Genomic DNA, 72,089 nt, shown 5'->3' with positions numbered 1-72,089 from the left:
TTGGTCATGACTCAAGTGGATAACCACAGTCACCTGTTATGGGGAGGGAAAGACATATGTTGTCATCATGAAAAATAATGACAGACATACTTAGATTACATCCTAGGTACGATCTTCTGCTTATCCAGTAGTAGGCACTCAGCTATTTCACCTTGTGGAATTCAACCCTCAGATCACTTTCCCTCCATATAGGTTCATAGGTTCATAGGTAGGTACTAGGCTATCTGCCCGAGGGCATTTATAAGCCTAGCCAGAGTGTATTGGCTTTTGCCACCCCATTGATTAATTAACTGAGCCTCTGTCAAGCAGAGCCAATGAAGTGATCCCAGGGGTGTATTTTCTGTTACCCATCCACTCGTCAAGGCTTCTCTTGAACAGTGTTAGTGAGGGGCTCTGCCTAATGTAGTTAGGAATTTTGTTCCAAAGCATGGGGAGTCTCTGTGACAGGAATCTATCCCTCCAGCATGTTCTATTTATTGTTGTGGCGAGGTTTAGCTCACTAGAGTGCGTGGCTCGCAGTGACTTGGATTTCTTTAGGTGGCGCATGTCCATCAATTCTGAGTTGAACATGGCTTTGTAAATCAGGCAGAGATCACCTCTGAGTAAGCGACATGCCACTGAGTACAGCTGGAGTTTTTTCAGTCGGGCTGCATAGGACAAATGTTTGAGGCCAGTAATCCTCTTGGTGAGGTGCTTTTGTGGTCTTTCAAGCTGTTGAAAGTGTCTTGTGAGGTACATCCCAAATGGGGCATTGTACTCTATGATGGGTCTGATGAGTGACGAGTAGAGGGGCACTATAACCTCTTTATTTCTAGATGCAAACCCCTTAGTAATTAGATGGGCCACATAGAAGGATTTCCTATCTACTTTGGCAATATGATTGTCAAAGAAAAGATTACTATCTACCTGGGTCCCCAGATCTCTTATTACCTCTTCTGTATTAAGGGGGCTGCCGCCTATGTGGTAATTCGTGGGTGTTTTGTTTTTCCCAAATGGGATGACTATGCATTTTTTTGGCATTTAGCTTGAGGCCATGACTTTGACACCAGGTGTCTGTCTCAGTAAGGCCTTTTTGGAGGATGTCTGTGTCAGCCGGAAAGTCAATTATGGCTCCCAGTTTGCAGTCATCGGTGAACTTGGTTAGCCATAGTCCTCCTGTGTTTGCCTGTAATTCTGAGAAATATATGCTGAATAGTAGGGGTCCCAGAACCGAGCCTTGCAGGACACCACTTGTGACTGGTTTAGAGTCAGACCTGGAGCCCGCTATTCTTACCGTGTGAGTTCTGTCTGCAAGCCATTTGGCAACCCATCTTGTGATGTAGGGGTTTATGTTCAGGCTGGTGAGTTTTTCTATAATACCTGAGTGAGGAATGGTGTTGAATGCCTTGGCGAGATCAAGGTAGGCTGTGTGAACCACCTTTCCCTCGTCTATGGCCCTGGTAACTGTCTTAAAGAAGTCAACCAGGTTTAGCAGGCATGATCTGCCCTTAACAAAGCTGAACTGGGTCGGCTCAAGTGTTTGGAGGTTCCCAATGTTTTTGTTAATGAGTTCCATGATGATGCGCTCCATAGCCTTGCAGACCAGGCTAGTCAGGCTTATGGGGCGATAGTTACCAGGGTCAGTTGTGGCCTCTCCTTTGTGGAGCAGAATAACCATTGCTGTGCACCATTCTATGGGCATGTAGCCTGTGGAGAGACTGAGGTTGAACAGCGTGTTTAGGTGGGGGTTAGTTTGTTCTGTAGTTTGTGCAAGACACAGCCTGGGACACCATTGATGCTGCGTTTTTGGCTTTTGAAAAGGCTGTTTTCGCCTGTGCTTCTGTGAATTCCGGGACACTACATTTTTCCGGTATTGTTGTGGGCCCTTTTGAAGGTGAGAGGGAGGTGAAGTTTGCACTGAATCTATCTGCCAGTATGTTGGCAATATCAATAGGTTCTGTATGCTTTGTGCTATTTTGCACTATCTCAGAACATTTTTGTGATTTGCCACTTAGATTCTTGACATAGCTAAAGAAGGTTTTGTGGTTATCTTTCAAATCCTTGGCTATTTTTCTTTTCAAAGTTAGCCTTAGATGATTTTATGAGGGACCTTAGTTTCTTACTGATGCTGATCAGGGATGTCTTTCCTTCTTGGGATTTGCTTTCTTTCTGAACTAGTTTCCTCCTTTTGTTGTATAACCTGTTTATGGCAGGGGTCCACCAGACTGGTTTCCTTCTCTTAGGGGAGTGAGTCTTGGTTTTGCTAGGGATGGCATGATCCATGCATCCTTGTAGGTGCTCATAGAGTACAATTGTAAAGGATTCTGCATTTTGGGCAGTGTTATCCTTTAGTGTGGGGGCTGTGAAACTTACCACTTTTGCCTTAAGTAAGGTGAAGTTTGCTTTAGAAAAGTTTTTCACTGTGGTTTCCTTGGTTGGGGGTGGTGGTGGGGTGTGGACATCCAGGGTGATTAGTTTATGGTCTGATCTAACCAGTGATGGGTTGACCTCCGGTACGGAGCACCTGTCGCCCATATTGGTGATGACCAGGTCCAATATGTTGTGGCCTCTGGTAGGGGAGTTTACCATCTGATCCAGGGCATTTGAGTTGATAAATTCCAGGAAGCGCTGAGCCTGGGAATTTGTACTCAAGTAGTTTTCCCAGTTAATGGTAGTTTAATTGAAATCTCCCAAGATCAAGGTGTTTGGTAGGACCTTCATGTTTTCCAGTGTCTCCAGAAAGGTGGAGAGGTGGTCCTGGGTCATGGAGGGTGATCTGTAGCAGGCCACAATTTGCATTGCAGATTTGCCTGATGTTAGTTGCACATGGATGATCTCAGAGGTATCATGCTGCGCCACTAACCTGGAGGTGTGGGTATCCTTGATGAATATGGATACACCCCCTCTTTTTGTGTTTCAGTCCGTGTTCTGTGGTCGAAATGTGTGGTATGAGTTGTAGCCCAGTAGTGCTAGAGCCCTCTCTGGAGCCTTGAACCAGGTTTCAGTTACTACACAGATGTCGATGTTCTCCATACTTAGGAGTGCTTCGAGCACATGCATTTTGAGATTTAAACTCCTGGCGTTGAGTAGCATAACCCTCATATTTTTACTTGTGCTGTTTACAGAGGTGGGTTTGAATTTTGAGCCTTGCCTAAAAAAGGCACTATGGGGGCAGCAAGAGCCTTGGCCCGTATTCGAAAGCCAAGGGGTGACAGGTGCAAGCCATCTCTTGCGAAGCAACGTGGCTTGTCAAGCATGTCATCCCAGGCTGACAGACACTGGATCCCCTTTGAATGACACCAAAAGCTTAGCCAATTGTTGAAATTGATCATTTTTTCTTTATACTGAGGTATCATTCTTGGTGAGGGCAGGATGCTACTCAGGGTCAGGGTCATACCTGCCTGGTCTACATGATCAGAGAGCACTTCCATGTCTCTTTTCATGTAGTCCATGGAGGTACGGCTCAGGTCATTCACATGACAGAGTCATATTTGTACTTGTTCTGGAGTGACCTGAGTGCTTGTGTTATGTGGCGAATTCTGGCTCCTGACAGGCAGCTAACAGTAACCTTCTCCTTGTCCAGCCTAGTGAGTGGGGTGTCAGTGTGCCTGACTATTGAGTCACCTATTACTAGTGTGTTAGGTATGTTATTTTGCCTTAAGGGCTGTGATTGTGCGACACATTGATTTTGTGTTTTATGTGTTGTCTGGTTTGTGACGGGAGGTGCAGGTTTTGTGGGTGTCTGCTTTGGAGCTCTCTGATGCTTTTGCATGTTTTTCTTTAGAGCCTCCGAGTATGATTTTGTGTATTTATGTGTATTTTTTGCCAGTGCTGGTTTAGTAGGTCTATGTGAGGCTGGAGGTGTGGTGCAAGTGTTAACCTTCTCCTCATGACTGTCTGTTCCAGTCTTGGTTGGAGATACCTTAGCCTCTAGTTTGGCTGTAAAATTGCATCTCTCACATATGTTAGTGTTTTGTGGTAGGAGGAGAGGGCTGTCTGTGTATATGAGGCAGTTGTAACATTGCCTCAGGATACCCAGATTCACCAGCTGGACTGGAGAGTACACCTGAAGTAGCCCTTTGGTCATGCCTGAATAGTAGGGTGAGCTGCTTAGTCACTTCATTGGTGAGGGCGGATAAAGAGCCTTGCCCTGCTGATCAGTCAAGTGTCGGGGTATATTAGTGCTTGCTATTAGGTCTGAGCAAGTGCTGGACTGTAGGATACTTTTTGAGTGCTTAGGTTGAGAGTTAGTCTAGTTTCAAGTGAAAAACTGAAGAGGAGACTTAGTGGAGCTGGGAATAATTAAACCCTAGCTAACCGGTGCTGCCCGGCGCACAAAACCATGCAACGCATTTTTTAAACTACTAACTTCTGGGCTGGAACCACTCCTGCAGGGACAGATGGCTGCTCAAAGTTCCCCTCTCTCACAGGTGAACAGAGAAACTTTCCTCTATCCAAGTAAGGTATGGGCAACTCAGAAACTTGTAACTCAGCCCTGAATTCAGCACTAGCCTGAACACTGGACTATACTAGCTTAGAAAGGTGGGAAACAAGAAATGTATGTATTTATTTTTTTGAAAAGATAAGGCAAAAACAGTAAAAAGTACACTTAAAACAGCTTTAAATGACTACAAGCGATCAGAAAAGGCTATCTCACTTTAGTGTGTAGCCTACATCAGTTAAACAATTTATTTAAACAAAAATCAACTTTTTAAAAGTGCAGGCAGTCAAAGAAGTACAATATGTGAAAAAACAAGATTTTAAATCACAATAAGTGCTGGAAAATTAGTGTTTAGGTGGAAAACAGTTAAGTACAGCAAGAAAATACAGAAAACTGATACTCAATCACTCCAAAGTCTCTCTTTTAAGCTAGAAGGCTTATATCAGTTTAAGGCTTTCTAGTGCTTTCCAGTAGGTTAGTTACAGGAAAGATGGGAAACAAGTGCAGATGTGGTCTTTTAAACCAGAAAGTTGAAAGAGATGGAAAACTTCCCGAATGGTCAATAAACTACAATTCCTGGGCCAAGAACCTCTCCTCTTGTGGTAGGCAGGCTACCTAGTACTTACCACTCCCACTGATGAGCCTGAAGGCTGCACTCCAACACACATATGGCAGCATCATGGACACTCCTGAAGTGTATTGCCATAATGTTTGTTATATTGCCATCTGCTTTTCACACCACCTGGCCATTCAGGGATGGTCACCCCTTTCTACTGATGTATCTTTCTCCTTCTGGGTGCAGGGGGGTCTCATTAGGGATGGAGGTGCAGACTCTTGCACCAAGAACATGGAAAAAATGTACGATGTTATAGAAATGATGCTCAGTGGGTGTAGATTGAAAGTGTTTGTGTTCCTCTACTATGGTGACATTGTTGCCAGGGATTCTGTGAGGATACAAGTGGCAGCCATCTGTGACAGTCCTACAGTATCTCCCATATGTTGTTGGAATGTCCTGGATGCCAGTACACCTAGGCTCACTCAGACTTTTGTTTTGAGAGGTATGCGGTTGCTTCACAGTGTAAGCACAGACATGTGTGGGATGCACATGTTGCACATAGCCTGCACCAGCTGTCTGTCTAAGTGATACCTGTCAATTATTTCTTGATCTGAGAGTTGGCTTAGTTGTAACCTGGCTGTCTGCCTAGCTGGCTGCCTTCTAGGATGCACAGTCAAATCCTCCTCCATAGCTTGTATTACTGCAGCTTATTGCAATTAATTCACTACAAGTAGCGTTTTTTTTGGTATTGTTATGGATTTCATAGGATTTCTTGGTAATAGATTCCTTTCCTTGCACTGCAGTATGGCATTCATCTAGAATTTTGAAAACAGAGTTGGAATTGCACTTTGTCGCATTTAAGTTTCACTGGGTGCGCACAATGTATTTTGGAATCCAGCAGGCATGTGCAGAATCTGTAATTATCCCTATGCTAAATAAATAAGTACTCTTGACTGCTTGCAGCATGTCTTTTGAAATTGCGCTTGTAGCTGGTGCGCTGAAGTCTTCCTTCGGCATGCTGCATTGTCCATAACTAGCTTTTGGAATCTGGCTCTATGTGTCATATTTAGTCTGTTTATTAGCAACAGTATTTACATGAAAAACAAAACAAAAATGTCCACCCTAACTATTATACACTTAGAGAAAATAAAGCACCATAAATTGCAATCCACATTAAGATGATCTAACAGAGAACCAAGATTACATATAACAAAAATGGAGGCTTAAAGTTATGTATAATGTTGTATATATTTTTCTAAACACTGCATATGTTATCAATCTGAAATCAAGTCCAGACATGAGAAATGTATTCCCTTGTTTGTGAATATCAACTTAGCAAGCCCTAACAAAAACCCAATTAAAAAACAGTTGCAGAAAAATTTGTGTAAATGCGAACAAACAGCTTACATGAATAAAATTACAACAATATATAAATAAAAAAATAAATCTGAACTCTGTAGGAAATCAATCTCAGAAGACAGGAACATGTAAACATTGCGAACATAGCGCTACTACAGTGGAGCTTGTGACATTGTTTTTTTTCAAATCATGTGACTTGCTTGAAGGTGAATTTAAACTTCTGGTTAGTAGTGAATGACTGATTCTGAAGAAGTCATAGTTACAACATGACGAAAGTGCTAAATCTTTTGTTTATGTGAATTTCTGATCTTTGATTTTTATGGTTAGGCTTAGTATTTTAAACTGCAGTATTATTAAGTGAACCTTACAGATATTACAGTTAAGGCAACATTTTATGTGTGTGTGTGTGTGTGTGTGTGTGTGTGTGTGTGTGTGTGTGTGTGTGTGTGTGTGTGTGTGTGTGTATATATATACACACACACACACACACACACATAAAATGTTGTCTTAACTGTAACATCTGCAAGATTCACTTAATAATACTGCAGTTTAAAGCATGGGAATATTCTCAGAGCAATTAGTTGGAGAACAAGGTTTTAATTGACAGTCAGGGTTGTATTTAAAGAGATTGCCTGAAAACAGCAAACCGGACTGTTAGTTCCTCACCTGGAGAATCATTTGTAAGAAGACCTGGGAAATGTGGAGAGGGACAGCTCATTTAGGGCTAACCTGGGAAGTGCACTGCATGCAAATACTTACCTACAGAGCTGGAAATTGGAACTCAGGCTTGCAGCCTTGGACCTAGTATTTTAATGATAGCCTATATCCTAAAGAAGCTGTGTGGAGAGTGTATCTTGGACAAAAACAAGCTAAGATACTGAGCATTTTATTTGGATCTGCAAAGCCAAGTGGCTGTGAATTTGGTTTTCTTTTGACTTCTGAAAATAAACCCGTGTTTTTAATGAAGTCCTGCCTCCAGTGTCTTATTGGACATACTATATATATATATATATATATATATATATATATATATATATATAAGAATATATCTCTTTCTCGCTCTCTTTCTCTCTCTCTCTCTCTCTCTCTATATATATATATATATATATATATATACACATATGCATGTGTGTGGTGGGTGTATGTATGTGTATGTGAGTGACTGTAGGTATATATGTATGATAACATCTATCTGCTGACTCTCATTATAATGGGCACTTTGATTTCTACTTTAAGTACTTGTTTGAGAAATGAAGGATATCACTGACTAGACCAAAGAACCAAAGAACCAAAGAAATGGGAAAGTGTTCATGACTAAAAGATACTAGGATATGTACTTCAGATGATTAGCTCCTAAATGACTTAAGGAAGCTCACTTTCTAAACATTCTTTGATTTGCACTGGAAATTAATGTAATGCCACACAGCTGAGCTTGAGAAATAGGCAATGAACCATTAATGGCAGACACATAAATATGCAAGGGAGAATGCTTACAGTATAAGTGTGAGCATTAAATGCGCTTCAGATCTACTTCTGCTCAGATAGCTTATCTGATTGCAGCTAATAATAGTAGATAAGCATGGTTAAGATTAAAACTTGCCTCAGTTCATATAGTAAGGAACACAGTAAAATAATTTATATAATAAAATTCTTCTAACTGTGGAAATGTTTCCATAAAGATTAACACGCTACAGTGCTATAGCTTCCTTTACAGTTATTAGAAAAAAAAATCAGCAAGACATTTCAATTTGCTTAGTATGGTTTGTCACAACTGCAGCATAAACCACACTGAAAAGGAATCCAGGAAATGTTGTTTTATAAAAGATTTAACATTTTTGTGCTTGAGTACTCTTAATGAGTTGTCTACAGAATAAAATTACTTAAAAACTTATCAGGATTTGTACTGAATCTATGCAGTCATGTGACAGCAATCAGACAACCCAGAAACAATGTCATATTAAAATGGACTCATTAATAAGAAATAAATCAAATTAAAGAAAAGAGATGAAGATTTAAATTACTTCAGCTGCAGGCTTGAAAATACTCTTTATGTTAACTGCATCATTTAAACCAAGAGCTGAAGTAGAATTCCATTTGCTTTACCAATGCATCTCTTTTTGTAGTAAACTCTTCCCTAGTAAGCTTTCTGCATTTCCACTTCACTGACCAAGTCCATATTTTCAATCACAAAAAAGTAGATTTTTTAACTAGAACATTCAGCACAAAGAGTATTTTGAAGCTTAGAAGTGCAGTACATTAATTCTAGTAGTTTGGTGCTTTAAATTATTAATAATGTATCCATGAGCCCATTTTAATATGACATTATGGGCCAGATTCAATAAAGCCTACACTAAATGTATACTACTCTTAGTGAACAGACAACACAGACATAACTCACACCTTCTTCCTCCTAATTTTAGTTTTCCTACTGATATTCCTGCAGCTTTAAATATTGACAGGGATTCATAAAAGTTACCATAAAGTGTAGACTACATGAACACTTAGTGTAATCTTTCTGAGTGACTGGAAAGCACAAAAAATGGTGAGTTATACCAATTCACATCATATACTTAAGGCATTACATCATTTTGTTATGGTTTGTAATTTTTAATGCAAATTCAAGTGACATGGAAAGAGGGAAGTATCATATACTTTTTGCAGAGAAATCTGCTTGAATGTCACTGGGCTACTTGTATATGTCCAAGTGATATCCTTGTTCTGAGATATCCCGCAGAGGTTAGGAGATGTGACGGTCTTCTTGATAACCCAGTTCAAATGAGCCTTTTTAACAGCCTTTGTTAGTTGTGCTTGGATATGCTTGCTTAGTTGGCTATATACTACTCTATGGGAATGAATTTGCTTCTGTTTTTGTTTTGTCTGTTATATGTTATACTTCTTAGAAAGGGATACAGAGGACCTAGTAACATCTGTTTAAACCAGAAGATAATTAGGACTTTGTTAGCTGGATAATTAGTGCTCTCCTATTAAACCATCTGTCTGAGATATTTTATTTTATAATTTCTCTTTGCAAAACTCTGTTTGAATATTTAATTTCTCAGTCTGTATTATTAGTTTTTCTTTTAGTAAAGAATCCTATTTCTATTTATTTAATTTTAAGAAAGCATAGCTGGTTGTAAAACATATTTATTGATGTGGTACAGCACTGTTGACATCTATCAAAGCAAAAAAGAAAGAAAGAAAGCTTAACTAAACTATCATTATTTTTTGTTTCATTTGGCTTATTTCAAAGAGTGGTGCAGTAAATGGTAGCCGTCATGGTCTGACTGGTGACAGTGCAGCCATAAAGAAGGAGAAAGTCTGTTGCACTGCAGGGTTAACAAAATCTCTTGGAAATTACTGTGTGCATGTGTATATGTGTGCATGTTTATGTATATGTGTGTGCACGCATATATGAGCATGTGTGCATGTGTGAAATGTGTATGTGTGTGTGTGTGTGTGTGTGTGTGTGTGTGTGTGTGTGTGTGTGTGTATGCAATAGTGCAGTTAAATTATTGTCAGCTTAAATAACCTGGCATTTTAAAACTGAGTTCAGGGAAAGTTTAGGAGGGGGAAGGTATTGGGAAGACAGACCTATCACTTTGAAAAGGTTTTCAGTTTGGTTCCTATTTGGGGGTGGTTGGGGTGTCCCCATAGCCAAAGACAGCAATGCCCATTTGCTACACAGTCTTAACATCAAACCTCAATTAATTATTTTATACTGTTAACATTCATATTTATGTTTGTTGTGTTTCTTGTTCTTTGAAGTTACAGTGGCAGAGACCAGAGGAAAACTGAAGTGTATATATGTATATACATTTATATATATATATATATATATATATATATATATATATATATATATATATATATATATTGGTCCCATGAACTTTGTTGAATGGTACTTTGGTTGACATCTGTTTGATCAACCCAGTTTGGTCAAATAAACAGATGGTCGACAGGCATATGAGCTCAACAATCCCAAGATAAGGGAATATACCTTTTTCCCCAGGGATTATATGATCTGGGTGTTACAATGAATATATAATTATCAGAGGTATGGGGGTAGGCTGTATATATGCATCCTTGTAAAAAAAATATGCTTTTTTTTTTAGGTTTTGCATGCATGTAGCATGTTAACATGTATAATGTAAATCAATTTCAGTTGACATTATGTATGTTGATAAAAGTAGTATTCGATGGATTTAAATAGATCCATATATATATATATATATATATATATATATATATATATATATATATATATATGTAGAAGCCTCAGGAATAATGGTGAATCTGTATAATCAGAAGTACAAATAGACAGTAAGAAATACATTTTTCTACATGCTTGCATATTTTGTAAAGAACAGTAGCACTTTTTAAAATGGATCAGTATCTAGAATACATTGAAAATAAAATGCATTTTATAATAGTGTTCCAAGAATTTGATATAAGGTGATATTATCTTTTAGCAGGATGAAAAAGGATGGTGTAAAAAAAAAGCAAAGCTTAATGTTGTGTTCATCTAAATTAAACAGTAGTCAGTATGTGCACAGTTTTGACATTTTTACGTCACAATCTGTACAGATGGAAGGGGAGAGCATTATGTACAATTTGCCCAAACAGCCAGTATAGCCTGTCTGTCTTGTAGTATATCCACCTGCCTGTTTAGTTCAGAAAGCAAAAAGATGGATAAGTTACATGTTCTAACTTACCCATGGCCTCTGCATATTAATTTCTGCATTGATATCTGACAGGCATGACAAACTGTCCATCTGCTTCAAATGAGGTTTGGTAACAAACCAGTTTGTCCAGGGACATCTTCAGAAAGGGGTTAGATAAATAAATATATTAGTGGAAGTTAAGAGGGTGGGGGGATGAAAGGGTTAAATGAGAAGGAGGGATGATTGGGAGGAAATGAGGTAAAGGAGGCGGGCTTAAGAGGTTAAGGCAAGTGTAGCTGGGTAAGGGGATCACATTTTGACATAAACTTGCTACCCCCCCTTCTTTTTGTGGATTGGGGGGGATTGTGGTTATTTTATTAGTCTGGGTAGGGTGGAAAAGAGGGACAGGCTTGCCCTCTTTTGTTCCCCCTCTGGTGTTGGATGTTTAAAGGTAAATATAAGAGAGCTGAGGTAAGGATGCTGCTTACTTGGTTGGAGGTGTAATTCAATACATGGTATATGAAGTGAGTTGTTGGATGCTGCCTCACAAGTAAAGTCAATGAGTGGAGGTATGGACGCTGCTTCCTGGGTCAGGATGAGTAAGGTCACACTGTCCTGACTTATTGGTTGGATGTGTAATTCAATAGATGATGTATGAAGTGAGTGGTGGGATGCTGCTTCAGAAGCAAAGTAAGTGAGTAGAGGTATGGACGCTGCTTACTGGGTCAGGATGAGTGAGGTCACGCTGTCCTGATTAACATTACATGGATGTTTATGCTGTGATTAAATCAGCTATACTATGTTCTGTTGTAATTAATAAATATTGGTTATCAAAGCTATGTTATGGAAGTTTAATTAAGGTCATCAAACGTCATTCGGTGTGATGTGCGTTTATTGAAGGGGACCAGGACAAAAGTAATTGACTCATTTTTGCATCTTACACCTAAGAATATGACACCACTACATCACTGATATGAAATTGTTGGGATTCACCATTAAGTGATAGTTCATGCCTTAGATTAACTTGGTAACTAAAGTGAAATTCACAGGGATCAAAATCACTGCTATCTACTATTTAAAGTTGGGTAAATATTTACTAATACAAAAGTGGTAGGAAAAACAGCAAGCTTGACTGGCATCTGTCATAAAAAGAAACAAAACAGAATTTAACTTGAGCATTTTATACACTAGAGTCATACTGTATCTATTACCTATAACTAATCATAGATCAGAATATGTCTGTACATTGCAGATGTAAATAAGTAATCAGTGATTACACAACTAAATGTCTATGATTTATTTGTTGATATTTGATGTCTGCTTTAATCTTGAAATTTGCAGGCGGTCACTACACAAGACTTGCTCTTTTAGCTAATGGCTACTTCCACACCATTGTATTTGCTATTTAATGAGAAAGAGAGCACCTCTTCTTCTTTTTCTGGTAACTATGGCAAGTTAAAGTGCGCTTCATCTTCATATGCAACCATTTTGAATATTTTGACTTAAATTTCATAAATGTCAAGATTTTATAAAGAAATGGCCAGCCCAGATTGTACTCCTCATGCACAGTATGGGTTAACCAAGTGACAGATAGTGTCCTGAAGGAATATGGAAACTGGTAGAAAAACAATGGCTTAAAAGTGGTTTGAAACATGCATCCAGCTGAGCTGAATTGTTTCTATAAGACAAAATGCATATTTCTGATTACTCAAACTGAAAAGAAAAACTTAGTAGCAGATTTTGAAATATGTATTTTATTGTGCTGTACATTAATTTATTATGATATCATAACTATTCTTAGTTGCATTTGACAGTTCAACACAGTTTCAGAATATACTGCTGTACAGCGTTTGCATTCGGTGTCAAATAAAAAAGTACAAATATTCTATATAATACACACAAATTAATTTTTTTACAAATGAGTAGAAAAATAGCCATTGTCAAGGAATCACAAGATGATCTTCTGCTTGGTTTAGTTTTTCTTCTTAAAAATCTGGAGGCAGACTTGATCTCCACATGTGAGCTCCTGCAAAAGTTAAGTCCAAATTATTATCTAAGTAATACTGTCACATACAGCTTAAAAAGTAGAATAAAATCAAAACTGTGCCACTGTGGATACACACACATCCACACATATGTGTCTTGGGTGTGTGTGTGGGTGGGTGTTTGCATGTATAAACATCTATACATTATGGCGCATTAAGGCTGGTAATATGCTGAATGCTTTTATCTATCTATCTATCTCTCCATCTATCTATCTATGTATTTATCTATCTAGCTATCTGTCTATTTAGTGTTATAAGATTCCAGAGAACATACAATAGTAATAATAAAATATGTTTCTGGTATCTTGTGTAGTGCACGTTTCATATTTTACTGCAGTAAATTGAACATGATGAGTGTTTTAGGGTGACAGCTTAATACCCAGCACTTTCTGACATAGGGGTTAGACATATAACTGACGCAGGACACATTATTGAATTAAACTTCAGTCTGCTTCACAGATTAACGCAGTGACTGCTGATTAATACAGTCAACTTATTTACATCTGTTACTACATAATGGGGGTTGTGTCAGGGAAATTGATCCTAAAAATGATTGTTATTGTAGCAGAATATCTTTACTAACAGCACAGATGTAGAAAAGCTTTTTTCTATCATGATACTCCAGGACCCCATCATGTTACAAACTAAAATGCTGAGATGAACAAACTATAAATGCACTTTTAGACCTGTTAGGTCTTGATTGGTTTTGTTTCCAATACACACATACGCCCACCATTGCATGAGTGTGTGTGTGTGTGTGTGTGTGTGTGTGTGTGTGTGTGTGTGTGTGTGTGTGTGTGTGTGTGTGTGTGTGTGTGTGTGTGTGTGTGTGTGTGTGTGTGTGTGTGTGTGTGTGTGTGTGTGCACATATATAGCGAGAGGGAGAGAGGGAGAGAGAAAGAGAATATACTTTGTATATACTTTGTACAAGGAACTAATCACAATTTGTGAAGTGAACAATCATTTTTATGAATGTGATAGTATCAAATAAACAAACAAAATACTGTTAAGACTAAAGAGCAATATAACTACAGACAACTTAGATTTTAGTTTTTAATGCAGATTCTCATGATATGAATCAGGCCTGTTTAATTATAAGTGCATTTGTATTTTTACAAAGTAGTCAAGACACATACATAGCTAACTGTTTTGGGGCAAATAAGTATACACATGGTACATTTAGGAAGCAAAAAGGAACCAGTCAGTATTCTGCAGCTAGTGATAGGTTATCTCAAAGATCATTGTCCATGCTGTCAAATTTCAGAAAACAATAACCACTCAGATTCCAAAATACAAATCATCAAGGGAAATACATGCAGATTCCCATTAAATAGCTTCTGTGTAGCTCCTGTAATCAAAACTATACACCACCACACTGAACCTCATTGCAATTAGTAAAGCTTAACAAAGTAGAAATATTCAAGCATTTCAACTGTTTTGGGGATCATCAGTGTGCTGTTTGTGGGTGCTGACCCAGTAAGGAATAAAGATGCAGAAAGAAAGCCAAAGAAGAACAGGACACACAAAAGATAAAAAGTGTTAGTCCAAACATCATTCATTAAGTGGCTGTATTCAGGAGAACAATATAGGTATCCTTTTCCTATAATTCAGAGCATCATAAGGAACATAACCAGAATAACATAAAATAGTTCAGAAAAAAATGACTAAACATATTTTATTTTTCATGAGAATCTGCACCCACTTTGCATGATCTTTTGTAGCATATGCCTTACAGAGCAATATTGTTACTCATAGTTCTTTTGTTATCACTAATAAACTTTGCTGCTTAGATTCCATAATCAAATTCTTTGACATCATTTGGAGACAACAAAAATATTTACATTCCGGATAATTAAAGAGAATTGGCCTGGGAAGACAGTAATGAATTTTGACTGGCCAGATTTTTACTGACAGTTTCTATGAAGGAAATATAGAAAGAAAAAACAAACGTGCAAATCTATGAATGTATGGTAAAACTTCTAAGACAGTTCACTAAGGCATTCGTATATTTCTCATATTTGTTCAAAATACATGTAAATAAAATACACATCAAGGGACGTTTGAGAATGTAGAGGACTTTATAATGAAAACTTCAGATAAAAGCAATATGATGCAGAAGAGTTTCCACTTTGCCTTTCTTTTTTGGTTTAATTGATACTAAAGTGCAACTTCATCCCACATTTAGATGAAATTTACTTTTGAAAGTTTGTAGATTAACAATAAAGTCTTAGCTATCAGAACTGTCCCAACGTGTTAAACATGAACCCGTTAAATAACAGATATGGCTTTACATTCTAGGATACAGAAATAAAGCTTACACCATTCCATAAAGTTTACAATGTCATTAACATCTAAAAAATAAAAGCATTTGAGGTCATAAGCTCTCACCAAGTATAGCTTATCTCCTTCAATCCAGTGTTTCCAGCCCCTGTTTGGCTTTTCACCTTTCTGGACTGCAATCAATTTATCACCATCCCAGGTTATTAGTGTCTGTATCAATGAAAGAACAACGTATTAATCAAGATATACATTGACTGCTTAATTAATGATTAGCTTATATTTTCCTCTGTTGATGCCAAGATAGCAAAGAAGAAACCTTATGACTATGTGTAATGATATGTGATTTTTTTATGTCTCTTTATACATTATGCTTCAGTTAGTGCACTTTTTACTATATAATATTGTTCATCCTTTTTCTAAATCAGTACTTTTTTTACAGTCTATCCTCTTCTTTTGCCTTATGTATGTACCTTGAAGGTTATGGCGAGAGTTGGATACCACCCTTATTACTAACAGCTTCCTCTTCAGAAGGGGTTAACAGAATAAATCAACATTTAACAATGATTCAGAATGACTCATTTTGTTTTTGAATTTAGTAAAGCAGATGATATTTCTTGGCATCACATCAGTGTGCGATCAATATTTTTTTGAACTTTTGGTCCACACACAATGTCAAGGGTTTAGCGAAGTACACACATGCTGATTTGAATTCATGCACATTGGAACGAGCAAGCATCCCTGTATCTTGTTGTAGTCACGGCTGTACAGCCAAACTTCATTCACTAGATGGCAGTAAAGAAACAGCAAATGAATCATGCTCATCCTGAATGAGGAAGTGTTGCACGGAATATGTAACCATACTTTTTGCTTCCAAGCTGCTGGCATTCTAACCTATACTGATAGTGATGCCCTACATGCTTAGCTAATTTGTAGGTGTGGCACTTGTAAAACTCCATGGTATATGCCAAACAGTACTTTTAGAACTTTATTGTAGTCAAAAAGTAATTTACTAAAACATCATACCTGAGCTCTATAACTTAAAAAAGCAATGCTGCAGATGCTGTCTATTAGAGTATCTGGCAAAACACAGTAAGACAGGGATTCTGTGTGCCACTGGTGAAGAAGAATATTTAAAGACTGGAGAGATTCTGAAAGCTTTGCAAGTCCTTAAAGGAAGATAGTTCTTCTAGAATGTATGATGCTTATATTATGTGATGACAGAATGATGCTGAGTGTTTGGAATTTGTAGTTAGATAGTATAAGCACTGAATGCATTTTACTTAGTAGAAGTGACTGCTGAAATGCAACTCTCTGTAGTGTATTGTTAGCCTTGGAATTAATAAGAGGTATGAAGCAAGTCTGAAAGAGGAGATATAGGGCAAGATGAAGCAGCAAGCTTACTCCAGATGTAAGCAAACCTGATACACTGTTGTCCAAGAAAGACACAGGTCCACTGTAATGTATATTTTGTAAGTTTGAGTTTACTAGGTTTCTGTTCAAGCCTGTTTTCCATTAACCCAATGTCTAGAATTTGTTTGGGTCTTGTGCATGAATTCTTAAATGCCATCATGTTTTCAGCTCCTCCTCCTCAGTTTAAATGTTCTCTTAAATCAGTTATATCAAGCAAGGCAGATACTGGCTTGTTGGATATGCCATAGTTTAACACCATGAAGCCATTTCTTAAAATAGAAACAAAAAAATAAAAAAAAATGTCATATTTTTCCTTTTTAAAATATGCTGTTAAAGTAGAAAGTTATTATTTGTATTCAGAAAACTGAAAAAAAAAATAAGCAAACTTCATTGATTTAAGATATGCAATGTACTGACCAATTATATCTGCAGAACACTTATAGGAAAAGCTAGTCTACAGTTATGTTACTACAGTTTTAATTCTTAGCTCAGCATACCTCTGAAAAAAACACATGGTCCCAAGGGTGTACTGAAAGAACTCATGTGCTATTAGCTCACCACGGACTTGCTCACTGCCGTTGCTTGATGTGGTACATGCCTGAACTCCCACTAAGTTTATCCTAGTACACAGCCCTCTCAGAACCCTAACTCTAGGCCTAGAATTCCTACCCTGTTTCTCAAAAGCAGGTGTAGCACACCATTCTAAAATGTAATTTGTTGCAGCCCAAAGGATGCATAACCATGAAGATGGAATGAATAGCAGTGTCAATGTCACAACAGGTGGCCCACTTGGCTTTTGTGCAGAAGGCTGCGGGTTTTATTCCCACACTAGGTAAATTAATTACTGATACTGCAGTACAGCCTAAGGGGGTGCTGCACTCCTAAATTTGTCATCCTTTGGATGAGAAGTTAAAGCAAGGCCCCAGATGACTGAGTTGGTAGTATCCCAGTTTGGTGTTAAGATTCTGTGGCAGCTATTGAAAAGAGCAAAGAAAGCTCCCTGATGCCCTGGTCAAATTTGCCCTAGTAGTATAAATACCACCTTGGCCCTCTCCTGAAAAGAGGTCACTAGCCTAGTTGGACTAACCTGGTCAACAAAAGGATAATTAGAATAAATAAGTATGGGGATGCATGGTTTTTCCTTCCTGCAAAAACATTGTGATAGTATACAGCTAATTTACTGTTAGTAATTAGATGACCATGTTACTGTATATTAGTGATTATATATTCAGTACTGTGTCCGCCACTCCTTTTCTATGTACTTTCACATACAATGCATATTGCACATTCAAACCATCCTGTGATATGCCTTGTTCTCTGCAGGGATACTCAAGTGAAATACTTGCTGGTGCCATACCAGCATTTCAGTGAAAGCATCTGCCTGATACTCAGATATATGTAAAGAATGTATGAGTGAAAGAAGCAATGCTCTGAAGCACAGTACTTACAGTGACTTACCTAGTTTTCATGTAGATATACATTAGCAACTCACGCCTGTGCACTATAACATAATGATTTGCAGAAATATATAGTGAATGTTGTCAGTAATGCTAAAGAACATCACAGTGTTACTTTTAATAACAGGATGATCAGGCAAACTAATTCTGACATGATACTTTCAGCATACTCAGTTTAAATATATACTATTCAACTAATTATGATTCAAGCAATCACATGATTACTTCCTGCTGGCATAACTGCAAGGAAAGTATAAGGTTACAAATGCAGTTCCTCCGACAGCTCTTAAACAATCCAAGTTGGGTAATCTAATGCTAAAAAGAAATATCAATAATTAGAAAACATTGACATATACATTGCATAGCACCTTCTTAAATTATGGAATAAGCTTCTCTATAGAATAAGAATACATTTGTCATTAACTTCCTACAAGAGTTTGTTTGTGTCTTTCGGCTTTTCCCGGTTAGGGGTCGCCACAGCGGAACTCCGGTCCGCTAATGATTGGCAGTAGATTTTTACGTACTGGCTTGCCGGGCCTAACGCATAACCTTCAACGAAGGAATGCCCATTCATGCATGTTGCCACACAGAAGACACTCTAACTGAGAATCGAACGGGCAACGTCTAACTGTGAGGCGACAATGCTACTGCAGCACCACCACTATTCTTGACAAATATATGGAAGTAGAGAACTCTAACTTAGGGTTATGACAATCATATTTCTTGAGTCCAAGTAGGACATAAGGTTGATAATTAACCTATGAACATACAATTTATTGAAATTCAGAATTTATAGTAGCAACTAGTTGCTTTGGAAATAGTAAAGATTAGGAAATTGCTGCTGTAACCTTCACAGAACACCAGTCACTCAGAATTGAAATGCCACTGCAACTAGGAATTCCTGAATAAAAGCAGTGAATTCAACCTTCTCTGTGTGTTTTGCCATCAACTCCTGTGGTGTACTACAAATTTAAATGAACCTGACTGCTGCATGCACAATATGTGAAGGCAGCCATTACAATAAATGACAAAAATGACAACTACAGAACTACAGTAGTGCACTAAGTGTGCATGTATGTACACCACAAAAACAGCAAGGCATCTGGATGAAAGTAAAAAAGGTCAGCTACAACCTAGTGGGCAGGAACAGGCATAGTGCTCTGATTTTATCTTGAATACTAAGACCTTTAGGAACCATTTACAGAGCAACTTGAAAACTGGTCTTACATTTATGATGAATGAAGGAAAAGAGAAAAAATAGTAAGATGAAATTGTACTATCGGATTAATAACTTCCCTGATCTGTGTAAGATGGTCATGTCATGTGATTAAGGAGTATGAAATGAAATGACATGCATTCTGTACTCATATAACTGGAACAACATTTACTGACAGGAAAACTAAAAATACAAACTTTAAAAAATAATTGTCGTAACTGAAATAAAAATAAACTAGAGTGGGGGATAGGATATATTTTTGAGGTTTACTTTTTTACGACTAAACATCTGGTTCCCTTATACGTTACTCTTAGGTCCCAACCAAATAACTGGGTTCAAATCCCACAGTGACTACCACATTATCCTTTCCATAACAATGGACCTTTCTGGATATCCTTTGCCTCTACCTTCACCTAAAATCACACTTCCTGGTGATTATTATAGAAATGATGTCTGACTTGTTGGGCATTTTTCCAATCTGACAAATACTTCAGGTTGTGAAGTATCTATCAGAAATAATTATTTCAGCAGTTTAAAAACAATGATAATTGCAATATGTTACATCTTTTCTTATCAGAATCAGATGTCTGAAGTGTGCACAAAGATGACTACAACTGCTTGGTGGGGTTGGAGCTATCTGTTGAGGAAAATAGCTCACCTTGCTCTTATTGACTCAGTTTGAACACTCACTAATATGGCTTTACAAGACTACTATGCATTTGTGTGAAATAAAGTGGAGTACTTTAATATCGTGACCATTATCTTTATATTTTTTTCATTACAATCGGACGTGTCTATATTACATTATCAAAAAGTGATTTAATCGAATGGCATTTTACATCGAAATGCTGTTCATTGAGCTGTTTATAATGAGATCACGGCACAGTGAAGATTGGAAAATTTGCCCTTTCCTCACTGTAGTGTGATCTCGGAGTTGGTATACAGAATTAGCGGGGGGTGTGGGGATGCAGCCCCCCACAAGAATGAATTTGATAAATGGCATTTTCAATGTAAGTGTCGTTTGATTAAATTATGTTTCGATTATGTAATATAATCCCCAATCGAACAACTGTGGTGTTCACAGTCAGTAAAATGGGTTTAATTAATGGGATCAGAGGCCATCTGTTTGTATAGATGATATGACTTCTGATATGTAGACATACCAATAATATACAGGTATAACTACAGGCTGATTCTGCAATTGATTGTTTGATCAGTGCTTTACCCAAGTAAACAAATTTAAATAAATACATATATACATAAATAAATAAATACATGCATGCATACATAAATGCAAGTGACTTACCCCTGATGTTTTTTTTTGAATGCTGTTAAGCAGCCACTGATCTGATGTGCCAGGAGCTGTGTCACACAATGCCAAAATCAGTATAAGACTAGTATTTCTATAGTGTGTGCATGTATCTGTGGCAGTGGGGAGTTATAGGACATTTGAGCATAACAAGTTGGCCATAATTCCTTTCACTTTCTACCACAAGCATCAGTACGGATGATCTTTAATGGTCTAGCAGGAGCAAAATGTGTGTGAAAGCAACTGATCTTTGGATGAGTAATGCTGCCATCTTATTGCACATATCTGGGGTTCAGTTCTTGGCTGTGGATTCTTCTGTGTAGAGTCTGCTTGCCCTCCCTGTCTCTGTCTAGGTCTATACATGTACTCTGGATTCCACTAACATTTCAAAAACATGACGTAGGTAAAATGGTATCTCTCCAATTTGTTTTTAGGTAAGTATGCAGAGTATGTGTGTGTGTGTGTGTCTGTGTGTGTGTGTGTGTGTGTGTGTGTGTGTGTGTGTGAGTATACATCTGTGTGTTTGTGTGTGTTTGTATGTACTGTGATACAACTGGTTTGTCAGATACAGTGTCTGTATGTGTGGATTTCTGTGAAAAATCAGTGCAGTTTGTGACAAAACGGGCTTTTCAGTATGTGTATATATAATGGTATATATAATGCATCTATATCATGCTATCGTACAATGTAAATAGCGAACGCTATTTCATCGTACTGATAATATCGAAACAACAAAATATCGAACAAATGGAACAGCAAATTTTTTCCCAGGGAAAAATTTGCTGCTCCGTAAAAAAAAAAAAATAAACTTAAACACAAAGTTAAGTGGGGGCCTTCACCCCCTTCACCCCCCACACCTCCCTACTTAAATATACCAACTCCGAGATCACACCATAGTGGAGGAAATGGCAAAGTCCCGAAGACGGCCCACCAAATTTTTTCCCTGGGAAAAAATTTGATGTTCCGTGACTTCGCTATTTTGCCATTTCGACAGTATCGGATCAACTAAATAGCATTCTCTATTTAGTCCATTTGATACTGTCATATAGACCCTTTATATATGTGTGTGTGTGTGTGTGTGTGTGTGTGTGTGTGTGTGTGTGTGTGTGTGTGTGTGTGTGTATGTGTCTGTGTGTGTGTGTGTGGTGGGGCACAATATAACTGACTTTTTATTTGTGGACACATATTGCAGGGCACTTATGTAAGTTTTCTGTTTAACATAAAAATAAGTAAACTAAGAGAATAATTAGGTTTTAAAAATAAGGCATTAAAATAATCGCAGAACAGACCCTAAAAGCTTCTGGGCTATGGCAGCCCCCACACCCTGATCTGCATAAATGGATTTTGACACAGGCTTGGCAGTGTCCCCAGTCCAAAGCCTACCTAGTTTGAAACTAGATGCACTGAGACATGTGCAGATAATGTTGCTGTAGCTTTTATGGGGGCTGGGGATAGTTTGGTCATTATATCTTTATTTCTTCACAGACCTCAGAGGTGTGCAAAGAAGGTGGGTATAGATTGTCTAGGGCAGTGTACTGTTTAGGATCAATAAGTTGAAATACATTGCTATAAATATTATTATTTTTTCACTTTTCTCACAATCAAACATCAGATGCCTATACAGGTATCTATAAAAAGGCATGCTGCTTATATATGTGTGACAGCAATAGGTTGAAATGTATTACTGTGTTCTGTTTATTCTTTCAGTTTCTTCCCAGTCTGATATCAGAGTGGTACATGAAAAGTGGCTGTCTTTAGAGGGCAGGGTTGAAGAGACAGGCTGTACAAATGTCTGACAGTAACCACTTGAAATATATGACTATGGCCATTTGTAGCTTGACTTTCATCCCGATTTTAACATGAAAGGGATACAGAGAAGGTGGCTATCTTTTATGTCAGGGGGTAGGGAGGTAAGCAGCATTCCCAAATGTGATTTAGGTGCCGTTATAAGCATTTGTCTTCTCAATTTATTATGAACAATTTTGCCAGGCATAACTTATTTCTCCCTTGAAAGAAAAAAATATATATACCAGGACCTTTTCCCTCAATTATGCTTTTTGTTCAGGCCACCAGTGGACTGAAAGGTTGAAAATCAGCTCCAAAATACACCTCATAGCATCTATAACCCCATGGCATCCAGGTGTTTAGTGGCCTCCAGACCTCAGCTTAATTTATTGATTTATTCCACAGTCATTACAGTACAATATTGGTCAGTTAAGTGTGTTGAAAAGGCGCAGGATAAAACAAAGTTGAAGAATAAGACTGGATTTTTTTTTTTTTTTTTTTTTTTTTTTTTGCCTTAGCTTTGTTTTTTGCTCAGACCATCGCTAGATGAAAAAGCTATTTAAATAGGCCCATAAAATTCCCCTCAGAGTGTCTAGAAGTTCATTGCTTCAGGGTGCTGAGCAGACCACAGACTCCTGGCTTAATTTAATTATTCTCTTCATTGTTGTTACAGAGGGTCTGGGTCAGAGTACGACAAAATGAGAGCATAAATGGAAAAATAATCTGGACATTTGGGGGTAAACAGGGGGATACCATGGTGATATGCATGGGGAGCACCATGGAACCCTTCACCTAGGATACCATTTCTCCTAAGACCAGCCCAAATAACAAGTAGTGGATCTCTTAATATTTCACTGCCTCATTACAGGTGATAAATGTATGACCAGTGGAAAAGCAAGTATTTCTAAAAGGTAACATACAGGGAAATACTAATGTTTAGGAGAATGACGTGTGTCTTTGAGAGATCAAACTTCTGAAAACTGTATTTCAGACTTTGCATCATTTGAGCTTCTGCAATGTACACGTACCTCTTAAAAAGAAAAAGGGCCTGGTGGTTTTGTCCATGTACTTGCCAAATGAACTGTCTTACTGTACCCTTTTATTTTAATATTTTCTGTCTGAGCTCACCATTGCCACCCTCCCCATTTGTAAAAGAATTAGAAATCACTGCTGTGCAGATTTGAAGCACATAGCATTCACACAGCGACACTTTCACATAAAGCATCTTGAATAAATGCATTCTGACATTCTGGATGTGAACAACTGCTGATCTCCCATTAAAAGGACATTCATGCAATAGCTTGCTGGGGCATGATTCTACTGTTCACAGTGGATAAACACAGGGAAGATTTATAATATTTGGGCGCAGCAATAATATTCCTTTTCTACCAATGAAAGTGCTTGTCAGTGCTACACTACATAAATTGAATTAAACATCTCCATGATTGTCCGAGTTGTGGCATTCAAGTTCAACAAAGGAAAAGCATGTTGTTTAGGAAAACAGTGTTAATTTAGTTTTGACTAAAGCACACTAGGTTAGAAACAATTTCAAAAATGGATGAAAGTTGGGAACTGTGGTCTTCATTGTCATTTTGTCAATGTACCATATTTACATCACCCATAATATTGTGATTACAGACTCTCTCCCCATCCTCCTGAGAAACACAGCCTCATACTGCCCTAGAAGCCAGTTTGCTAAATTCCAAGACAGGAAGTTTGAGTAACTGTGTACATAAAGTTAGTTTCACGGAACTGTCTTTTAAATGTATTGCAGTTTCATAAGACAAAGAACATTTCTAATTGGAGGAGACAGCACTCATGGTGGAAGACATTGTATGGATAGTATATAACAAATTAAATTGAGTCAACTATTTTTCATACTTTTTGAAGACAGATTTTACCATGGATTGTAATTGCAAATGGGGGCAAGAATGCACTATACAAATAATAAAATGCTATCACAACATTTTTCACAGCTGTAATTCATAGAATGAGCAATACAAATTTAAATAGCTATTTTCCTAGGTTGGTATTTCTTGGGAAAATTAAACATAAGGCTGCTGTTTAGGTGAGCTATAGTGTAAATGAGTGCACCTATACACTGAGCCAATTAAACGTATATGTTGCCCTAGCAGACACATGTAAATGCCATACTTTCTGTGGCCATTATCCTATGTATATTTTTTTTATAGTTGGTGTTTACAATAATTCATAAGAAAAAATAAGGAACATTGAAAAAGATGGGCCTAAAGTGATTTTCACTGTGCTGAGAGATCTAGGTATTTTATTACAGCTAACATTACAAGTGTTTTTGAAACTCTCTAGGTAAATATGATAACTGCATAAAAGAAGCTTGCAGGTACACACCTCTGCACAGTAAAAGACAAACAAATTGCTTATTACATGATATAAAATTGCAAATGCTGTACACAATTGTGTCATGTGAGCTGCTTGCTGAGAAGAAATGTGAATGTAAACAGATAATCTTACCCGTTGATTTATTATCCTAGTAACCATGAATAGGCCAGAGTACATACAGGCAAAATAGTCTATTTTTAGTGACAGTGACTGCCACTGCTAACATTTAGGCATGAGCTGTTGAAGTTAGTGCACTTTTAAATATGTACTATTTTAAATAAACTTATTTTTATAGCCAAACTTTTAAACATGTATTTTTTATGTTAAAATATCACAATAATGAAAAGTGCTAGCAAAAAAATCTGTCAAGATCAGGATAAACAGAGCTGAATATGTAAAAAATATTCTGCTTATAGCTTATAATATATAATATAAGTAATATTCTCTACCGTCACCACATCCTCTAAAAAAGGCTGAGTCACCTGTCAGTGTACAACATAGTACAGTAAGCATACATTGCTGTGTTATAGGTTCGTAAGTGTATACTAGGCTAATGGCCCTTCAGCCTTTACAAGCCTAGCCCATAGGATTACCCTGCCATTGTGCCACCCGACCTTAGTTCCCAATGCCTCTGCCAAGTAGAGCTACTGGAGTGATCTCCGGGGTGAACTTTCTATTTCCCATCCACTAATCAAGATTTATCTTGAAGCAGGCCAGTGAGGTGCTCTGCTTGACATGTATGGGAAGTCTATTCCATAGCATGGGCAGTCTCTGGGTTATGAACCTGTCCCTCCAGCATGTTCTTTTGATTGTGGTAATGAGGTTAAGGTCTCTGGAGTGTGTGGTGCAGAGGGATTGGGATTTCTTTAGATGTAGCATTTCTAACAGAGCTGAGGCAGACATGGCTTTATAAATCAAGCAGAGATTGCCTCTAAGTAGGCGATATGAGACAGAGAATTAATCTCATAAAAACAGACCAGGAACTATTTTCTTGTAAACAAGAGTCTGTTCAGCTCATATTTATCCATCTATCTATAGATATGGGTTGCAAACAAGGCAAACAGTGTCCCTTTGTCAGTAGATGATATTTATTTCCCCCTTTTTGGTGCATATTGAGTTGTATAGTCAGAGAAACTGACTTCTTTTGTAGTAAGTAATCTTAGGGTCTATATAATTTTAGCGAAAACCCTTTTCTTCAAACACCTATTTGTCGAACCCTAATTGATGAAAGCTTGCGCCATCGAATGGCCCATTTTAGTGATTTTTTTCCTAGGGGAAAATAATGCTTGGCCAGCCTAACAAATGCCAAAAATGTCACAAAATTTAAATCTCGGCAAGGTGGGGGGCTGCACCCCCTACACACCTCCCCTAACTAATATACAGTGGATATAAAAAGTGTACACACCCCTGTTAAAATGCCAGGTTTTTATGATATAAAAAAATCATACCACAATAAATAATTTTAAAACTTTTCCCACCTTTAATGTGACCTATAACTTGTACAATTCAAATGAAAAACAAGCAAATATGTTGAGAGAAAAAAATATAAAAAATAAAAAATGTACAATAAGCTGATTGCATAAGTGTGTACACCCTTAAACTAATCCTTTGTTGAAACACCTTCACAGTCAAGAATTTCACAAAGCCTGAGGCAGTATGACTCAATATGTAGTCAGTATGAGCTAATACAGAGTAGTCCATGTGTTCAATTAGCAGCATTGTTACTGGAGAGGCCACAGGGGAAGGATGGAAGTGACCAGAGTTGGTTGACTCATTCTGGAGGGAGGGAGGCCGCCAAGACTTACAACAATAAAACAGCATTATGAGCTTGGTGAACACTCATGCATTTCCTTAAGGTAACTTTTGAGGAGCATGTGAGGCTGTCATAGGGTGACAGGAGTTAAGGAAGACTCTCTAGCAGCAGTGTGATGCTATACTAGTGTCCTAGATCTCCTCCTCCACTCCAGACGAGAATGAGGTGGGTCCAGTAGACCCAGTGAATGCAGATGTTCAGATGTGATGAGGAAGGAAAGTGATGAGGAAGGAAAATGCAGAGTACTCCATAAGTGTATATACACAACATCAACAGGTAAAGGCTACAGTGATGGGTTAGTTTTTAGAGACGTAGCTTGGATGGGTTGCAACACAAATTTGGAAAAATAACACTCTGCCTGATCATCTATTTAAAAGTGGGAATGGTGCTAATGGCTTGATTCCAAGTCAGATGTACTGGTCACAGAATCCTGTACTAAAGTCTTCTGCAATAAAATGATGTAATGATAGCATTCCCAGCCTCAATGCAATTTATAATGACTTTACGTCATGACCCTTAACCATTTTACCTCTCAGACTTATGGAAAACTATCTGGTTTGGCCTTTCTTGCCTAGATACTCATCAGGTAAGTTATATAATAGAGTTGAGGGGTCTGGATGGAGAGATGATAAAATCAGCAAGCAATGCAGAGAAGTATTGCTGGAAATGAATTCATCTTCAAGTCTTGGTGAGCACCTTTAGAAGGTGAACCCTGTTTTTACAAAATCTCACCAAGACTATTCTGATATATAGACTGTATTTTATATAGCATATATCATGGACAGAAGTAGGTTAAAAAATAAGAAAGACAGATGGGTGCACAAGTCCTAGAATAAAAAAAAAAAGTGCCCAATCCTGGTAGGTGCACTGCTGTCAGGACTGGAAAAAAATGACAGTGCAGAATCCTCAAGACATGGAACATTCTTACAATGGGGCTATGACAAGCCTAGAGGGAGGATGGTCCTCCTGTTGTAGGAGGAAGTAAGAAGACATAAGTATGATGGAGTGGACTATCGAGAATAAGAAAGAAACAATGTTTTGTTACTATTATGTAAGATGACCAGAATTTCTGGATAGATGATATTCAAAAAGATTAATAGAAAAATTAGAAGAAGGCAAAATAATTGCACAAGATAAACAGTCAAAAGCTTCAAATGTAAATCTGAGTTCATTAATACAACAGATCCAAGAAAAACATTATATAGATCACGAAACCTTGGGCCATTTATAAAAAGAAGTGACTGAGGAAGTCCAAAAATATAAACAACAAAACCTAGAGACTTTTGAAAGGTATAAATATGAAATATGGACATGGAAAAGAAAGAGAGATCTGATATGGTGGAGAAAACCAAACTAATCAATACAAAAAAACAGCTCCAAAGATATTTGAAGAGAGGTACCGGCAAAGGCACCCAGATATGGAAAATTTCACAATACAAGAAATAAGATCACAAAGAGGGAATGCAGGATAGGAAATTAGTAAAGTAATTCATAATGGGGAAGAATACAAGTATGGCATGGCAAGATTACAAAAAAAAATTTGAAAAAAAAACACATTCATGGACAAAGGAGTTCTTACAGACATATAAGATACATCCTACATTGATCAATTAGATTACAGTGACTGTGAAACAGAAGTAAACCACTTTGCAGATAAGCCATGATTAAGGACAAATTATTAGCCCAGGGATAAAAATTCAAAGGGGAACTTTACAATGTGACTCTTTGTCATTGTTGCTCTTTTGTCTTGCCCTTAACCCATTAAGCTGTTGACTTAACAGATAAGGTCGTGATTACAATTTGGCTCCCAGAAAACAAAAATGTGTAAAGACTTCTCATCTTTTTGTGGGTGATTTAAAGCTGCATAGTTCAACAGATGAGGAGCTGAAAGCACAACTGGAAGTGGTCAAAACATCAGATGATATAAGAATGTCATTTGGTCTTGATAAATGTGCAAAAGTAACATTTAAAGTAGGAAAGCTGCAGCAGAAAGAGAATATCAGTTTGGGACAGGAATGTGATATAAAGGAACTTGACTGAGCAGGAGGGAGTGTATAAATATTTGGGAACTGATGAAGGACTGGCAATAAAACATGAACAAAGGTGAACAGAATTCAGTAAGGAATATTTTAGAAGATTAAAATTAATACTTAAAACAGCCCTGACATCTAGGAACAAAGTCCAAGCTATAAACCAATTTGCTCTTCCGGTTTTATCTTACAGTTTTGGGGTGATTGGCTAGCCCCAAAAGATATTAAATCAGTTGGACATGAAAACAAGAAAAATGCTTCACTCTAATGAAATGTTATATAAAAATCAGTGTATACCAAGATTATATACTCCTCATTCTGAGGGAGGCATGGGCCTCCTCAAAACTGACTACCTTTATTGATCTGCAATCATAGTACTGCATACATATCTGCTGACATTATCAGATCCAAACATAGTGAAACTTTTGAATCACGAAGAGAACAAGTCTAAGATGACCTCTCTGCTTAGTTTAGCAGAAGCATATCAGTTATCAAGAGGGAATGGAAACCAAACCACAAGTAGAGAAAAATCAGGCAGCAACTGAATGTGCTAAAAACAAAATAAAGACTATAAGGGGAAGGATCAACTGAGAAGGCAAGAAATGTGGAAAAGGCATAAATATAGTTACAAGTGCAGAAAATTCCTGGAACAACCTCACGTCGCTCAGGAGCTGATGCAGGAATAGTTGAGGAGAGGTGAATTTATGCCAAAAGATGAAAGGTTAATATTGGTGGCTCAGGATAGTGGATTACATACACATTGATTTATAAAGTCCTTTGAGCATGTGGGAGAAACAGACAAATGCAGACTCTGTAAAACAAAACTGGAAACAGTTGTGCATCTTGTGGCTGGGTATGATACGCTAATGGCAGAGGGCCTGTACACTGAAAGGCATAATAGTGTGGCAAGGCTGTTGCACTAGGGATTTTGTAAACATTACAACACTGAAGTTGCTGAGAAGCATTGGAAACATGAGTCACAAAGCATTAATGAGAACGATTAAGTTTATACCACGTGGAACTACCCATTATCAAGTTCAAAAAATAGGTGTGAAAAAACCAATTATTGTAGTCCATGAAAAGAATACAAAAGTACCATTGATCATTGAAATTGCTACATACAGTGATTACAGTGACTTACATACAGAAAGACAAAAAGTCGTAAAATACCAGGATCTGCAGGCAGCAATCAGGGCATTGTGGAAGAAGGATATCCAGACAGTTCCAATAGTAGTCTTAGTAGCAATGGGTCTCATAAAAAGAATTTAAAGACGTATTTAGAAATGCTACTGATACATGTAACTCCATATGAATTGCAGAAGGGGTCATTTTCGGGCACATTGCGGGTGCTGTGAAGAGCGCTTTTGGCAAACATCAAAAATTGAAACAATACTAATTTCATGACCTTTAATTATACTTTGACTTAGGAACAGAGTCCATTCCCATGCTGGTATTAGAAACCTAAAAGAATTGGAGAAATTAAACCAAGAGTTGTCTTGGAAAATTTAGGTCTATTCATAAAGTCATAAAGTCATAAAGTAATAATGTTCCTCTTAATAAGTGTATTCTTATTTGCAAAGAAAATAACCATATTTGAATTTTAAAGAAACAGGTATACTGAATAAAGGGCATACAGAATTGGATAAAACAATGTAGGCATATATTAATTATAAGTGGATTGTTTCTTAGTCTAGCATTCACTGGATTTGTGTTCCATTTAGCTATACTCAGTTGCTTTTTTGTCTTCTCTCACTACACAAACTGATACTAACATTCACCCCTTTGCACGATATTTTTCTTTACACGCGCTAACTAGGAATTTAATTTATTTTTATAGCAGACAAGGTCAAAATACATATTTTTCCCTAAAAAAAGTAAAAGGAAAAAGGTAGAACCTGTACATTATGTATGCAATCTGAAATACTCTCCCATTAGCAGTGGAGTCCCTACATAACTAGTCTTAATGACATAACTTATTAAAAAGTATAGACGGAGTATCTGCATTGGTACTCCCTCAGTGCCTACACTTTTAGTGAACATATGCTCTTTTGGTTCACTCTTTAGGGGCAGTAGCTACATAGCAGTACAAAACTGGAGACAAAGAACAGCCTTGTTTGGTACTAGTCTTAAAAGGTGACGTTTCTGGATAGGTAGTCACTGTGTCACTTAGAGAGGTGCATCAAGATGTGGCACCTCTAATAAAAGTGGTTTTAAATCCAAAATAGCTCAACATTCCAAAACAAAAACTGATTACCGAAGTAAACAAATCATTGAGTCATACCTACAATCACTCGGGCATTAAAGATTATATCCAATTATTGAGAAATACAAAGGTCTAATGTAAAAGCTAGCTTTCTTATGTAATTTAAAATGAACTGCTATATTATCTTTGAAATATATCTTAAACTATATTATGTGGTAAATAACTTCATTCATACTTCATTTAGTGGTTAGAACATTTTCTAGTGTCTATGACAATGTAGGCAGAGGCAAAGGAATAACAGAGGCTCAGTCATATTTGATAATATTTTGCAGAGATTCACACATTCACAGTCTCAAAATTACCTACAGAAGGTAAAATAAAAGTTGCATGGATTCTTAGCAGAAATAAACGAATTGCATTTAGAAACATGCATGAAAATTAAACAGCTGGAAAAGGATATGAAAAATGTACTTTTTTGTATTAACTTGGAGCATTAGCACCTATTCAGAATCTTGGGCGATGGCCTAAAAAACAAAATACAGATCTCTATCCCTGTTGCATCTTATATTTACTGAACAACAGCCAGTAATGCTCTGCAATGCTTTCCTTTACAAACCACTTTTTCTTCTTCGCTATACCTGATTATTACAACTTTTGAAAAAAGTTAAGGCACACTTTATTGAGGCACAAAATAAAATCTATTGATTTCTCATGATGTCAGATTTGCAGTAAGCTGCATTTCACCCTTCTGCCTTTCTTTGATATTTTATATTACAACTTTCTCCTGATTAATTGTACTTGCTCCGGAGCTCACAGCTGAATCATTTCTTTGAGTTTGTTTTTGCTTTAGTGCATAGTTATAAAAGTATGAATGCGATACTGTGCCTGGCCATTTCAATAATTTCAGTTGACTAATGTGTAATGGTTTCAGGCTGGATAGGAAGAGCAGAGAAGGGAAAGGGAGCTTAGACATTAAGACACACTTTTTCATGGAGAGGATGGCACACAGGCTGAATAAGTTGCTAAAAGGTGGTAGAGGTGCTAAGACAGCTGGAAAATTGAAAAAAAAAAAAAAACACACAGCAAAAACACCATGCAGGTCCATAATCAGAAAACAAAAAATTGAAAGCAGAGCAAAAGGGTGATGTGATACCTTTTATTAAATCAATATGGGTTTTTCAGTTACTTGATTGGTTCAGACTAACGGGACCCCTTCATCAATAGTTGACTAATCCCAAAAATATCATACCACTTCTGTGTTTTCGTGTTTTGGGAAAATGGGGCAAGAGAAAATAATATAAGGATAGCTACACGTGGCTAGCTACTAAACTCAGTTCAGTTCAAATTCACTTAAAGCCACCTGTCAGCATTTTTGTGCTGTGTTATATTATGCAAGAAATAAGATCAATTGCAGGGTTTTACTTAGTTGCATATTTTCATAATTCTGTCAAAACCAACATACTTTTAAATCAGGGAATATAGTGTGTATCCTTCGCATGCTTATATTAGACTTGCAAGTTTTCAGGATGTCAACAAATTATGCATTGTAAATTTAAACTATACTATTACAAGCTTTAGTATCCACAAGTACACCATGGCTGCTGGCAACATGGTATATATATCTATCTATCTATCTATATATATATATATATATATGTATATATATATATATATATATATATATATATATGTATATATATATATATATATATATATATATATATATATATATATATAGATATATATATATATATATATACATATATATATATACATATATATGGAGAGAGAGAGAGATAAAGCTTGAATATGGCATATATAATCCGGGCAAAGGAAAAGCCATTGAGAGGAGATGGGAGTGAGTGACTATTGTCAGTTTTTCTATCTCATGGGAGGGAGATGGAATGATCTGCTGCTGGATTGGCTCCTAGTGGAGGCAGAGGTCAAGGGTGCTAGTATGAATAGCTACAGCATGGGTACATTAAACAATGCATTGCAATGTAGTTGGAGGGTGGCATATATGCAGAAAACTACATTTACCATAAATCAGTATTGAACTACCCTGCCTTGTTGACATGTGTATCAGATACAGGAGGAATGGAATTCAGTGCTTTAAAATAAGAGATCCTCCACTCTCATCAGTGCATTTATGGATTAGAATAAGGCACTGCTGTGCAGTTCTCTTCTACCTTGGACACACTTAGGATCTGCCCCGAAACACTGACAGCCCCGGTCTATGGTTGTTGAGACAGACTCTCAGGGTACTTACACATGAGTAATCCTGGCAAAAAGAACTGCAATATGGTGAGGAATGAGGGCTCCAACTCCATTCATGGCTGGATGACAGCCTCCTCTGGGTGATGCTTTCTCTAATCAACAGACAGTTGCCATTGTCTGAGGAACAGATGGACTAAAACATATGGGTAGGTGATGGCTGGCAGGTGCAAAGGGGAAATAGAGTTGTCATTTGTTATTTCTGCATAACGATGAGCATTTGTATGATTTTGTTTGACCAATTATACGTTAATGTTTCCTCAATGTAATAAACAACATTATTGTGTTCTGAAATACATAGCTGTCGGTGCTGGTGTAAGAAACTGACTTGGTGTATGTAAATTAAAATTTCAGGCATGTAAAAAGTTGTTACATTCAACTCCCCTTCAAGAAGGGTAAAACCCCTGATCTCTTTTTCCTCATGATCACCATGAGTTCACATTAATCTCTTCATGCAAATAATTAAGGCAGTTATAATTTAGCAAACTTAAATTACTTTTTTCTTGGGGAAGTGTTTAGCGAAGTACACTTCATTAGCTAAAAATTAGACTAATATTATCTAGGCCATTGTCAGCATTTTCTAAATGAGGTGGGATTTAAAACCAAACACCAGTTTTTACCACTACCCTTGATGTACCATGATACATCATATAAGTCCCTGTTATGCAGTGGGTGACAGCAAGTCAGAAAATAATTGTGATCCTCTAGTGAGTGTGATCAATTTAAACTGGAAGATCATATACAAGACCGATGACAACATGGAGTCATTCATGTGACAAACATTAATTGTCATAGTAGGAAACAAGCTGAAGCGGTAGCTGCTGGATAGCAATGAAGAAACCCAAGTTCAACAATTGTACTACAGGGCCACTGTGCAGGATTTAGTCAATGACAGATATAACAAAAAGTTCCTGAACTAGTCTAAAGACTAAAGACGTACAACATCCCCAGTCTAACAAGGCTTGCAGAGTTACCTAAATAGGATACATCAGAGGGAAAATATAGCTTTCATGTTATATTACAAGAAATGTGATGTTTTGATTATTATGGATGCAGATTCAAGATTTTAGTAAGGATGATTGATTCTTCTTGTATCTAGGTAACAGGAGAATAGAAGTTTACCATACCTTTACAACTCTGTCATCCAGTCCCTTGGTATGTTCTTCAAATTCTTCTCCCACTACATAATCTAGGTTATAATTCCTGAAGGTGCTAAGGGTCTTTGTCTTGAAAGAATTTCCATCTTGAATGAATTCTTTTGTCTGCTTGAGGTGCACAGCAACCTTACGGGTGATAATATCTATGTCTAAAAAAGAATGAAATTCATCATGAAGTGTTTTTATAAAAATGCGTTTGTGCTCTACAGAAATGAAGACTCTAGTAAGATAATGTCACAGTTACAGTAGTATGAAATAAGGAAGATGGCAAAGAGTATCTTTTTTAGAACGCTGTGTGATAGTAATAGAGCATCAAATCCTCTCAGTCGTGTGACAGGTACAGCACATCCACATTCCAAGCTTGTCTACATATGTTGTCAAAGGGCCCTGCTCTGCCTTAGAGAGGCTGGTTCTTAGATAAAATGATCACCCAGAATATGTGTAACATTTGCTTCAATATTTATCAGTCACTTTGCTGCCAGGTAAAGTGAGACATATTGCTGATTGCCTGTGACATAGATACATGTATATTCACAAGTGATATTAAATGCACACAAATTAATTTTTCATATGATAGGTGAGCAGTCCTAACTTATGACTTTTAGTTAATCGCAGACTGTGCTAAACATAAACCAATGACCTAGAGGTGATTTACTACCTTATCTAGAAGACCTGAATCACTCCACCTGTTCATTAAATCTCTTTCTGACTGCTTTCATCCAGGCTATAAGGAGAAAATCTAATTAATGGGAGACATTGTTAGTCTTCTGTCTGTATTCACTGTCTGACTGATGTCACTAGGTTCATAGGTTCAGCTGTCAGCCCTAGGGCCTATACAAGCCTAGCCATAACAATTCCCTTGCTATTTCTTTCCCACACTATTTACGTCCCTGGACCCCTGTCTAGCAGGGTGACTGACGTGATCCCCAGGGTGAATTTCCTTTCTCCCATCCAATCGTCAAGGTTCCTTTTAAAGAGGGCCAAAGAGGTACTCTACTTGACATGTATGGGCAATCTATTCCAGAGTCTGGGGAATCTCTGGGTCAGGAACCTATCCCCTCCAGCATGTTTTGTTTATTGTGATGACAAGGTTTAGATCCCTGGAGCGTGTGGCTCTGAGGGATTGGGATTTCTTTAAGTGTAGCATGTCCAACAGCTCTGGGTTTGACATGGCCTTGTATGTTAAGCAGAGATCACCTCTGAGTAGATGATATGCGACAGAGTATAGCTGGAGTTTTTTAAGGTGGTCAGCGTAGGGCATCTGCTTTAGGCCTGTGATTCTTTTAGTGAGGTATTTCTGCGGCCTTTCCAGTTGTTGCAGATGATTTGAGAGGTACATACCAAACGGGGTGTTGCATTCCATAATGGGTCTAATGAGGGATGAGTACAGTGGGACAATAACCTCCTTTTTTCTGGATGAAAAGACCTTAGTGATGAGGTGTGCCATAAAGAAGGATTTCCTGACTGTTGTGGCGATGTGGTTATCGAAGGTGAGACCACTATCCACCTGTGTCCCTAAGTCTCTTATCACACTTTTGGTGTTTAGTGTATTGCCACCTATATGGTAATTCATGGGTACATGTTTTTTTCCGAAGGGAATAACTATACATTTCTTGGCATTGAGCTTGAGCCCATGGCTTTGGCACCAATCATCCATTTCTGTAAGGCCGTTTTGTAGAGTATCCACATCATTTGGGGATCCAGTAATGGCTCCCAGTTTGCAGTCATCTGCGAACTTTGTTAGCCAGAGTCCCTTAGTGTTGGCATGTACTTCAGAGAAGTAGATGCCAAACAAGAGCGGTCCCAGAACTGAACCCTGAGGTACTCCACTTGTCACTTGTCTGGAGCTGGATTTGGAGTTGGCTACTTTTACAGTGTGGGTTCTATCAGTAAGCCAGTTAGCAACCCATTGGATGACGTAGGGATTAATATCCAGCTTAGTAAGTTTATCTATGATTCCAGAGTGGGGGATGGTGTCAAAGGCCTAGGCAAGGTCTAGATAGGCTGTGTGGACCACCTTACCCTAGTCCATGGCTCTGGAGACTGATTTGAAGAAGTCAATCAGGTTCAGGAGACAAGATCAGCCCTTCACGAACGCAAACTGGGTGGGGTCCAGTGTTTGAAGGTTGCCAATGCCTTTGTTTATAAGTTCCATGATAATACGCTCCATGGCCTTGCAGATAAGGCTTGTCAGACTGATGGGACGGTAGTTTCTGGGATCCAAGGTGGATCCCCCCTTGTGAAATGGATAACTGTAGCTGTGCGCCACTCAGTGGGTACAAAACCTGAGGTGAGGCTATGATTAAACATGACACTTAGGTGAGGTGCCAGTTCATATTGTAGTTCATGTAGTACACAGCCCGGGATGTCATCTGGTCCCATGGATGCTGTATTCTTAGCTTTGGAGAGTGCATTTTTTACCTGTGTGGCCATTATTACTGGAATTTGGCAATCTTCTGGTATTGAGATGGGCCATTTAGGGGGTAAGGGGGGGGGTGAAGTTGGCACTGAATAGATCTGCCAGGATATTGGCAATATCCTTGGGATCAGTATATTTAATGCCATTCTGTTTTAGCTCAGAGCATATCTGAGCATTGCCATTTAGATTCTTGACATAGTTATAGAATGCCTTGTGGTTGCCTTTGGAATCTTTGGCAATTTTATTTTCGTAAGCTTCTCAATAGTTTTCTTGGACATAAGCTTAGTAAAAGCCCTTGAAACTATGAACCATTTACTAAGCAATGCACCTGGGAGCAAAATAGCTTGATTTCAAAGGATGTGGAATTCAGTGTCCTCAGACAGATGGCACAGGGATGCACTGAGTACACATTACAAAACAAAATGTGTCTAATTACCCATTCCTTATCTGTTTCCATGAACTTCAACATATCTGCTACAAGGGCAAAACATCTATTAAAAGTCACTTTCAGGAACAAGATTATGTAGAGTACCGATGGTGTCCCAACTGAAAGGGTGTTACTCAATGTTTTTTCATGTTGCATAGAAGAAGTATAGAACATGGAAACAAGAGTTTAGACCTCTCTGTTCTGATATGACATTTGAAGTAAAAAACAAAAAAAAGATCAAGATAGTAGTTCTTTATTTGATATAACCTCTCTTGTTGCTGAAAGATTGAATGACATCTTTGGACACAAAAAATACATTTTCCCCTTGTCTCCCTGCCTGAGTGACTATTAAGCTTCCATATCCACTGCTCCTTGCAGTTCATTTATCCCCCCAACCCAGAGGTGAGAGCTCTTATTCATTCTTCCTCGGGAGGGGGCTGAGCAGTGGATATCCCAGCCATCACCCATCTGAGTCCAGGGTTTTCTAGCTTTAACCTCCTAATCCTCAGTGCATACCCATAACTGCCCCAACATTTGATGTGTAAGCCGCATAAAGTGTGTGACTTACCTGTGGGGGTGATGTAACCCTTTAGAACTGCCATGCCTCTCTAGATGCCAATGCTCCTGTTGGGGCTCTGGTCTTCTCTGATGATTCTATAATAGGAATGTGTCCAGACATGTCCTCCATCCCCACCAAGAGGCAAGCCGGTAAAGACTTGTTACTCCTCCCTTACCCTGTGCCAGCCCCATGAGGCACCTGAGCAGCTGCACAAATACATCACCTCACTCTTAGTCACGGCTCTAACCCTCCATGACAACAGAGCTTGTAAAAGATACTGTAGGACATATTCAGATAGTTTCTTAATTTCAATGGGTTAAAGCAAGCACATGGGGGAAAGCAAGCGCCTTTGGTGTGTTCTGTAATTCAGTTTAGTAACTGTTTTCAAAGTCTTTAATAGCTGTTAACTTAGGCCTCAGCAGCTTTCAGACAAAATGAAAACACCATTTTTTTCTTTACCAAGAAATAAACTTTTTTACAGTCATTGCACTGGGTGGAAAGTGATTGACTAGCTGACATTTCTAGCCTGATGTTGTTATTAGACTGCCAAGAGTTTGCATTTTTAACTGAACTTTAATGCATTCTTCTTCCTGATAACCATGTTTCCTAACATTCACGTTATAATTTTACAACTCTGATTTATATAAATGATTAAAAACACACTTGTCCCTTTCATGGCACAACTGTAAAACGCAGCCAGTTATATCAAACAAATCATACAAGTCACAACACAGAATAGTAAACCCTGAAAAAGGAAATATCTGTTGAATACAACTGCAATTATTAATACTTGATTTTGCATGGCTTATCTCTCATGACTGATCTAGCACAGTACACACATTGCACACTGCTCTGTGTTGCAGAAGTGCCCTGTAATGAAGAAGAAACCTTTTTATGCACCATCCCAGCAACATGATACCACCAACCTTGGATCAGAGTGAGATTCTCACATTACCCAAAACACAATCCCTTTCAGGAAACACCAAGAAGCACTTCCCTAAAAAAGTGACATTACATTAAGCAGGCTTGCATTATATATTATCACTGTTCTTAACATTAACTACACCAATCACTTCAGATAAGCCTTACCACTCATTTCCTAAGCACTCTCTCCTACACTAACATTTTGTATTATTTCTACTTTCCTACACAGTATACATATGACCAGCTAATTACACAGGCTTTACTACTGGCCAGACTGCTGACTTATGTTTTCAAACACAGCTACTCCTTCTACTGTGCCCAAAGAGTTTTACATCACGCTTCAACACACTGTATTTATGTTAAACCAACATTCATGTAAATTGTATAAATACAACTTTTGTGTGTTCAAAAGCAGATGTGTAAATCCATACACTAGACATGCTGTTATTTATTTTCTCTGTACCTAGAAAGTATTGGCATTGTACAGTCTACGTTATTGCTAAAATATTATAATGTATATACATTTTTATGTTATGAATTTGGCTAACTTTGTATGTTATGTAACATTGCTGACACACTGCTGTGAAGCATGTACATCATTTGTATAATTTTATGAAGCTTTTCTGCCAGAGACTCCACTGAAAATACACAGTTTTACTCAGTTATTCTATCTTGGTAAACAAAAACAAATACATTTCGATGGCTGATTGGGAACCAGTCCATTTATTCTTAAATCTTTGTACTTGCACACCATTTGATCTTTTGACTAGTGACTTGCATAATATTCAGCTATCACACAATGCATTGTATTCATAGGTAGCTACTAGCTCTGTGCTCCAGGAAATCATTGAGGAGCATAGACCAATTTTGCTAGAGCACTGCCTAAGTGCCTTACTCAGTGTCACACAGAAGTCTGTGGGAATCAAACCTTATTCTATAGAAAGCAGCTCATTAACAGCTCAAATCCTTAAACCTCTGCACTAACTGTCAGATTTATTTCACTGTGCTAACTGCCAGATTATTACTTCCTTCCCATTAGGAATTTAATATGCATAAAATGAATCTCATTTTGCCTTAGTGACACAGTTCCTAATATGTATACGTCCCTCCTATGAGCAACAGATAACAAAGCATACACATAAATAACTCAAGTGGACAGCTGAAAATGATATTGTAACTGCTTCTTGCTAATATACTAAATAGCATCTCCATCATATTATTTCAGCAATTTTTTTATTAAAACCACAATGATGAGTGCTTCACCATAGAGCCTTCTAAACTTCACTTGTCTGTTTTTACAAATGTACAAGTACAGGTGTTGACCTTTTTTGTGGTAAATGACAGCAATAAAATAATTTAAAAATCACAACAGACACTGACACAGACACACAAACACACACACACGCGTGCACACCCACACACACACACACGCACGCACGTGCACATGTGCGCATGCACATGCACTTCAAAATAATGGTACAGTTACCTACAGTGTTAGGGGTATCGAATCACTTCTGGGTGGTCTGTTTCCCATCACCATTCATTAAGTTGGGTATTACTACTTGGTTACTGACATACGGCTATTTTGTAACTATAATCCACTGTGGTACAGCGGTAGCGTTGTTGCCTCAAAGCAAGAGGTTCTCCTGTTCAATTTTTGGCTGGAGTGCCTTCTGTTTGGAGTCCGCATGTCCTTCCCAAGTTCAAGTGGCCTCCGAAAGACATGTGTGAATGGGCGTGCCTTCCCTGAAGGTTGGGTGTCAGGCTGGCAACTTGGCACCATAAAAATCGGCTGCCAATCATTAGCGGACCGGAGTTCCGCTGTGGCGACCCCTAACCGGGAAAAGACAAACAAACATTCAAAACATTAGAAAAAAAGTCATTTATAATTAGTTAGCTTTCCACCTCTCAGCGAATTGTCTTCTATCAGAAGGCCAGCACTGGTTTTATCATGGGCACAGGACCGACATGTTTGTGACTTCCCTGTTTAATGATTTGTATCTGAATTGTGAATGCTTATGAAATTATTTAATGAGTTCAGTGAATGTAGTACTGCTGTGAAAAAAAAAGCATTTCTTATCAAGTTCTGGTTGTGTTCTGTCTTAATGAAAAACGAGCATTTCTGCTTTGTGCTTAACTTCTGCTGATTTTTTTTTTCCATTTATTTTTCCTATGTGCTGCCTTCCCCATGAACTGAATGTCATTAACAGGTCTCAGATCTGGCAGATGCCATTTAGAATGAACAAAATGTTCCTTTTTAAATTGTCATTTCTAAGATGCACTACCGTTATTCTTGCTAATATCTTTTAAATGGCACCAATATTATTCCATGCTTATTGTTATGGTAATGCCATTTGTACAGAAAAGGTGATGTCTGAAAAGGTTACTCAGTTTAAAATACGTGCACAGGTATAGATGGAAAGCAAAATGTACATGACTATTAAGTCACATTACAACTGAGGTCACAAAAAGGAACTGTGAAAGTTAAATTTACCTTTTTTCAGCTTGACATTTCATTCTGCCTTGCAATTATTAAATAAAATATGCAAAAGCTAAATGAATAAAAAATGCAAAGGAAAAAAAAAATCTGATTAATATGTTCAGTTACAGACTGTAGTAAAGCAACACAATTTTTGTTTTCACTTTGTTTGTCTATGCCGTAATGATTTACACCTTAACTCTCAAGCTTTCTTCAACAAAATATGTGACAGGTTGCATGACAGGTGGGCACAATGTGTGAGACTGCATTAAACCTGAGGAGAGATTCAAGGTGCAAATCGAAAAAGAATTAAACACTCATATGAATATAATGAAGATATCATGTTACTATGAATTTGTGAATCAGAATTTCACTAAGTTGTTTAGAACACTGTCTTCCTCCCTGCAGTCTTGAATTCTTGTTAGAGCAAACATCTGTCATGTGCCTTATAATGTGTGAGAGTTGTGATACGTATTTTTCACAGCTATTTTATCGACTATACTAGCAGCTAGCCAAATAACTTATGATAGTTTCTTGTTGGTGAGCTACTCACTTTAATTGTGTAAATGGCACTCCAACTCGTTTTATATTAAGCTAAGTTCTTTAGAAAAACCTTTGCAGTACTTGACACTGTTTCAAGTTATGATGTTTGATAATACTTCTCTCATTTTTGTAAAGTACATAGCAAGCTATAGGATCTGACTTAATTTTTAAGTTGGCTTGTGATATCACTCATACAATTACAAAGACCAGCTTTAGAAATTAAAAACATCCATAAAAATGTGAATTCTAGCCAAATATGTAAGTCTGAATAAATATAGACACTGTACGAATAAAAGGCCTGAAAAGAAACGATTTACTGTGATATGTTCCAGTCACATATGCAGAGTTTGCTATAAAAGTAATGACAACAAAATGACATTCTAAAATATTCGTATTTTGATACTGTGTATGTAAAACTTGTAGTGCTGAAACAGCCCATTCAAGGTGTTACGAAACAATAGTTTGTGATGTACCACTGTAATTACAGATAAGAAGAATGTCAGCCCAAGTGTCCAGTAAAATAACTGGGCCTTATCTAATATTCTGTTACAAACTGCTGTCGTAGTAAATGGTTTGGATTTTATTCATTTTAATGAAATGTCACTGTGATAGGTTGAAAATGTCAAAGTGAGCAAATTAATCACACTTGTAGTTGGGTTTCAATTATGTTTCTGTACGAACAGTATATTCATTGCCAGATAGCAACTTCATGCGTGTGTCATAATGCCTGCTGTGAACAGTGAAAAAGGACATTGTCTTATCATTTTAAATGGGAATGGCCTTAAATTACCCCAATTATGCACAAGTCTAATGTACATAATCATCCTAGTATTCTTTCAAATAACTAAGCCATAATCAGAAATTAATGCAATATACCAAGAAAAAAAATGGCATTCTGACAGCTAAAAAGACACATTTTTTTCTGCAGAATAATAATCCTCAAACTGAGTAATAAAGTCTGCTCTCCCAAAATCAAAATGCAGAATTCTTGAAGTCTTTGTTTATTCAGTTTGTGGCTGAGTTAGAGCAGAAGTCTTATTGTATGTTATTTCATGCAGTTCAGGATTTAGTAGTGTTTTTATTAAAACTTATGATTTTAAAAATGGGCAGCATATTGCTTTTATTTCTACAGTTTCTACTTGTAGGAACAATCATGTAAGACATTTGCACTAGGATAAATACACTGGGAAGTAGCACATATACTATATTCCAATTACAATAACATCTTAATGCCTTATTAGAAGAAACATTTATCAATGCTGAATATTAGGCAAGACATAGGTGAGAATACTTGAAGGTACTGTGACATGTGCACCTCCATGTGCATGTCACTGTAACAGTATGGTATTCATCAAAAGCCCTAATGTGGTGCTACATGGTGCCCAAACATGAAGGTGTGCAGCACTGTGTCAGGCTAGCTCTGTAGCAGTGCTGAATGCTAATGAGGCAGTCCAGTAAACAGGAATATGCAAAACAGCCCCTGGATTTGCCTCTAGGAAGGCATCTACAAAACAAGCAATTCAAAAAACTGCTCAGCCATGTAGATCAACACTGCCGGCCTCTAGCATGTTGAGGTAGTGAACACGCCTAAAAGGTCATATTCAACTACCTGTCTCAACCATGGTATGGGGATCATGGGTAGAGTGAGTCAGTATAGATCAAGGATAACTCAGTACTGAGTGCCATAATGGCACCCATATCAGAACAGAGATCAGTGGGGGGGGGGGGGGCACTAGACACCAGGTATAACTCAACACTGATTTAGTTATTTATATATTTAACATTTGTTTACCAGAAAAGTCTGACTTGGAACAAAGGCAATTTTCAGTGGAGGCCCGGGGAGAAATGCTTCAGAAGCATGTCTTTAAATTATGGGAGGAAACTGCAGCACATGGAGGAAACCCACACGAATGCAGGGAGGACATGCAGACTCCAGACAGAAGCCACCCCAAACAAGAATCAAACAGGAGAACCTCTTGCTGTGAGGTGACAATATGACCACTGCACCACTGAGACTGATCTACCATAATGACATATACAGCAGTCGGTTATGGTGGGTGGGGAGGGTATGTTAGCTAGTAGGACATACTAGACACATGCCATAATGGCATATCAGCTTTTACATGGATTGGTCTGGGGATTGGGGTAATCACAGGAGGGAGACAGGACAGGTACAAGAACAGGGAGTATGGTGCTTGTGTGTGTGTGTGTGTGTGTGTGTGTGTGTGTGTGTGTGTGAGAGAGAGAGTGTGTGTGTGTGTGTGTGTGTGTGTGTGTGTGTGTGTGTGTGTGTGTGTGTGTGTGTGTGAGAGTGTGTGTGTGTGTGTGTGTGTGTGTGTGTGTGTGTGTGTGTGTGTGTGTGTCTGTGAGACTGGGGGGCATATTTATAAGCATTGTGGCAGCTGGGTCTTTTTAACCTGGACCTTTTAATGAATTCCCAGGATAGTTTTACAAATGTTACTAAACTTAGCTCATAAAATGGTAAAAATTTATTTTATTGATGGAGAGAAATCATTAAAATATAGGATTCCCACTGTTTGCTAGTAAAAAGGTTAGTGTATTAGCCAACTCAAGCAGATCAAACAGTAAAGAAATGAAAAAAAATTAGTTGTTATTTTGAAACTGCACAATTTGCATTATTTTGTGCTTCTGCTAACATTTACTAACCCTCTGCTAGAACACTGGTAGCTGTTTGCAATCCATAAATATAAATAGGTTGAGGGTTACTGGGACTCATTCAGTGACAAACAGTACTCTTCCATGATGTGGTTTAAAGATGCAGACTTCTACTTGTTTTTAAAACTTTTTGAATGTAGCTCTCTAAATAGAAGACTGGCAATCATGCAGAACAGTGAATTTCATCACAAGTGTAGTGGGTTTTCATACAAGCACTCGACTCCCAAGTGTTCGAAGATCGTTATCTTGAATCTAGGGCCTCGAGCATCTTGTAGATTGTTCAGACTGCTGCTCAAGTGCAAATCCAGATATATGAGTTTCTTTGAGGTACGTGTGGCAGCCATGGGGAGGGGAGTGTGAAGGGGGTAGGAGTGTAGATGAGGGCAGCAATTTGGAAGGGGGCTTATGTTTATGGAATGGGAGGGGAGTTTAAGGGTTAGAGATTGGGAAGGGAAGCTTAGCATTAGGGAGTAGGAAGGGAGATTTAGAGTTAGGGAGTGAGAATATGTCATGAGAGCTGTTCGGATGTTTTGAGTTAGAGAGAGGAAGTGGAGACTATTTGGGTTAGGAACTGGGTGAGATTTTTAAGTTTAGTGTTAGGGCTCTGGTCGGACTATATAGTTTCATTGGGTCAGGTGTTGGGAGGGATAGGTAGTAAGTATTGCCTTGTCAAGAAAGTGACAGTGAGCAGGTATGTTGTGAGCTAACAAGCACTTGTAGTAGACACAGTGTAATGTTACCTGACCATATTAAGAGAAATGTGTTGGAAGTTTTGCTTAAAAAGATTGGTTGTATTTAATAAGAGGCAAAGTAAACTAGCTGAACTATCAAGGGCAATATTCAGTATATCAAACTAAAATATTGAACAAGTAACAAAAGATGTATATGTTTCCCAGTTTAATTCATAATAATTTGTCCTTCAACAGGATTTCAATTTTCTATTTGTTGTTTTAATGTAAAACTCTGGCTATGTGAATGGAATAAAACATGATGAGGTGTAATTTATTATCTAATAAGAATACTCACTGAGTTATGCTCTTATTATCTGATAAGAATATGCCTCAGTGCCTAATAAGGAAAGAGGGGCTAGCACCAACTGCATTTAGCACCAGGGTGTACTTTTATCAGAGGTTAAATGGATTTACTATACGTTCTCTCATGCTAGTAGCTTGTGGCACATTTGCTAAATGCTCTTGCTCTAATTGGCAAGTGCTCTAACTCCTACTATAGCTGACCCTAGTGAATTACCTTGTCCTTCCACCACCCACACCTATAGAAGTGCATAGCCTAACCAGAACCCTAACTCTAATCCTAAAACTTCCACACAGTCTCTAACCCTAACCACAGCACTTCTCTTCCTATACCAAAACTCCCCAATCACTCCCTAACCATAAAATCACACTCCTACTCCCAAACCCTAAACTCCCTTCCCACTCCCAAAATGTAAAACTCCCTTCCCATTTCCTAAATATTAATCCCTCCAGTCACTACCCAACAGTAAAACTTTTCTCCTTCTTAAACTTAGGAATCCCTTCCCACTCCTTAAACCTGAAGTCTCTGATTGCTCCCTAATCCTAAACTCCCATCTACTCCCTAAACACAAAGCTTTCTCTCCCTAAATCTAAATTATCTCCCAATCACCTTCCCATTTCCTAAATATTAATCCCTCCAGTCACTACCCAACAGTAAAACTTTTCTCCTTCTTAAACTTAGGAATCCCTTCCCACTCCTTAAACCTGAAGTCTCTGATTGCTCCCTAATCCTAAACTCCCATCTACTCCCTAAACACAAAGCTTTCTCTCTCTAAATCTAAATTATCTCCCAATCACAGCCTAAACCCCTAATCTGCACTAACACCTCCTCTCACTTTCTATTCATGGCTGCTGCTATAAGCTTGCTTGAACACAACTATTCTGTTCTAGCTTGGTTCAGCAACTCTATTCTCTTCCCATGGCTTCCGCAATTTCCCAAACATGTAGTTGAGTTCGAGTGTAAGTGGCCAGATGTGTAAGCTACAAGACGCCCAACTCCCTAGCTGCAAGATTGCAGTATTCAAGTGCATGGGACTTGTGTGTGTGTTGTAGAACCCAATAAACCACATTTTATATTTTCTCATTCCTCTTTTAAAATGCTATCCCCTATCAAAACCAAATACATACATAAAAATTAATACAAAATGTAAAAAAACAGAAGAAAATGCTAATTACTAGAACAAACAAATAAAAAATACTCCATCTGATTAGACTTCTGTCAGTTTGAACATCTCCCATACCATACACACACACACACACACACACACACACACACACACACACACACACACACACACACACACACACAAACAAAGCTCTCGCTGACACACACAAAACTCTCACTCATTCACTTACCTCTCACTCTCTCACTCAGTCACACATGATTTTCTTTTGCTTAAAGTCAGGGCAGTAGGAACATCTTACAGTTGCAAAACTACATGGAACATTACGTTCAGCAACCACAAGAAAATGCAGTTTAGTTGTCTTGCTACAGTCATCTGAAAGGGGAGTGTCCCAGTTAAAACCATATTCTTTTTTACTGCTATATTTACAACTCCTTTTTATATCTCCCAACAGTACTGTATGTGAACACGAGAGGGTGTGTCTAGCAGTTATTAATTAGTTTAGTAATTTAAATTGTTGATTCAGTACCTCTCTTTGAGTCCATAGTGCACATATACATCCCAGAATAAGATTGTTTAAAGTTTGGATGTAGCAAACCTAAGAACTCCATAAAACATCATGTTCAGATAACTAGGCAGTCAACTGTTATCCTCCTAAATAGCAATTAGCAAAGAAAGAATCGCTAACACATTCAGTTACATTTTTATTACTGCTTTTGTAGCTCCTTTTTTCTTTCTCTGCATGTGGTTATAACAGGCAATATCTAACAAATTATTCAGTCTGCTTATTTGCATTTGTCGTCGGGTAGAGCCTACCAGCTCAGCCTAGTATGCTTATTCTGGGGAGATCTTAGGTAGTTTTTCTTCTGGTCAGGGTGATTCACCTTCACTTTTTCTGGTAGTGGTGTCATGGAATCATTAAAATTGACTTGAACTAACAACAACATGGGATACTTTGACCACTATTTAATTTATCATGGGATTCTAGTACCCCACATATTATACACTGCTATATTAATACTTGAATATGAATCCCAGTAATTGTTGGGGGGGGGGATAGAACCCACAATCTTCTGATGTTTCTGTTATTAAAGGCAATTATACTAACTGCTGAGCCATTTGGTAAAATGAATCATAGGAAAGGCAGTTCACTGTTCTAGTGTTTCTCTGCCATTTTTGATAATACTCTGGGTATGTCACATGGCTTTTGTAATACAGTATGAGAGTGGGGTTGTATATCAACCCAAAGTAAGAGAACTTCTGTTAACAAGAGCTGTGAGACATTAGTAATATATTACTGTGCATTGCTGTTAATCTTGCGTGTGTAAAAATATGCCGGTTATAACATTTTATAAGCAAACAGAGAAAAACTCCTGTTAACTAATCAGCATAGAGAAAAGTGATGTGACATTTTGTAAACAACGATTCCCCTCCCATTTTGCTTTAATGTTTAGGAACTGGTGTAGTACTCAGATAATATAACTATGGAATTGGCTAGCATAGAACCAGGGCTGACCTTAGGTGAGATGGTACCCTAGGTGACGAGCTCCATGACACTCCCACTGCCTCCCACACACATCCCCCAAGGCCTCCAACTTCTCCAGTTCTCCCTTCAATATGGCCTCCTTACATTATCTAGAGTATTTTTTGTCTACCTTTTTGCAAATTTTGTCTTACTTCTCAGCTTTTTTCTGCATCTGGTTTAAAAACATTAGCTGGGCCAGACATCTCTGTAACAACTGTGGAGGAAATAACTGAATCAAACCAAAAGCCATGTGAGTTCATGATGCTGTGATGTGCATTTTAGAGTTTTTTCCCAGCCTTTTTGATCCTGAAAAAAAAAAAAAACATGAACAAAGAAAGAAACTCAAATATTATTTTTTTATTTCAAAGAAAAAATAAGCTGCAAAATTATTCACAACAAAATACATCATATCTAGGAATGCTCCCTTACCTCCTTCCGCAAAATATAGTTACCTTTTGTGTATCTCTCTGGTGTTAGACTGAGATGAAGGTACACATTGCCATAGTAACATACTCAAGTGGCTGCTGTTAAACATATATATATATATATATATATATATATATATGTATATATATATATATATATATATATATATATATATATATATATTACACACACAAACAGAGACAGAGATCATGCCTTTGCACCCCTACCCCAAACGACAACCAGCTTCTGTGCACCACTCTGATATCAGACTAGGAGAAAATTGAATAAAAAAAAACATTAATGTAGTTTAAGTTGTTGATTTTAGATGCATTTATCCCCTTATCCCTACTTCCTAAAAATTACCACTCATCTATGCATTTGCTTGTGAGAAAGGTGGGAATGATAACAATTACACTAATGTATTCCAACTCATTGCTCCTATACAATACACTGTCCTTTGACATGCTAGTGACCGTTTGTATACACCTCTGAGATTTGGATGGGAAGTTAAAGATATAGTAGCCATATGGGGCACAGCCCCTACACAAGTTATAGTGACATTCTGTACACACCTCAGAGTGATGATTAAGAAAAAAATTAAGGAGTAACGAATACACCACTCATAGCCCCTAACAAAAGCTACAAAAACCTTCGTGTCCACCTCTAATCATGGCAAGATTTAGACTAGATGAGGTTGCAGTATTGTGCATGTCCACAGAGCTGTAGTATTTTATAACACTGGCACTGCTTGTGAAAGCCAGGTCTGTAAAACACTACACTGATTTTTCACACAAGTGCACACATAATGACATTTCCCCTGACAAGTCAGGTCTATCACAAGATGCAGAACCCACCCTCTGCACACAAACAGCATACTTACCTATTGGCAAATTGGAGGAATGCCAATTCACCTACATGATCTATTTGGGGTTTTGCAGGAAACCAGAGTACATGAATGAACCCATACAGACTCATGGATGGCATGCTGAAGCCACAGCCAAGAACTTGACCAAAGTTATAAGCCAGGAGATTGCAGCACTATTGACTGCCACATTCTACTAATGATCAATTACCTTCATACGCATCCTGCTCCTGCCAGATCATCAAAGCTAGACACTTATCATGTGCAATACTGATTCTTGTGAAAGAAAGTTAAGAAATGGCTAACTTGTTCCTCTTATATACAGTGCACCCCCCCACATACTTAAGCATCAGCCATAGCAATATTAGTTTAAATTGATTTTAGGAAATATATTGCTTGACACTACTCTTGTCATGCCATATCAGTGAAATCTACTTAACAGAGATCAAACAACAGCAGGGGTAAGTCACTTGTATTCAAAGATAGCCTCTGTATCCATCAATTGCATACATTTTACTGGGTATACATTAAATGTCAGATTATAAAAGTAAATAAATGTCACAATAAAAAGTATTTCATCTTACTTCACACAGATTCTTTCAAAGGCAAATCACTGACTGCTTAAACTGTGCAAATGACAAGAAGGTCAGTTACTTTCATTCATAAACAGCTTCCACTCCCATGCAGCAGGTATAGCCACTTATGCATGAACTTCGTACATCTGATTGCATTAAAGATGATGATTATGTAATAATTTCTGGTTTGCTCCACAAATTAAAGCATTCTAAATTATGTCATACAAATTCTACCCAATTGGAAAAACTGGGGAATGAATGCTTGGGTCTATATTAGAACATCGAAGTTACAAAACATCGAATGTTCTAATATCGACCCCTATTCAGTGAAAGCTGAAAATATCGAAGCAACAGAAATCCAACTTTTTTCCTAGGAAAAGAATTCGGTTGTCTGTTTCTGTTGCTTCGGTATTTTCAGCGCTGTTGTGGAAAGTTACTGGTCGGATTCAGGTAAGTGTGCGATTGAGTCCGGGTTAGGCTAGTTAGGGTTAGGGTACTGGTTAGGTATGTGTGCGATTGTGTGGATGTGAGGGTTAGGGAGCAGGTTAGGTATGTGTGCGATTGTGTGGACGTGAGGGTTAGGCGGGTTAGGTAAGTTAGGGTTAGGAAGCAGGTTAGGTATGTGTGCGATTGTGTGGATGTGAGGGTTAGGGCGGGGTAGGTGAGTTAGGGTTAGGGCGCGGGTGAGGTGAGTGTGCGATAGTGACGGACCTTAGGGTTAGGGTTTGGGTTAAGGTAAGTGGATAGTTAGTAGTGTGTGTATAGTTTAGTGTAGGGTTAGGTGTAAGATTTTAGGTGTATGCGTGTGAATTACTGTTTGTTTGGTGTGCTTGTGTTGTGTGAATGTATTTTGGAGCAGCAAAGTTTTTCCCTAGGAAAAAATTCGCTGTTCTGTATGTTCAATATTTTCAGCTTTCACAGAATAGGGGTCGATATTACAACATTCGAAGTTTTGAAACTTTGATGTTCTAATAAAGACCGAAATTATTAGGCTTACAAAGGCTTTAGGGCTGTTAGCCTAGAAACTTCCTATGATCATAGGATCCTTTGAATTACAGTAATCCTGCAAAGCCTGAATAATGAGCAAGCAGCAGTTAGTCATACCTCTGAACTATCCAGAGTTTTGCAGAAGGTCTAAATTTTTGCCTCATATATTTGGTCTATTCCTCATAAAATCTATGGTTTTCTGGATTTTTGTGGCAAATCACTAAGAACTAAATTCACTAAACAATGACAGACATTTGAGTTTCAGACTTCATAACATTCAGAAAATATAAGGTAACACAAGAACTTGTATTCTAGCAACTTTCTAAATCTATAAGGGCAATATTTAAATTTGTCATAGGTTCATAGGTTCATATGTAGGTACTAGGCTATCGGCCCAAGGGCCTATGTAAGCCTAGCCAACAAGTTTCCCTGGCTTACGCCACCTAAGAAAGTTATTTTCCTGTGCCACTTTCGAGCAGAGACACAGAAGTGATCCCCGGGGTGTATTTCCTATTTCCCATCCACTCATCAAGATTTTTCTTGAAGCGTGCTAATGAAGAACTTTGCTTGACATGGATGGGTAGCCTGTTCTAGAGTATGGGAAGTCTCTGGGACAGGAATCAATCCCTCCAGCATGTCCTGTTTATTGTGGTGATAAAGTTTAGGTCCCTAGAGCATGTAGCTCAGAGGGATTGGGATTTCTTTAGGTGTAGCATGTCCAACAGCTCTGGGTTTGACATAGCTTTATATGTTAGGCAGAGATCACCTCAGAGTAGGTGATATGCTATGGAGTAAAGCTGGATTTTTTTGAGGCAGTCAGTGTAGGGCATTTATTTGAGGCCAGTAATTCTCTTTCTGAGGTACTTCTGTGGCCTTTCCAGCTGCTGCAGAGGTCTTGTGAGGTACATTCCAAAAGGGGCGTTGTACTCTATAATGGGTCTAATGAGTGCCGAGTAGAGGGGAACAATGACCTCTTTTTTCCTGGATGAGAATCGTTTTATGATGAGGTGTGCCATGTAGAAGGACTTCCTGACTACTGTGGCGATGTGACTATCAAAGGAGAGACTACTGCCCACCTGGGTCCCAAGGTCTCTTATCATGCATTTGGTGTTAAGTAGATTGCTGCCTATGTGGTAGTTCATGGGTACAGTGTTTTTACCAAAGGGGATGACACTGCACTTTGTTGGCATTGAGCTTGAGGCCATGGCTCTGACACCAGGCATCTGTCTCAGCGAGGCCCTTCTGTAGGATGTCCACATCATATGGGGACTTGACTATGGCTCCTAGTTTGCAGCCATCTGTGAACTTCATTAGCCAGAGGCCTTCTGTGTTAGCCTGTACTTCAGAGAAGTAGATACCAAATAGGAGAGGTCCCAGGACGAAACCCTGTGGTACTCCACTTGTCACTGCTTTGAGGTCAGATTTGGAGTCTGCAACCTTTACAGTGTGGGTTCTGTCAGTGAGCCAGTTGGCAACCCATCTTGTGCCGTAGGTATTTATACCTAGTTTAGTGAGTTTGGCTATAATTCCAGAATGTCCCATTTTTGGGGCTTTGTCTACCCATTATTGTCTTTTTCCACATGTTTTTGTGCTAAGAGGTTAACAGGTATGCAGTTAGTGGCCCCAGCAACTACAGTTAATTTGTCTGATGTCCCACTCTTATTTAAAAAAATACATTATCACCTAATTAGTAAAAGAACCAGGGACAAAGCCAAAATATATTGTGGAAACAAAGGTATAAAATCAAGAACATATATTAAATATTATTCTTACATACTTGTACACTTGACAGAACACGTTTGCATAGCATTCATAGATGCTCAAATGCCTATCATTATCTATGACTGCAACCCTCTAATAGTACCAGATTAAGGGATGTCTTTTTAAGATAGCAGTACCAAAGTACGGCATTTCTTTTTAAGATAATAGTACCAAATTAAAGTATATATTTTTAAGATAATAGCACAAATTAAGTCTTTCTTTTTAAGATAATAGTACCAAATTAAGGCATTTCTTTTTAAGGTAATAGTACCAAAGTAGGGCATTTCTTTTAAGATACTAGTAAAAAGTAAGGCATTTCTTTCTTTAAGATAATAGTATCAAACTAAGGCATTTCTTTTCAAGATAATAGTACAAGTGTAAGGCATTTCTTTTGAAGATAATGACTTTGTAAAACACATATACCAAGGTCGGGCCACAGGTAAATTATATATTTACTTATTGTGAAGGAGGTGGCAGTGGTGGTGGGGTTCTAATTTGGTCATACAGGAGCACAGGAGGCACTGAAGGGAGGGGCCGGAGGCTAAAGTCACCCAATAAAAAAAAATATTCTTGTGATTTTAGTGTTTTTTTCTGCTTGTACAATAATTTTTTCACATACTAACTTGGCACAAAGTCCCTTGGGACCACGTAGTACAGAATGAATATTTTAATAACTATAACAAAGGTAGTGTGGTATAGTAAAATATCCACTACTTTACATTTATTTCTATAAAGTACAGTTCTGTCATGCTGAGTTTAGTTTGGCATACCACAAAAGTGTCTAGCTGTATGTTGGAAAGGTATATCAAACATATGTTGTTTGTGAGTCTACTTTAATTTGTTGACTGGAGAAGTAGTCGACATACATAACGTCAAACTAGAAACATTGAAACTCTTTGTTTGCAGTACAGAGGGAAAAGGAGTTGTACTCATTTCCCACTGAAGTGCAATCTCTGAGTGTATATATGATTAACAGGGGGTATGCAGGAGGGCTTGCCCCCTACAAAAATATCTTTTATACATTTGTTTGCTCATCGATATGCTGGATTTTCAATGTTTCCAGTTAGACGTTGTGCATATTGACTATTTCATATAGCTCCATTGCTTATATATTGCTGGGTCCCTGGCTCAGTACATATCATATAGTATGGTGGCATTCAGTGATATGCAAAGGATTGTGGGCAAAAGCAATGTAGTAAGTGTGGAGGGGAAGATGGTAAGGAACATCCCAGTGGTCTGACTGATCCCTTTCTCTAAAGTAGCATGCAGGCAATAATCTTTTTTGCCCACAGTATGAGACATATTTGGCACATTGGAGAAAAATGACTTTTGCTCTTGGGCAACCAACACCAGGAAAGCCTATGGGTCAGCTCTTTTAGCCTCTAAGAAACTTTATTTCAGTTTGTCTCATACAGAGGGATCTTGGTCCCTGCAGTTAATCATGCATTATGTCTTGCTCAGATGCTTGATGAGAGAAGCTGTTAGTTTGGTTGACATTTATTTATCAGCTTGAAACTGGTTAGCCAGGTTTTTTTGGGTTGATTGACTTTACAAAACACTGGGTGGAGAGCAGGATGGTCAAGGGCTGGGAAACATTAAAAGGAGAAGTCAGAGATGGGAGACAACCTATAGGCAGAGTCATGTTACACTCATTTAATAGGGGGTTGTAATGACATTGTTGGACTATCACAGCTATGTAGTTTGTGTTTGGTTTCTTGACTATATGCTGGAGCTTTCCATGTCAGTGAGCTCTTGCAGTCCCTCTGCTGGGGAGATGTCTTCCTAACTCAGGGATGTGGTGTTGATTTGTATTGACAGGCCAACACTGGATCAAGCAGGGATTGGGTCAACAAGTTACATTAGAACAGACAGGGTGTTACACCACATGCCCAGTTTGCTGGGCTTGGTCACTGTGACATTTGACAGAGGACACACTTATAGATGAGTTTGTTTTTAGGCTTTCTTCAGGTCTTTTGGTGTAATATGTTTGGCAGATTTGTTTGCCAGGCAAAGGCTACCAGCCACAGGATATTGTTCTGATTCATTTATAACTGGTAGGGCTACTGATCTGGCTACAAGGAGCAGTCAGTTGAAGTACTGAAGTGTACAGGAGGGTGGGCTATGAGAGCTTTCTTGTCTTATAGCAGATGAATAACAACATTGTTCATTTAACCTTTGCATATCCATTCTTTTATTTCCAGTGTGTCCAACAAAGCAGTGGGCTGGATTTATGGTTCAGACCTGAAACTTGATCCTGCAGCTTGGGTGATATCATGGAAAGGTTTTCAAGATTTGTCTAGGCAATAGTTTTGGACAGCTATGGACACTGTTTTGTTTCGGGAAACCCTTCCTCATGCCATTGGTATTCATTTAGGTGGAATGATGTAGAATATGTACCAAAGACCATTTTATTATCCAGGATGGTCAGCAATTTGGCTTCATTTGATTATTAGCACCAAGGCATTAAAGTATTTTGGTCAGCAATAATTCCAAGGACACAGTGGGCAGAAGTGTTGAAGACAGTGGTGCTTGTGCTTACCAGGGCCTTTATCCACCACAGAATGACAAGGGCAGCACCACAGCTGGGCTTTCAGGTCATCAAGCATCGTGACTTAGTGGAATGGGACTGTCTTTTTTATTACATTGAATGGTTGCATTTGCAAGGGATTATGACTGATCTTTTCAGTTAACTACTGTCATGTGTTTTGTGGTGGTCTCTAGTTGCCCAGTTACTACTTTCTGTCCTTATTATTAAAAAAAAAAAAAAACTTTAAAGAAATGAACTCTGTAGTATTGACAATTAAAGATTAAAAGATGGAAATGTGGACTGAAAAGTATTTAAAATGTTGATTTATAAAGAAGAAAGGAAGGTAGTGGTTTTGCAAGCATGGAGATCAAAGTATAGAACCAGTTTTGCAAATTGCATTTTAAAAATTGCACCATGGATTAGCTCATATCTTGTAGGGTGTACACTGCCAGGAAAGGGGAGAGAACATCTTGCTTTAACAGACTGGTGGTCAAGTTGTGATGCAGCCTTCCCTCCTTCATATGCCTCCTTCCTTTCCTGGAGCTCTTGACAGGATGTTGACTGGTGGAGGATTGATGTGTATACTTGTGCAGAATTGATCATCAAGGTAACCGAGGGAGCACTGGGTAATGACACTTGGCACAGATGGACAAGCTGGCTGACAAGGGTAGGTTTTATGCAAACCAGCATCACCTGGCTGGCTTTCACTCCTGCTATAAAGGTGTACAGTGCTATGCTTTGGCAGTTTGTGAAGCTGTTTACATGAGTTGCAATGTTATTTGTGTTATACTTTTCAATGGTCAAAATAAGCAGTTGTATTGGCTTTATGTGTCTGGTGTTTTATTAGGGCAGTCTGCAGGGCACAGCAAACTATATGAGATAAAATATCACATTTTCATCTGGACAGCACACACATATAGAGTTTTGGTACTACAGTCCTTACATTTTTATCAAGTAAATGCTGCAATTCATTTTCATTACTTTATTTTTGATCTATAAATTCCTAGTAAGGAATTCCTACTTTGTTGCCTACTTTGTAACATATTTAACATATTTTGTGCTGGAGTATTTAGTGTTATCTTGAGTAAGTGCAAATTGTTCAGTGCAACATTATTTATTAGCATGAGAGTAAATATCTGTTCCTGTTTCCAGCATCTCTGTCTTTTTAGTATTCACGGTATATATACAAGGAAATCATTGAGAATTCCTGCTTCTTTAGAAACTCATTTCAGTAACGATTCTCCTTGTTATCTTGAACAAATGACATCATCATGTGCATAAGTCCTAGCTTATGTTACTGACCTTTAACCTTTAGTCCCTAATGTTCAGATTTATGGGAATTGCCTGCTTTAGTAGTTCAGTGCGCAGTGCATGCTTATGTTACTGACCTTTAACCTTTAGTCCCTAATGTTCAGATTTATGTGAATTGCCTGCTTCAGTAGTTCAGTGCGCAGTGCAAATTACAGTGAAGGCAAAGGGTGCCTTTATCTAGAAGTACATCTGCTCAATGGGAAATCACACATGTTCTTCAGATATAATTTGTATCACTGACTTTTTATCAGTTTTATAATCCATTTGCACGTCTTATAAATATCAAGTCCATTTAAGTGACATTGCAAAGACCACAGAACGTTTTGGAATGCTATTTGTTAGTCTAACTGCTTGGTGTTTGTTATTCTTCGGTTATTCTGTAATATTTACTCTTCTTTGTACTAGGTTCTACGGAAAACTCTATGGGCACATTTGTTGCAGAGTCGTCACAGCTGCTAACACTTGCTACCATCTCAATATTAGGGAAATTTATTATTGCTTCATAATCTTCTTTCAGTACTCAAAGGTGCAGGGGAGAATTCAGATGTGGATGCTTTTCCAGGCTTTTGAATCACCATTGCAATAATACGATTTTTTCAGAAATTAGCTTTTACTAAATGTAACAAGGAATCTTATAAGCCTGTGTCAGAAAGCTTTCTAAGCTAAAACTTTCCCTGAGTTTAAGACTACTTGCTTTTGTTTTTATTATTACTTCAGTTGTAACAGGTTCTGTGAGTAAAATGCATTCATTAATTTTGATTAAGATTTTATGAAATCTGTCAGCGAAACCAATTTTTTTATCTAGATAATATAGTGCAACAAGTTCTTTGTACTATTCTGTTTAAACTTCAGCTGTTTTCGTCATATCTATTTTTTCTGCTTTCTGTGTTATAATTAAATTTACTGTGTTTTTTAACAGCCTTTTTTGGTCCATGTGTGTTAAAAGATTATTTCATAGTGCCTTTAACACACATACACGCAAACACGTACATGCTATATACATAAACAGATTAAACAGATCCTTCTAGTGAGAAGCCTTAGGGGTCAAAGCACCTCCCACCCATAAGGAAAAACACTAAACCACACCCACACTAGGAATGAAGCTGTAGGCTGAAACTCTTTGAAATCAGTTAAAAAGGGCCGCAAACTGTAAACAAGCTCATCTGAGAGTTCAATGTAATCAAGCGCTGACAGCTTATTTCAGAAATTGATATTTATTTAAAATATTAGATTTTAACAGGTACACACTTTTGCCCAGATCAGATCTGATGAAGCCCAGTATTTATGTATACATCAACAGAATATTGACAAAGCTCAATCATGTCAAAAACGACACACCTTCCAATGATATACACATTCATCAAATTCACACCCATGCAAAAGAATTATTTCTTCAATGATACGATAGCAACAGGAAGACTATTAAACTAACACTAATAATAAGACCAAAAAATAAAACATTACGAATCAAACAATAAGCAGATCGAAATATATCACATAATCTCAACAACAATACAAACACAACTCCTATTTCCTAGCCATCCCTGTAAAAAAATATATGACAAACGATAAAAACTATCATTAGGTCACCAAATAAAGGAAGGACTAGTATGAAGTTACTGATGTTAAGCTTGCTCTAGAAGGACACTATCTATGACCACATCTAAGAAGGGGGTTCTTCTTAATACCCTCCATAGGCACATCTTAAATGAACATTTTAACAGAGCAGTCTGTTTATCTGTATGAAAGACAGGCTATGAACAGAGCAGTTTTACTTAAATAAGTATGGGGAGTGAATTAGAGAACTGGAAGTTGGTAATATTTTAAAAACAAATGATCTTCAAATGTCATGCCGTTGTACCTATTTGCTAGTCATTTCTTGAGTCACTGGTCTATTTTCTACAGAATTTATACTGCTAAGTACAGCATTTCCCCTGTGTCATCATCACCACATTTGCAACCCACCTAACATACCCCTGCTTAAGCATTCTGTAGTAGAAGACTAACGCAGCCCACTCATACTTGAACGCTTTACCCCCTCCTCTTTGTAAATACTGTAAATATAACATGCTCACAGCTGAAAGACTGATGTGTGAAACTCTTTTTATATTGGGTTAATATCCTTTTAGCTTTGAATTCTCTAAACTTACTTATATCTTGCTTAGTTTTATTATATCTGTATGTATCGATCTGTTTGCCTTTATTTTTATATGACTGTATATATATATATATATATATATATATATATATATATATATATATATATATATATATATTTTTTTTGTTTAGTTGCTATTAACCTCAGGCTGGGTCTGAAATGGGTCCACTGAGATCAATGGCTTATCCCAACAAACAAATCGAAAGAAAACAAACAAAATTAAATTAAATTCTCTGTAAATGCAGCAATTACAAAGTTCAACAAGGTAGAAAACATTTTTGGTGCTCACTACTAACTAGTCCCACCAATGCATTGTCTACTTCATGAATATAATTTGATTAACCCCTTCCTTTCCTCACAGAAGAGAATGCCAATACTAACACATGACTGAATTTCAGAAGTCTTGATACGCACACACACACACACACATATATATATATGTTTACAAAACACACTGTAATAACATAAATAACATTTATATCACTTATTTTGATGCCCTTAAAGATGCCTAAAGAGGTAAAATGATGCATGCAGACACTTTTTATGCAAAAGCCAGTTTGTTTCATTTCACTTTACAAATGAAACTACTTCAAAAATTACTTCAGAACATAGAGGTGTAAAGTTACACAGCCATGCTTACAGCATTAATATTAGTGGGTGGGAACGAGGCGTTTATGTTACTTTGGGTTCAAATCCTAATTATGGCGGATTATCATGGGTAAGTAATTGTGAATTAAGTTTTATAATTGCCAAACTGTTAAATTAACTGTTTGACAAAATGCTACCCATCATTTTTTTGCCAAACTGTTAATTTAACAGTTTGTCAATTATATAACTTAATGCGCAATTAATTACCCACCCTAATCCAGCATAATTAGTGCTGGAACCCAAAGTGATGTAACTGCCTCCTTTCCACACACCAATATTAATGTCGTAAACACTGCTGTGTAAGTTTAGACTTTCACATTCAGAAATTACTTTTCAAGTCAATTTATTTGTAAACTGGAATGAATCAACCTTCTGTTTTTGCATAAAAACTGCTTGCATACATAAAAATGCATGCAAACCCTTTTTGTTATGCAAAACCTGAAGGTCGTTTCACGCCTTTAGACAAGATCTTTACAGCAGACCTTTGTGGCAGTGCACCATAAGGTTGCCTGTGTAATAGTAAGTATGGATTATTTTTCTTCTTCTTTCAGCTTTTCCCAGTTAGAAGTCAGCACAGAGGAACAACAGTCAACAGCAGTGGAGTTTTTACAGTGTCAAGTTGCCTGTCTGGTGCCCAACCTTCCACAGAAGGCACACGCTCACACCTAGGGCCAATTTAGAGTGTTCAACCCACCTACAGCGTATCTTTGGGATGTGGGAGGAAACCAGAGCACCCAGGGGAAACCCACACGACTACAGGGGAGACATGCAGACTCCGCACAGAAGGAACCCTATCCGAGAATCGAACCAGAGAACCTCTTGCTGTGAGGAAGTAATGCTAACCGCTGCACCACATGTATGGATTCAGGACTCTGAAAAAACAGATCTTTATTTGGTGGAATAAATCTGATAAATTTATACATTCAGTTATCTTTGTCTTGATCTTTCTATTATACCTTAAAGACCAACTCCATACCCTAAAACTATTTCTGGTTGTTGTCACAATAACTGTTGTGGAAATTGTACCAGCAGTTTGAAATGTTGTTAAAAGCAATAATAGTAGGTACTATGAAGAGGTTTCACTACTAGCTATGGAGTACCAAGCATTCAAAACCCACTGTTTCAAAGTCAGGGATTCAAGTCTCATAGCTTGGGCAGGCTGCTGCTCATCTTGGACTTGAATATAAGTTCAGGCAAGCAGCCTTGGGAGGGGGGGGGGGTAGGAGTATGGAGTGAAAGGGAGGTTTTAGGGTTAGGGTGTGATCAGGGAATTTAGATTTAGGGAGGGGAGTTGGAAATTTAGGATTACAGAGCAGGAAAGCAGTTTTAGGGTTAGACAGTGATTGGGAAGTTTAGGTTTAGGGTGAGAGGTGGTGTTTTAGGTTTATTGAGCAGGAAGAGAGTTTTAGAGCTAGGAAGTGATCAGTGAATTTATGTTTGGGAGGAGAGTTGAAGTTTTAAGTTTAGGCAGTGATCAGAAATTTTAGGGTTAGGTAGAAACAGGGGAAGTTTAGGTTTACGCACTGAGGAGTTGAGTTGGCAACTGGAATGGGATTTTTTTTTAAGTTTAGGCCTTAGGTTTTGCTAGAGCCATGCAGTGTATAGGATATAGTGTTAGGAGTGCTATGTAGGAATGGGAGCTTAGGCTAGTGGGAGTTCAAGCATTTGCTTTTTCGAGCAGGTGTGACGCAAGTTACTAGTATGCAATCACCTGTGGTAGACCCATATGAAGGTACAGCTTGCCTTTAACAAACAGCTTTGCAAATCCTTCTAATTTAGCAGTAATTAGAAAGAGTGATTTCAGTGGCTTGATATTCAAGTAAATTACCCATCACTATTATATCATTAATTTATTATAATCTTATTAATGCTCAACAGGGCAAGATCACTCAACAGAATATCTGTTACAGGTCATTCCAAGGCAAGTACAAATATGACTCGGTCATTGTCCATGGTGGTGTGAATGACCTGAGACGTACCTCCCTGGACTACATGAAAAGAGACATAAAGGAGCTCTCTGAGCATGTAGCCCAGGCCGGTATGACCCTGACCTTGAGTAGCATCTTACCCTCACCAAGAATGATGCCACAATATGAAGACAAGATGATCAATTTCAACAATTGGCTTAAGTACTGGTGTTATTCAAAGGGGATCCAATGCCTGTCAGCTTGGGATGATATGCACGACAAGCCACGATGCTTCACTAGGGACAGCTTGCACCTGTCACCCCTGGGCTTTCGGATATTGGCAAAGGCTCTTGCTACCCCCATAGTGCCTTTTTTAGGCAAGGCTCAAAAGACAAACCCACCTCCATAGGTATCACAAGGGATAAGAAACTAAGAGTAATGCTACTCAACACCAGAAGTCTAAACCTCAAGATGCACACACTCGAAACTCTCCTTAGCATGGAGAACATCGATATCTGTGCAGTAACAGAAACCTGGTTCAGGGCTCCCGAGAGCACCCCAGCACTACCAGGTTATACCTCATACCATGCTTTTCGGCCCCAAAGCTTGGACCGAACCACAAAAGGAGGGGGAGTATCGGTATTCATCAAAGATACCCACACCTCCAGGTTGGTGGCAAAGTACGAAGCATCAGAGACTATCCATGTGCAATTAACAGTGGGTAAAACTGCCTTCCAGTTTATAGCCTGCTACAGACCACCCTCCCAAACCCAGGAACCCCACTCGGCCTTCCTGAGAACACTGGAAAATATGAAGGTCTCTCCAAACACCATTATATTGGGCGACTTCAACTACCCAAACATAGACTGGGAGCATTACTCTAGCTCCAACACCCTAGCCCAAAGGTTCCTAGAATTTATAAACTCAAATGCTATGGAATAACTTGTTACCACTCCCACAAGAGGGGAAAACATACTGGACCTGATCATCACCAACATGGGGACTCTATCCTCCAGACCAGAAGTGTATCCCTCACTGGTAAGATCAGACCATAAACTAATCTCACTGGATATTCACATCCCGACCCCACCCCCTGCCCAGAAAACCACAGTGAAAAACTTCTCTAAAGCAAATTTCACACTCCTCAAAACCGAGGTGGAGTCCTTCAAAGCCCCCGGGCCTGTAGAAAATTCGGCCCAGACTGCAGAATCCTTTATAAACGCATTCTATGAACACCTTCAGGAATGCATGGATCATGCGATCCCAAATAAAACCAAGACCCAATCCTCCAAAGGCAGACGCCCTGTCTGGTGGACCCCAGCCATAAACAAACTATACAATAGAAGGAGGAAGCTACTAAATGATAGAGCAAAATACCAAAAAGGGAAGGCATCACTGATCAGTATTAGCAAAAAACTAAGGGCACTCATAAAATTGTCTAAGGCCAGCTTCGAGAGAAAAATTGCACAGGACACTAAGGATAATCACAAGGCTTTCTTTAGTTATGTTAGGAACCTGGGTGGTAATTCCCAGATATGCTCAGAATTAGTCCAAAATGACATAAAATACACTGAACCCACAGACATTGCCAACATCCTAGCTGACAGGTTCAGCGCAAACTTCTCCCTCCCCACCAAAAGGGCAAATATCTATCCCAGCAGAGTGCTGCCCCTGACATCTCAGATGCTCAGGTAAGAGCCGCCTCTCCAAAGCAAAAAACACAGCATCAATGGGACCAGACGGTGTCCCAGGCTGCGTCCTACATGAACTCCAAGAAGAGCTAAACCCAAACATAAAACTACTGTTCATTCTCAGCCTTACTACAGGATATGTGCCCAAAGAGTGGCGTACAGCAACAGTGGTCCCTCTCCATAAAGGTGGTGCCTCAACGGATCCTGGAAACTATCGCCCCATAAGCCTGACTAGCTTGGTCTGCAAAGCTATGGAAAGGATCATCATGGACCTCATAAATAAATATATTGGGGACCTACAGACACTGGATCCTACCCAGTTCGGCTTTGTTAAACCTGGTTGATTTCTTTGAAACAGTCACCAAGGCCATTGATGAGGGGAAAGTGGTCCATACAGCCTACCTGGACCTCGCAAAAGCCTTCGATACAATACCCCACTCAGGCATTATAGATAAGCTCACCAGCTTAAATATAAACCCCTATGTCACTAGATGGATTGCAAACTGGCTCAAGGACAGAACCCACATGGTTAGAATTGCTGGAGCCATGTCAGACTCCAAACCAGTTACAAGTGGTGTCCCACAAGGCTCAGTCCTGGGACCTCTCTTGTTCGGTATATATTTCTCGGAGGTACAGGCCAACATGGAAGGACTGTGGCTGACCAAGTTCGCAGATGACTGCAAACTGGGCGCCATAATCGACTCTCCAGCCGACAAAAGCATCCTCCAAAAGGGCCTCATAGAAACAGACAACTGGTGCCAGAGCCATGGCCTCAAGCTAAATGCCAAAAAGTGTATAGTCATCCCCTTTGGCAAAAACAAAGTGCCCACAAATTACCACATAGGTGGTAATCCATTAAGTACAGAAGAAGTAATTAAGGACCTGGGGACCCAAGTTGATAGAAATCTCTCATTTGACAACCACATGGCCAAAGTGGTTAGAAAAACATTTTATACAGCCCACCTAATCATGAAGGGATTCACATCTAGATCAGGGGAGGTCATCGTGTCTCTTTACTCATCCCTCATCAGGCCCATAATTGAGTACAATGCCCCTTTTGGGATGTACCTTACCAGACACCTGCAGCAACTGGAAAGACCCCAAAAGTACCTCACCAAGAGGATCAAAGGGCTCAAACAGATGCCATATGCTGCCCGGTTAAAGAAACTCCAGCTCTACTCAGTGGCATACCACCTGTTCAGAGGTGATCTGTACCTGACGTATAAAGCCATGTCCAACCCGGAATTAATGGACATGCTGCACCTCAGAAAATCCAAATCCCATTGAGCTACCCGCTCGAGAGACTTGAACCTCAGCACTGAAATAAATAGGACATGCTGGAGGGACAGATTCATAACCCAGAGGCTCCCTTCACTCTGGAATAAAATCCCAGTCCAGGTTAGGAAGAGTCCCTCATTGACTCTCTTCAAGAGGAATCTTGATGAGTGGATGGGAGATCGTAGGTTTACCCCGGGTATCACTTCTGTGTCACTGTTAGACAGAGGCACAGTATACTAACCTCGAAAAAGGGCATAGCAAAATAAATTTAAAATGGGTGGCGAAAGCCAAACACATTCTCGCTAGGCTTATAAATGCCCTAGGACAGATAGGTTCATGAACCTATAATATATTACAGCTGGTGTGATTTGTAGCTTGTTGCTTATTGCAACATAATCTCCTTTGCACTTCACGTAAAGTAATTGTAATTTCTTCTAAATAAAAAAAACAAATCCCCTAAACATACATGGTTTAGAATGCTCAGCTGACACAGTGTTTTGAGTAGACATTCAACTTTTATAAAACTTTCTTTTTCTGTGCAGAGGAAAAGCTTGAATATTCCTGTGCTGTAGTCTGTATCTCCCTCCATTCTGTTAAGTGTATGAATTCTGGGGTAACTCTGCCTTGGAATAGTATGATTCCCCTCCCCTACTCTTCTCTTGCAGCTACCCTTATTCTGTAGCAGAATTATCGGTGCATTTCTTATTTTATTTGGCCACAATGATATTGGCTGAATGTTCTGTTCTAAACATATATTTTCCCAGGAAGTAAAACTGATAAAAAATATGTACAGATTATAAAAAAATACACGTGTGCTTATACAGAAAACATTGCTGATGACTGACTTTAAACATAAAATATCAAAAATAAACAGTTCAGCCAAAATTGGAACTAGAGTTGTGTCATTGTACATAGTTTTCAAATGATGCATAACTTGTCTGTCAGAAATAGAAACCAATAATATACTGAGATAACGCTGTGAAATCCGAAGTTTCATGTTGTCCTCACTGCTCAATGTGATCATAATCCCACTGATGAGCGTACATCAGGCAGCATGGTGGTGCTGTGTTTAAGATCTCTTTCTTGTAGCTTCAGAGTTCAGTCCTAATCTCTGGCTCCTGTCAGCCTCGAGTATATATGTTCTCCTGGTATCTCCAGTTTCCCCAAGAAATGTGGGGTTGTTTGACTCCTCTCAACTAACCCTATATTTTGCATTCACTATTGTCCTTGTGGCCTTGGTCATGGCTGAAATGGGTTCATGGTGACCAGTTCACTTACCCAGTTAATAAATGCATTTATTACCACATACCCCCACGACATACTTTACGATTACATTAATGTAAACAGTTAATTGAAGAATGAGTCCTAACTTCATGAAATGCTCTCTTCAGGTGTTTTTTAAAGCATTTAATTTAATCTGGGTAGGTACTTACACTTATTAAATAGTTTGTAGAGCACGTTTTAATATTCAGAAAGTCTAATCTGTATGTCACAGTGTTGATGTACCATTATGTGACTGTGTGAAGAGCTTTGCAATCCTGAAGAAACTTGGCTTATCAGCTGCTGCTGCTCAAGAACAAAGGGGGACAACATGGGTTGTTTGGGTATTGTATAATGTTGCCCCCTGGTGGTTGCTGCTACTTCAGATATGGTCCACTGGGAGGAGGACCCTGGGTAGATCCAAGACATAGTGGGGTGATTATCTTCCTCAGGCACAACGGGGACACTTGAGGTTCTGCCAGGACAAGTAGGAATTAATGAGGGGATAAAAGAAATGTTCGTCTACTCCAGACATTTTTTGTGGTTCCATCAATCACCAGGAAAAGAGAAAGGAAAGTGAATGAGCGAGTGCGTGAGTGAATGAGTGATTGCATGCCTGAGTGAATTACATGATATTTATGCCTGGCACTTAAGAGACTCTTCCTGTGCTATTTAATAAACAGCATATCATGGCTGCTCATCTGTTGTCTCAGACATGCCTTAGACCTTTATTATAACTGTCCATGTCATACACTGAAGAATATAGCTGTCCAAGTTTATGCTGCCCAGAAATGGCAGACAACTTGCTGACAAACACATGGACTCGAAGACTTACTTTTAATGAAGTGTTAGGGAGCTTATGCTGATCAGATTTCATTACCTTCACAGGTAAATGAGAGCTTTATTGCATTAATATATTTCATAAAATTAGTCACTGAATATAAGACATCAACATGTTTTTATACTATTAAATCATTTACACACTATTGAGCAACCATCTTCCAGTTAAGTGACAAAACCAGTCATTTAGATATGCACGCTTTTAAGTGGTTAACTGATATGACAGCTCCCAGAACACTGCATTGTACCATACATCACTTCAGCTGATGCATCTATATACTTTTTATAAGACTTCAGTAATGTGTCTGCCACTGTGCCCTTAAGTAATTTGGTAAGGAATAATTTTTTAAACGTTTACACGTGTTTATCACTGTATTTCACTAAGTTCGGCAGTATAGCACAGCTTACTGAAAGAAACAAAGAAAAGCTAATCAACATACTTAGTGTAAACATATGCTTAGATTTTTATGCATTGATTTTCTTACCTAAAGCTTTCATGTAGCCTTCAAAGTTCTCATTGCTTTCCATTTCCCAAGTCCCATTGTAATCAGCAGGCATTGTGTAAGTCAAGAGGCTGACAGCAGGAAAAACACTTCTGTTTGGTGAAAAGGCAAGGAACACAAAGGCCAGCTAGAATCTCTAGAGTTTATAGCATTGTTGACTGGGATGGTTAAAGTTTATGGCACCTGCAATAATGCATTTGATTGGCTTTGTAGCACTAATGAGATACGCTTAAAGAACTCCCTCCTCCCACTAAAGTTGCATAATGATGCATGACAAAGAAAGTGAACCTTAGCATTATGAATACTGGAAAAATGCAGTCGATTAATATAAAAAAGGAAGTGGTTTCTGAAGAAATGCTGATCAGAAATAACACGCATGGATGTTTTTTCTTTTCTTTTTTTACAAAAGCAGCAATGTTTTTGTTAAGCTTGTATTGCTAGCATTTACCATAGTTCAGCATTTTAAACAGGGTAGGTGACAGTGTATTTACTATTTTTTAAGCTCAAACCAGTGAAGTAGTGAAGTATAACTACAGACAAAACAAAAGCTTATTAAAAGTAGCTGCAATACCAGCTGGCAATGAAGAAGAAATCTAAATAGCAAACATGGGAAATGTAATGTATCAAAGTGCGGTATATAAAATATATTATGGAACAAGGAAGATGATATGAAAAGAATGCTCATGGTCAGTCTGACAATAGTTAAAATACAGGAGAAAACAAGAAAAGGTGATGCAGTTATATATGAGGGCGACTAAAGCATTGAGGGAGGTGGCTTAATGATTAAGCTGTATACCAGACTATATCATGAAACTATGCAGAAACAAAGGCGACAGAAATGTTTAAGTGTTGTGATGTACATACTTGTATGCATTGTTGAGTTTAGAGGTAAATATTAGACAGTAAGTTTGCAGGCTTTTACCAGATAATGGTTAAAAGTGAGAACTAAACCCTGTACCTTGTGCCTGTGAGATAAACACCTTAATGGCTATGTTAACTCCCCTCTAATAGTTGGGATTGTTTTATAGGGAAGATAATGCCCATTTAAAGAAGGAATCTTTTGTAGGCAGTGGTGTGCCATCTGAGGCAGAAAAGAAGACATTAATTCACTGGGGAGATTCAAAAAGAATTTGCCTTATGCCACACTGATGTACAATGCGCGCGCGCGTGTGTGTGTGTGTGTGTGTGTGTGTGTGTGTGTGTGTGTGTGTGTGTGCGCGCATGCGTGTGTGTGTGTGTGTGTGTGTGTGTGTGTGTGTGTGTGTGTGTGTGTGTCTGTGCACGAGCATGCATCTTCACATACATACGCATGTGTGTAAGAATGGCACATGCTATGTGGTAGAGCCTCTTCTAAACTTGACCCAGACAAAACAACATTCCAGATTTTCATGGTTAATCTGTGTTTAGGTGCCTAACACCCTGTCTATCTTCAGAACAGTATTCTAATAGTTCAACAGTTTTCTTCTTAAAAGTGATTATCCCACAGGAAGTAAATATTTATTATAGTCTTTCATCTGTGTTATTACAGTGCATGCCAAGCACAACACACTATGAAGAATCTTGTTTTTTTCATTTTGCTTTTACCTTTATGTTGAACATAACTGCATTTGATTATTAATTGATTTATCATTTGACTGACTGATAGTTATTAATTCTGTCACTCTATCTGCTGAACCCTGCTACAGACCAACAAAGATGTGCCTTCCCACTACCAACTATCTGTCCTTACAAATGCATTATCAGAAGTCAGTACCAGCTGACACAGAGGAAGAAAAGGAGGGAGTCTGACGTAACATATTAAGCACGTGTTTTGTGCTGCAATGTGCTTCATCTTCATATCACACAGAGACTCCTAAAAGTTTCTCACTCATTTGGCATAACTGTGGGTCTGACGTCATTACCATGTTATAGTAATGAAGAATTCTAGAGCTGTATGAGCTCCTTCTTTTGGTGGAAGCTCATTAACTTCATTATGTGAGGGGTGGGACATGTGTCATTGTGGTGACAGACCAAAGGTAATTCCATCGCCAGTAAGACTTTTCTACCACATAAAAGAGTGTTTTTTGTTTACATCGGTAATCATGTTGCTGCTCAGCATTCTTAGTTGAGCAATACAGCAGAAGGGAGGGCTGCCTGGTGAGATTGCAGCCACTACACCATCTGTGGGTACATAGTTCTAATCTTACCGGAATCAACTCATATGCAGCTGGTGTTGTGTTTGTGACTCATGTATGATCTTAGATGGGGGATAGTTGCATGGGTACTCCATGCACTACTATGGTGTGTGTACAATGTCTTGCTTCACTGTGCATCACTGTTTGAGAACCACATGGTACTTTTGCTATGCAGTTCTACTATGTGGCAGCATTACTCCTTGGGGCATAACATTCATGAATCCCATCCAAAGTTCCTGGCCCAAAGATTTGGGTGGTGGCCTGGCTTTCTACTACACCTTGTTGGGAAGAATTAACAACTGAAGCTATTCACCTAGACATTTAAGCACAGAAGGATGGGTGATCAGAAGTGTTTCCAGGGGAATGTGTCAGACCAGTTTCAGACCCTAAGTGGAATGATAAAATAAATCTTTCATCACCATGAGATAGATGGCTGAAACTGCTCTCTACCAGTGAGTGACTTGGCTGCTAGTACTACAGCATTCCAAAACAGTGCCCCTTGATGTCTTTTCCAGGCCACTTTTTTGAGCCCATTGTGTCAGTATGGGCATTATCTGGACTAGGTGATTATTTAATTATTTATTTATTTAGTTGCTGGAAAGTTACAACATTTGTTGGAAGGAATTTCAAAAATCACTACAGACAGTAGAATGAAGAACTGCTAAACAGAACATTGACATTGTACATTAGTACTTGGATAAACCAAAGTAATATTAATTATTTTGCTTATAGATGAAAGACATTGGTCAATACAGAATGATGGCAGCCACAGTTAGGAAATATATCTTAATCTGAGAAATGTATAACAAGTAGTAATGACCTTTGGATTATGTTGATGCCAGGTTATGAATTAAAGTGGGAGGAAATAAAGCGTACGTGTGTTTAAGTTCATGTACGTATGTGCATATGCGTGTTTAAGTTCATGTACGTATGTGCATATGCATATTTAAGTTCATGTATGTATGTATGTGCATATGCATGTTTAATTTCATGTACATATGTGCGTACATGTGTTTATGTTCATGTACATATGCACATGTGCATGTTTAAGTTCATGTACATATGTGCATATGCGTGTTTAAGTTCATGTATGTATGTGTATATGCATGTTTAAGTTCATGTATGTATGTGCATGTGCATACTGGCTGGTACTCCACTTACGTAACTGCAGGAATGAGTACAATTCCCTAGATCACAGTCTTGGCTCAGCATATCTCTTAATGTTACATGCATTTGAATGTTACGTTGATCAAATATACAACAAGAAGCGGAGGTGTGTTCCTGTTTTGTTGGCCGTCACTTCCTATGATAGTCCTACTTGCTGTTTGCATTGGTGAAGCCTGCTTGACGAACACCAGGTGGTCCCGTGAGTTGTATTAGTCCACCCATCCATCATATAGGATATGACAGCAGGCAGCAGTCCAGACCTGTACCATTGTGACATCAGTATAACATTATTTTAGATAGATATTTTATGACCTTTATGTATAACCTTATTTCATTGATTAAATGTGATAGTCACCTTGGCTATTTTCCTTAGTGCTTTATTTATTCATAAACTGCTGGAGCCAATCATGGTGGTAATAGTCATTCTGTAATAGCACCCAGGGAATTAATTGGGGGTATATTCAACAACTCTTTTTATGATTTCACATGGTGAGTTTATATCCTGTGTAAGAAAGCAGCACTAGAAGCTGATATTTTTTTTAATCAGCTCTTAAAGAAAAGCAACAGCTTAATCTCTCATCTAGCTGTTTGCCATAGATGAGTAAGACAAAGTAAGAAAGGCAATAAATAACTAATGAGCTTCACCTTGTTGTCTTGAGTTTGACTTTCTCAATTTTGGCTACTGTGCGACTAGATATTTAACAAATAGCTCTTGTCGGTCACTCTTGTTACCCAGCAGTGATTTTCCACTGTGTAGTTTTGAGCAGGGGATAAGGTTTAACATAATGTTGTCTTTCGGCTTTTCCCGGTTAGGGGTCGCCACAGCGGAACTCCAGTCCGCTAATGATTGGCAGTAGATTTTCACGAATGCCGAGATGCCAGCTCGACATTCAACCTTCAACGAAGGCATGCCCATTTATGCATGTCTTTCGAACGCCCACCCAACCGCGGGGAGGACATGCAGACTCCACACAGAAGGCACTCCCGCACTTCAGCCAAGAATCGAACGGGAGAACCTCTTGCTGTGAGGCAACAACGCTACCGCTGCACCACAGCGGATGTAAGGTTTATCATAATGATGATGTAAATATAGAACAGTGGAAGATTCCATGGAGTAGATAATAAGGAGCTACAGGAGATGTCAGAGATAAATTAGTTGTCTGGAGGCAAACAGAGGTTATACCTAACATGGAAAGAAGGGATGGGATGTAAGAGGCACGGTAGAGGAGGGATTCAAAAGGATTATAAATGAGGCATAGACAGCAGGGGTAAAAGTTAAAATGATGAAGGCATCAAAAACTAGAATAACATTTTTTTTAGGACTATAGCAGAAACAAGACAAAGTTGGCCAGGCACAACAAAGATAAAAAAACATATTACAGAAGCCATGGAAAAGCAAATGATTCTGAATGAGTAGTTTAGCTCAGTCTGCATAAAGGAAATGGAAGGGAGGGGGTCTTGTTGGAAGGGAACTAGGGCAGAGTAGGCAGAGCAGCAGACAGACACCAGGCCAGAGCTGGAGCAACTGCAGGAGGAACTGGCTGCTTAAGGGTGGATTAGGTACAAGGACCAGATGAACTACCTTCCTGGATCCTTGGAATCTGATGAATTCCTTTACCCAGGTTATCAGCAGACATTTGTCCAAAGTGTCATAGGTCAGGGAAATGGCAGGTATAGTACCCTTAAGTAATGGTGAGGGAGAAGGAAAATCCAGGAAACTACAAACCTTTGTACCTAAAAAAAGTGGGAGGGATAGACATGCAGAGAATTCAGATTAAAAAGATTAAAAAGCTAGTTACATACTAGAAGAAAACAATCTCTGTGACATTGACTAGCATAGGTCCAATATGATGCATTTTAGGGTTCTGTGGAGATTTTCAACAGGATGGCAGTTTAGTTTATGAACTCTGATCTGGGATAGAATAAAAGTTGTTATTGTTAGTAGAACAAGTCACCAGGTTAAAGCTAGTTACT

At 38.3% G+C, this 72,089-nt stretch overlaps 1 protein-coding gene across 1 annotated transcript; it reads right to left on the bottom strand.

Annotated features, from left to right (window-relative positions):
• Window positions 1–12,731: 12,731 nt before the first annotated feature.
• Window positions 12,732–66,956, bottom strand: RBP2 (retinol binding protein 2). The gene is made up of 4 exons (XM_044070895.1): window positions 66,757–66,956; window positions 34,304–34,482; window positions 15,430–15,531; window positions 12,732–13,022 (listed from the first exon to the last, which is right to left on the bottom strand). Exons 1-4 carry the CDS (start codon window positions 66,827–66,829, stop codon window positions 12,969–12,971), a joined length of 408 nt encoding a protein of 135 aa, XP_043926830.1. The 5' UTR covers window positions 66,830–66,956; the 3' UTR covers window positions 12,732–12,968.
• Between the last annotated feature and the right edge of the window lie 5,133 nt (window positions 66,957–72,089).

Source organism: Protopterus annectens, chromosome 4.part1 (assembly GCF_019279795.1).
Source record: "Protopterus annectens isolate FY-2018-M chromosome 4.part1, PAN1.0, whole genome shotgun sequence".
Lineage (NCBI taxonomy): Eukaryota > Metazoa > Chordata > Ceratodontiformes > Protopteridae > Protopterus > Protopterus annectens.
The sequence above is the reverse complement of the archived record's forward strand: the minus strand, read 5'-3'. Positions and strand labels throughout refer to the sequence as shown.

Bases quoted from the DNA above. Each gene is read 5' to 3' on its own strand.
- RBP2 (XM_044070895.1), bottom strand. From the start codon at position 66,829: ATGCCTGCTGATTACAATGGGACTTGGGAAATGGAAAGCAATGAGAAC. The intron at 34,483-66,756 runs GTAAGAAAATCA...ATTCTTTTTTAG, and splicing joins AGGCTACATGAAAGCTTTAG to ACATAGATATTATCACCCGT. The intron at 15,532-34,303 runs GTATGGTAAACT...TCATTGATACAG, and splicing joins TGGATGACAGAGTTGTAAAG to ACACTAATAACCTGGGATGG.